The sequence below is a fragment of the Octopus sinensis genome, linkage group LG24, assembly GCF_006345805.1.
Source record: "Octopus sinensis linkage group LG24, ASM634580v1, whole genome shotgun sequence".
NCBI classification, from domain to species: domain Eukaryota; kingdom Metazoa; phylum Mollusca; class Cephalopoda; order Octopoda; family Octopodidae; genus Octopus; species Octopus sinensis.
In genome coordinates, this window is record NC_043020.1 from 20111477 (window position 1) to 20177668 (window position 66192).

The window sequence follows — 66192 nt, forward strand, 5'->3', positions numbered from 1 at the left end:
CACAAGATGGGCTTCATACAGCATTAACATTTCTTTTAAACTCTTTCATCAGTTTTGTGCAATTACACTGCCTTGTATCAAGATCATAACATAGCACTTGTCATTCTACAAACTAATGGCTTTTATTGCCGCATTGCAAGAGTTTGTAGGGGACACATACACATTAGTCATTCTTCTTCAACCACAATATTCATGTATCAGTTATTCTCAACTCCAAATAGATCAACCGCAATTTCATATTGCAAGTTTTAGACCACTACACAAGAAAGTTGGTGACTTTTGTATCATATTTGGTATTTCCTATACACAAGCAGCAAGCTAATGTTTTCTGGTCAAATGAAATTCACAGATGATGATATTTCAGAAGCAGCATGAAAAGGCCATGAGTGCATAACTCACTTTTTTGAAACATAAATACACACTAAGTAACAACCGACATAAAAGATACCATCTGCCTCTCAAAATATGTAGTAATTTATCATTGTAAATCCTTCTAGAGATGAGATTAAATATGACATCATTATACAACACAGATTTATACAATAACTAGTCAAAGATGAGTATTTTTTCAATCTGATATTCAATCAATAGTACTAGGTCTTTAATCCTTGAGCATATTTCTAACAAACTACTGTGTGCTTCAAATAATACTGAAAATAAGATTTGAATGAACTTAGAAATATAATTTGTTTTCTATCCATATTATTTCCAAAGTTTGAATTAAATGAAGCCACGTGATGCAAAATGTTACAAACAGAAGTTACACAGGAGACCTCACTGTATGAAGGATGGTTAAATTCAATCTCTATATATATAAAACTGAGAATGTGTCTGTCTGTCTGTCTGTTTCCCTAAAACTTGAGAACCACACAACCAATTTCATTCAAATTTTACACATGCCTTACTTAGGGTCCGGGGAGTGTCATGGTAAAAAAAATGTTCAACTTCTTGCCTAGGGCAAGCCCATAGCAATATCATATCTTCTCCACTATGTCAGTATTACGTGTTAAAAGTGAAACAAAAGCATTTCTCTATTTTATGTCAGATACTTTCACTTTAACAATAAAAATTAGAGATAATAATAACAGCTGAATTATATGTAGTAAGTAATAATTAAAATCAACTAAAGTATAATATAATAATTAAATCGTAACATAACAATTAAAAGTAAAAATAGCAATTGGTATAAAATTGCATCAATGACTTGAACTTGAATAAGTGGTTTCACATGAATGGGAATAAATTAAAAATAAAATGCGCAGAAATGGAATAGTCCAGATGGAGCTCTGCACATACCCTTTACCACGGCTTTTACATTAGATTATCTGCTAATTAGCTAGCATTAAGTATCTATATGAAGTTTGGCTGTATGTAATGTCTGTTTTCTCGAACAGCTGCTTCTACTGAGTACTGCTGTTGGTTTATTTCTTATACATAAAGGACTATAGCTTCAACTGCGTACTGCTTTTTGATTCACCGTAAGGTTTGTTGTTATTATTATTACTGTTTAACTATTGTTATCATGTTTGTTGGTTCCTCGTAAGGGAAGCGTTGTTGTGTTGCATTTGTTAAATAATTGTAAACCGTAACCCTCCCCCTTTGTGAGAAGGAGCTTTGATTATTGTTTAAAAATTGAATTGTCCCTATTTGGGGAAACTGACAATATTTTCACTGTTTATACGGAAGCATTTTTGTTAAAATGCCTTCAATAGAAGAAAGTCCAAATATGAATTTCGCTGCAGCTGTCGGCGGGCACGAACTCATTAAAATTAAAATGGAATCTAGGATAACACCACCAAACGAAATAAAAAATTAAATTAAAGAAAAGACTATTGTCTATAAAGTATACAATATAGAGAAAAAAAAAGATTTGAACACCTGGAGGAAAGCACCATCGAAAAGTGTCTTGGTGCGACTATAAAAGGTATCAAGTATCTAACCAGAGGTGGTAAATTTGCCACAATAGAAGCAAAGTTCGAGTCAACGGAGCGTGCAAGGGAGTACTCGACTCAAACCTTGCAAAGTGGAAATATTTTATTTTTACCTTTATATCTGGGATGTAGGATGTCCCGGATAAAAATTTAAAATGTCCCCCCAGAAATAGAGGTAGGCTGGATTGTAGCCACACTTCTATACAAGAGGGAGGACAAGATACAATTGATCGAAATTGCAAGAGACGGGCTAACAATTCCAGTCTGTTATATATTTTGAGTATTGTTATCACTAGCGATATCAAGATATAACTTTGTATTTTGTAGTTTATGTGTAGATGTATATATATAGATGTACATGTAATATGTACACATATATACATGCACTAGCACTATGACCCGGTGTTGCCGGGTCATAATGCTAGTATTCGATATAAATTCAAAAAATATTCTGTATAATATATTGTTTACAATTATAGAGTAATGACCAACCTTCATAAAATAAACACCATAATTTTGTTATTCCTGAGATCAGCAATAATAACACTATGGTGTTTACTTTACTACGGTTGGGCACTACTCTGATGTAACTATAAATATTTTATACAGAAGTTTTTTAACACATTGGTAAAAGACACACATTTTAAAATGTGTATAAATTGCTGTGCTTACTTGAGTTTGTTGAGGCACTCCAACAATATGTATATTTCTAGGTGCAGGTATGGCTATATGTGGTTGAGAAGATTGTTTGCCAACCACATGTTCTCTGCTTCAGACTCACTGCAAGACACCTTCAGCAGGTGTCTGATGAGCTTTGTGAATGAGTTTGTTAAGATAGAAACTGAAAGCTGCAAATGGTTGCTTGTACTCTACAAACGTTGCTACAAAGTGTTGTCACTTCTGTTACCAAATCTTTCTTCATGCATCCAGTGCCTTATTAATACAAATGTAAAACAAATTGTCACCATATTATTTCTCACTAACAATGCTTTTGTTCCTAAAATACATGACATAAAATATATTCTTTCTTTTTACATCACGACCTGTTAACAGTAGTGTTTCCAACAGCCAATCATTGGTTCTGACAAAGAGAATGGCAAAGGAATAAGTTACTGAACACAGCAAATGTTGCAAGGGAAACCCCACCATCTCCATTTTTTGTCTTTTGCTATCTTGGCAATGTTTTCTGAAAGATTTTTGTTAATTTTACATTCACTGTTCTACATTGGCATGGGTTAGATATATTATTGAAGCACAGTTTTACAAACACATGCTTTGCTGTTTATCAAGTAAGAGATCCTTTATCTTTTACATCTTTGAAGCTGCAAAAATTTGTGGATTATTTGTTGACAGGGGAAAGGACATCATCACCACTTATAGAACAGCAATATTCATAGAATGCAGGGGTAAACACACACACAATCAGTATTTAGGCTTCCACACATTCAATTATATTTCAAAAGATCCATATGTGAGTAAAGGAGTATTCGAGGCTTCTTGCTATAGTTTCGTTCCAGTATTTTTGAACACAGAGCACAAATGAGAAACAAGTGTGGAGATATATTTTTATATACTTCATTAATAATATATCATAATAGATCATCTAAGGAAATATCTTATAAACAGATCATATCAAGTCATCAGTGATTGCATGTCAAATATAAATAACTTAGGGGCATGGTATAAACAAATATAACTGCATATAAATAAATAAATATATATATACGCACGCACACTTGTATTTTAAACCCTGTCAGTCAGCAGCTAGTCTTAAGTCATCTGAGGGCTCATCAACAGAGGGAATATGCTGTGTGATTGGGTATGAGTGTTGATGGGACGGCTATCATCTGTCAAGATGAAGCAATCATCATATATACATATATGTAAGGGCTTCTTTCAGTTTCCATCAACCAAATTCACTTGTGAGGCTTGGTCAGCCTGGAATTACAATAGAAGATACTTGCCAAAGGTGCTGCAAAACAGGACTGAACCTGAAACCATGTGGTTGAGAAGTAATCTTTTAACCACAGATGGAGGAAATTATAGAGGACCAAACTAGTGGATCAGATTATAAAGGTCTTGGAGAGAACTATTGCACAATCGCCCCATGAAAAAGGTAGACCCAGATGAAATGCATCTTTATTAATGCTCAAAAGTATCATGGCTGCAAACTTCCTAGTGAAGCAACTGCAAAGTACTTGACTAAGTGTAATCCACTATTCCTGACATTCATCAACTTGAAGAAGGCATATCACAGGGCACTGTGTTCAAGAATTTGGAAGTCTCTAAGGAAACTAGGCACTCTAAAAAATAACTAGGATACAAAATTTTCAGTAATTAGGAAAGAAGACCCTGATACCTTCAGAAAAACGGCCTTGCTCAATATGCAAAAAAGGAGGTAGAATAAACTACATATACTGTACCCATTGTAAGTTATGGGCACACAGGTGTAGTGGAATCACAGGTAAACGAACATAGAATGTAAGCTGGCATAGATGTATTTAGCAAGGAAGGTAGTGGTTCTCACAGTATAACAGGTTAAACAAAGTTCAGGGAGCTACTGTCTCTGCCAGCAACAAAGGTCTTCTTGCTCAGAAGGGTAGATTGTACGTGTGTTAGAAGTGCAATGCTGCATAGTAATAAGACATAGGCTTCAGATGCAGAGGACTTGAGAAGACTGGAAAGAAATGAAATGAGCAATGTAACTGTGCATGGATGACAGTACAAATGTGCTGAGGGAAAAACTGGGTGGAAGAGGTATCATTTGTAGGGTGTGGCATGGATGAGGGCAGCTGTATAAATAAGTGCCAATCACTTAATATGTGTGGAATTTGTGGAAGAGAGAGACCCAGGAATACATAGGACAAAGTGGTGAAGGCTGATCTCAGGACCTTGAACCACAAGGAAGAGATGACAAAGGACCAAGATGACTGGCAATATATGATTCTTGACAGCTGCTCTCCTCAGTGAAACTAAGTTCTGGAAGTGTGTCCAAAGCAATCAGGAGTCAGATGTAATAAGATTTGACAATGCTGGTATGGACATGGTATGTAATGTGTATGGCCAGAATGTCTGCATATGAAGTGCCAAGCATCCCATTTAGACAGAACCTGTGGAATACATGGAAAGAAGCAGACAAGGTTGATCCCAAAAGGTTCAACCTTATGAAGGATGCCCTCTATCTTTATTTGTTTCAGTCATTAGACTGCAACCATGCTGGGGAGCCACCTTGAAGAATCTTTAGTCAAATGAATCGACCCCAGGATTTATTTTTTTGAAGCCTGGTACTTATTCTGTCACACTCTTTTGCTGAACCACTAAGTTATGAAGATGTAAACACACCAACAATGGCGGATGACAAACACAGACACACACACACACATATATATATATATAAAATATATATAATTAACAAGGATGTACAGGTGTCAATTGACACCTGTACATCTTTGTTACTTATTTATAATCTGCTCACCTAACTTGGAATCTGCACTTCGGAAATACTATGGAAAGTACCTTGCTAAAGTAGAAGATACTTAACCAACATGTCACACAGTAGAACTGAACCCAGAACCATGTGGTTAGGAAGCAAACTTCTTACCACATGGCCATGCCTGCACATATATGACAAAGGACACCAACAAATGGTGAAGAGGTACTGGAGAAAACTTGCCCAACATATGCAAACATAAAACGATGCTGGTGATGATGATGAAGGTTAGGGTGTATTTGGGTCTCTCCTAACTAGTATGTTCATACTGTTGCCTTGCCACCCACCATCTTTGTTACATTCTCCTTTTCATTACTCCCCTCTCGGTTTCTACTTCTCGTGACATCCATTATTCTGCCTTAGCAAATTCTGAGTCAAACACACATTGGAGGTATCTAATATTTACACAAAATCTCCCTTACCCTTGTAGTTTCCATTCGATTACTTTATCCCAACATCTATCATGTGGCTATAGATAACTCTCTCTCTTCTACCACCTTCTTGCACCTATCATTCTCTATTACCCTCTTCTGCTCTTTCCACTTAGTTGTATGTGAAAGATAGGAACAAACAGAAAGAAAATTTTCTGTAGCTTTGCTGAGGGTAACACAATCTCCTTAGTGCTGGTGAATAATCAGTGACAATGTAGAGGACCAAAGCAATTCCCTTGTGCTTATGCCATGATAAAATACACCCAGTATGTTCCTGTGAAGTGGTTGGCAATAGGAATCATAGTAATTGTGCAAAATGTAATATACAAATAAGATATGGTTCCTAGCCAGTCTAAGAAGACAGTAACTCCAAATAAATAAGAACAGACTCTGGCCTTAAGAAACTCACCGTCTCTTGTCGACATGAAGAAACTGATATTTTACATGAATGCTTACATCATACATGTGTATAAAGATTTACCATCCAAAAATAAATCCACTGAACAACAAAAAAGAAAATAGAAAAGAAAGAATGAGGAAAAGATACCTACAAAAAATATGTAGGAAAATATCTTAGTTAAATAAAAGACTGTAAGGTGTGGCCAAACTATTCAAGCAGCAAGATTTCTTCTGCCATAAACTCAGTTGTAATAAATGTGGACTGAAATACTGGCAGGATTTGAGATGATCATGTTAATATAATCTAGTAAATAGAATGTTAACTGGGAAATAGACTGGAAGGTAAATTTCCTTACTAGTAGCTCAGATTTGATCAGAACACAGCAGATAAAATTATGACTAGTTTTGAGCTCATGAAAGGGAGCCTATACCAGGTTGTTTGACATGTTAGAGATACCAGCCGAATCTGAAAAAGATATGACAATGTAGTCATACATATTAAAAAAAAAAAAGGTAGCATAGTGATGAGTGGAACACCTTTGATAGTAGGCTTGCTTGAACTGGACTAGCAAGAGAGCTAAACCACTTCTCCACCATCAAACACAACCACACCTAGAGTACCAATTCAGAAGTAGGTCAGTTGATGCAGCAGTTGATGGGTTGAAAGAACTGTCATAGCTTTGATAATGTGAGTAATGGTTGACTGATGTGATTGTGTTGGATTCTTAGTTAAATTAACCAACTATGTTAAATTAACAAATCAATGCTTCGAAAATTCTTGAATCATTTAAAATAATATTTAAAGACTTCAACCATTTAACAAGCTTTAATTACAGAATTTTAGTCATAATTCATGCAAAAATTATCAAATGTTTTCATTATAATTCCAGATTAACAAAGCTGTAAACATAAGAGAGTCTCTGTACACTTCAAGGCTTCACCAATTCCAGCCAAACACATTTATATATGGGTGTGCATCTGAGAGGAGGCTTGTGTATGTTGGCCATATCTGTTGTGGGATAAATATATGTGAGATATGTGAATGCATATTGTGTGTCTGTAGGAGTGCATGTTGTGAGCATGAGCGGCTGTAAAAGGACAAAGTTCAATGCCACTATGTAACCATATCAGCACCAGCTTCTCCTGTTGGATCACTAAGCACCAAATCTTCCAGCATCTCTTGAAGACTGATCTTTGGCAACCCTTCATCCTCAATATCATCCAAGTCCACAGGTGTTTTGGTTTTGTCTACAAATAAAGAAACAAATATCATTAAAAACAACAGTAAGTTCTTGGCACAATTCTCCAGCATCAAAGTTCTTCTGAAGAAGGATGGTTGTAAAATGCTGGACTGACCAAGAACGTTGGAGAAAGGGGGGTTCAAACACAACTAGATTTACATTATTTACAAGACACCTGATGAAGGCTGGAGGGTATATCAGCCGAAACATTGTGTTAATAACAAACAAGATGAGGACAAATATCCGTCGAATGTAAATGATGTACATAATTCCTCATCTCTTAAATATAAAACAACTATATTTGTTTTTATTATATATCATTTGTTCAAGAACACAACACAAAACTGCATTTCCCCAAATGAGAATGCCTCTATGAGGTTGCCAGCCCATCTAGAAAAAGCAGCCAAATCTCCTCCAAATTATATTCTACCATCTTAGAAAAAAGAAATACACACTAAAAGATGGCCAGGATCCAGATTTAAACACTTTTGATCAGAATTGACATGAAACTATACAACTTTCTCGGGGTTCCAGTTATACACTGCAGTTGGTGGATTGTGGAGAAAAAAAACCCTGTTCATTATGCAAATATACAAGTTTGGAAAAGAAAGAAAACAGCACAATATTCAGGTTATGTTGAGAGAGAGAGGTGGATAGATAATGTTCAATATCATGTAGTGCGGCATTTATGAGCTAAAGGAGTTGAATTTGATATGTGTATGTATATTTACATACAAATACATATATGCACACACACATGTACTAGTAATATACTGAGATACAGTTAATAGTCTATTTGATAAATAGATTTTTACAAAAATTTGAAAAAAATACTTTCAGCTATACCCTTTCATTACCGGCCAGCTAATTACTACCAGTCACTACAGAATATTAAAGTTCTTGAGGTTAGTTAAATTTATATCAAAATATCAACATAGATTCCATAATTGCATTGTGAAGTCACCATAAAAAAAAATATATTTTACTCTGATAAACTCTTTTCTATTCTTTCCACATCCTTTCTACAATTTAACTTTTTTGAAATATGGATACCAGCTTCAGATTCAGCTGTTGCAACTTGGAATTCTAAAGAAGCAACAGTTGCAACAAGTGTAACTGTTAACAGAGTAAGACGTTGCATGGTATGCTTCCCTCATTGTCATTATAATGACGATAATGATGATAGTATTTAATTCAGGCCATCATCTTGGAAAAAGAGAAATCATCATCAACATGTCCACTTTTCCATACTTGCATCGGTCAGATGGAATATGGCTGAATGCCCTTCCTGTTGACAACCTTCACCAATTTTCAAGCAAGGTTAATATTCCCTATAAGAAGACATTCTTACACAGGAAATTAGAAATGCAAGACACTGCTTGTGTAACAGTGATGCTTGCTTAAAAATCCACCATGTAACCAAATGATCTGCCAGAATATCAGATATTACACATTGCTGGTCACAATACATTTTGCACAGTTCTAGCCTTCAAATGATGCCATCCTGCTGGCCAACATTCTCCCCTGATCAAAAAGAAGGATGGAGGAACATGAAGTGCTTTGCTCAAGAACACAATGCACTGCCCAGTCTGGGAAGCAAACCCACAACCTGGAAATCATGAGTGCAACAACCTAACCACTAGGCCATGTGCCTTCACTTGTTTACAAATATTATGCAATAAATCAACTCCTGAATCTTTGGCTGAACTGGGGCTAAATAGACAACACTTAATATTACACTGGTCAACAGCCAATTTTCATCAGGGATATTATATGGTGTGCTTTATGTAGTTTTGTCTGCAGATTTCAAAAATAAGTGCGTAATTTATCAAGGATGAAAGGCAAAGTGAAATTTGAATTCAGATGGGTGAAATATCACTACCCCAATGTGTTAACAATTCAGCCAGCGCACTGCCTAAATAATAATAATAATAATAATGGTTTCAAATTTTGCCACAAGGGCAGCAATTTTGGGGGAGGGGATGAATCAATGACATCAACCCCAGTGTTCAACAGGTACATATTTTATCAACCCCCAAAAGGATGAAAGGCAAAGTTGACCACAGTGGAATTTGAACACAGAACAACAGGTGAAATAAATAATAATCATGATAATGATAATAATCCAGTTGGTGTTAGAATTTTTAGTTACCCATGAATATGTTCACATTTTGTCTGTAACCATCATCTTCTTCCAAATCTTCCAGAAATTCAGTATATGCACTGCAAAAAATTTATTTTTAATGATTATTAGAAAAGAAAACAATAAAAATTGAAAATAAAATGATATTTAAACAAAAAAAAAAAAAAAAAAGATGTAAAAATATGAAATTTGGATTCTGTACGGGAGGAGGATCAGTCTGATTAGAAATTGTTTTGGTTGTCTAATAAGATTGTATTGTGTCCTTAAACAAAACTTATAACTCTTCATAGAGCAGTCAAACTAACTGAGAAGAGGTACAAGTTACCCCAACTTTCATGTTTGAAAATGAAAATCAAAGAAGTCATCCAACTAGAAGAAAAAAAATCATTTGCACAAAAAAATTCATTCACCAATATCAAACCAATTGCAAACACATAAATTGAACAAAACAAAATAAATGAATTTACTAAATGCAAACACCAGCATAACTATAGAAAAAGTTAAATGACTGAGCACATGGGTTACTAAACTACAGTATATGTGATGGGCATTAATATTCATCCTAGTATGGTAACAACAATACTTTATACCATCAAATCACGTTGACCATTTTGGTATCAGAAAATTTAACCGTTTAGCATTCGAATTACTGTCAAATATAATGCTTATATATTCACATCATCTTAACCCTTTAGCATTTAAACCAGTCAATCTAGCCAAGATATTCAATGTGCTTTAGGCTCAAACTGGCCGGAGCCTGCTTCTTGCACCTACCCTACAATGTCATTCTAAAAATAAACAGTCACATTATTGAAATTTCAAAGTTACAAGACTATGCATGAATAATTCAAAACAATGTGCATAAATAAGCATTACATTTGACAGAGTAACCAATGCTAAAGGGTTAAATTAATCATACATTATTTCATAGGTTTGAGGTTTTGAGGATTGATTTGTAAAATGACTGTGAGGTAGGTGTGAGAGGCTAGATCTGTCCAGTTTTAGCATAAATAAGGTAGAATATTTGGGTCGGATATGGCTGGTTTAAATGCTAAAAGGTTAAAAAAAAACTGTCTCTCCTATTTCAGATACACACATATTCACATCAGATTTGACCCTGAAAACATGTGCATTGTCATACTTATTGTTACTGTCAACATATTTTAAGCCACCATAGAGTAATCAAGAAGAAGACAAAGAAGCTTGTCACCACTGTCATTATTGTTTGACATCCATTTTCCATGCTAGCATGGGTTGAATGGTTTGACAGGATCTGGCAAGCCACAAGGCCATGTTGGGCTCCAATGTCAGCTTTGGCTAAAGTTTCTATGCCATTCTTAAGGCCAACCACTTTACAGAGTGTACAGGATGCTCTTCCTAACACCAACCACTTTGAAGAGTTGGATACTTTTTCTATGCTACCAGGACTAGTGAGGTTGCAGGTTACTTGCATGACAGAAAAACAAGAAGAGGAAAAGGGAAAAATTCCCACAACTAAATGAGGGAGTATTTGAAAGAGGGAGGTGGATTTATGCTGGATGTTCAAAGGCTAAAGTAAGATAGAGGGATAGGTACATACACCTCACTATAAAAGATACGTGGCTAACCCTATAATAGGGGTGAGTAGGAATAGTTGAGGAGGGAGATAAAGGAAGGAAGCAATGAAGTGTGAGAGCAAACTCTCAAGATACAAGTTGAACATAAGAGAGGATAAGGACAGTGGATCATGGGAGGGGGAGTGGATGCTTTCGTAGATGGTGAAAGAAGAGGGTGGAAGTAATGGTTGAGGAAAATACAAGCATAAAGAGGTACAAGGTGAGAGGAGAATAGATCAGAAATTATGGCATGATATGCAATGTATAGGAGCAGTGGAGAGGGAGATAAGTCTTGCCTGCAATATGATATAATCTTGCATACAAGATGTGTGAATCTCTCTCAAACCTACAACTAGCTATCCCTGCCACAGTTAACAACACTGCTACAATTTATATTCTATCAAAAGCTGATGAAAATAATTCCTTAATGCCAGCTTTCTGTAGTATATAAAATGATAAATGGAAAAATATTTGTTTAATGAGTGATAAGAAATTTTATATAATGTCATTAGAAGCCACAAAAACTGTATTAGTTTTAATTTTGAAATTTACAGACTGAGTATTAAATAGTTTCAAAAGGAAGCAATGAAGCTGCAATCATCAGTTCGTATTAGAGTTGTAAGCATTATATTGGGTTGGCAAGAAAGTAATTTCGTTTTTTTTAATGACTTTTGTCAATGTCATGATTTTTCCCTTTGACATTTGATAGCCGTTACTTTTAGCTTACTTTAGAAGCAAAGTGCACATAAATTTCAATTTTAACATGGAGTGCAAAAGCAAACATTTACACTATATTTTGCTTTTTTATTTCCATAAAGATCTGAAATGGTTTTAAAAAATTCCAGTCTGCAGATTTTCTTTTACTCAAAGATGGCCAACTTTCTGGTCGACCTACTGAAGTTGATGATGACTGAATCAAAATCATAATTGAATCTGGTTGTCATATAACTGCGTGAGAGATTGCAGTCAGGTTAAATGTATCACACACAACAATTGAAAATCACTTCAAATGCCTTGGACTTGTTAAGATATTTGGGCACCACATAAATTGAAAGAGATTCACTTAACATAACAAATAAATATTTGCAATATGCATCTCAAACACAATGAAATTGACCTTTTTTCAAATGAATCATCACTGGTGATGAAAAATGGATTGTCTACAATAACATCAATCAAAAACAATCATCGTCCAAGCGTAATGAACTAGCACACATCACATCAAATGCTGATTTGCATAAAATGAGGTCATGCTGTCAATTTGGTGGGATTACAAAGGTGTTGTGTATTTCAAGCTGATTCCAAGGAACCAAACAATTAAAATGTTTGCTTCGTCCAGTTTCATTAATTGTTGGCAGTAATCAAAGTAAAATAGTTAGCATTAGCAAATTGTAAAGGAATTGTGTTCCACTGTGACAATGCTAGACCACACACATCTTTGCTAACTCATGAAAAATTATTGGAGCTTGGTTGGGAAGTGATGTCACATCCACCATATAGCACCATCAGATTACCATTTATTTCAAAGTTTTCAAAATTCTTTGAATTGTAAAACTTTCAATAATGATGATGACTTGAAATCACACATGCTTCAGTTTTGGGCTGATAAGGACCAGAAGTTCCATGAGCATGGAATCATGAAGTTGCCAGAAAGATGGCAAAAGGTCATCAAACAAAATGGAAAATAAATAATTGATTAAAGTTCATTCTTTGTATGAAAACAAAATTACTTTTATCTCACACTAAAAAACCGAAATTACTTTTTTGCCAACCCAATATTTTGTCTCCTCCCACTGCCTTCCCTATTTTGGAGAGAGAAAACATTTTTCGGCATATGAAAAAGAATGAAAAAAAAAAGAAAAACTTACATTCCATCACTTGAAGAATCAACAAGATCAGGGAGAACGTGTTTCAGTTTCCAGTTGCGTTGACGATTTCTCTTTGTGCGATTATACAACTTCTTCACCAAAACCTACCGAAAAGAAACATTGAACAAAACACATTCATGTCATAATTAATAATTATATAAACTTGAGGCATAAAACATCACAGCTATAACACAGGGAGAACATGACGGTGTAGTGGTCATGCTATAATAATGTACATTAGTGCAGTAAATTATTTGAAGTAGCTACAGGAACAATATTTGTGAGAGTAAGGCATTGGATAAACTGATCACAGAACTTTGTTTACTCCAGTTTCCACTTGCATGACCCTCCTTCAATTAGTTTGTGAAGGAAAAGGTTTTCAGTTGTAAAAACAATTACTCCAATGAAAGTGTCATAAACCAGTTCAAAGAAGGCTTTTATTCAAACTTTATTTCTGCTCACTGTCTAATCCGTTAATCATTGCTGTCCAATGATTAAGATGCATTGTTTTATATTAAGTAAAGCCAGTAACCATCTATCAACATCATTCAACACTATGCCAAATCTTCATACTCAATACAAAGTAAGTTATCTATATTTTTATCTATTATTTACTATTGTGGAAAGGATTTAATGATAGGATATTATAATTCATAACAAAAAGCATAAAAAATGACTGGTTAAAAATCAAGAACAAAAACTAAACCATATCCCACTCTAATTTCCACTCTAAAGTCTTCATTTTTTTTTCTGATTTGTTTTGTTACTATTTTACATCCATATTTCGAGCTGCAAAATGGTTTGCAAAATGGTTTTGTGGAAACAATTGTGAATTAACCCTTTAGCATTCCAAATGTTCAAGCAAATGTAATTAATGCTTTCTCATTTGCAATGTTTTTTTAATTAATCATGTATTATCTCATAGCTTTGAAATTTCAATGATGTGATTGTATATTTTTAGAATGGCATTGAAGGGTATGTATGATAGGCTGGATCTGACTGGTTTAAATGTTAAAGGGTAATCTGTTGCAAACGAAACCCCCCTAAAGAAATATAGATATGTAGCCTACACAATGACAGCGCATGTGAAGTTAACATTCACTAGCTCTGGATGTTAACCTCAAAGCTATAATGTTACTAGTCTATTTAACAAATCATCATTTTGCTGTGTAAAAGAAAAAAAAACTGTCCCTTACCACATCAGGTACCCTGTCTTTTTTCATATTATCAAAATCTGAGTTATTCACATTAGAATTTACCAAATGAAATCTGAATAGGAAATAAAAATGGGAAAAAATCATTATCATACAAACAATTTTTTAACATGATCCAATTAACTTTTTCATTACCAACCTACCCAAAACCACTCTAAAGTTTCTTTGGCTTTACAAGCTTCCAATATAGGAATATTGTGTGTGGGGGGAGGGGGGGTAATTTGATTTTATAAATATATTTTTTCAAATTCACCTCATTTAAAATTTTTTTTACTTGTAATTTTAATTCACCTGTAAAAGTGACAAATTCTGATTAATTTGACTTGTCAATCATTCTATATATTTCTGTACATTTACATATGGCAGTGTGTTTTTCTAGTTTCTTCAATAAATTCCACTACTGCATTCTATTTTTACCTTTATGATATACCTGTCTTTATGTGTATTTAAGTTCAACTGATTGAAAATAAACTAATAATTTTCACAATTCTATTTATAAATTTTGCTGTATACTCAACTGAATATTAGCTAATAACTCCTTTTCTATGATGATGTTTAAACAAAATTTTAATAATTTTATATCTCATTGAATTTACCTCTATTTACATGTAACTTGATTTGCTTTAAGACAAATTATGCAATAGATTTGGTTAAGAACCTTTTGCTAAATTATGTTCCAAAAATCACAAATATGTCAATAAATAAAAAGCTAGCCTAAATTCACAATCATACTAGAACTTAATTGCAACAGGTAAGGAGTATATTTTGGTGAGAAATATAGTAATGAAAGAATTAATCATTATTTTTAGGTTAAACCTATATTGTTGTCTTCTCTAATATATTCCACACCAAAACAATCAGGGATGGCAAGAAGAATCACAAAGGTTTTAGGACAGTAGAGATGGTCTGTGTTGGTACAAATTCATTCAGATGTAGAAACAATAATGCTGATATTATTGTAAGAAGGAAATCTAATCTTTCAAGCAAAATGCTATGATATCTTGAAATCAAATGCAGTAACAAGAATTTTTTTTTAAACAAACATACAAACTAGTGTAGTACTATTCCCAGCAAAGTACAGAATATAATTACTTCAACATATTATTTTTAGAGATTATACCTCATCTTCTCAGATAATATTAGCCTTCTTCATGTGCCATTTATGAAACCTAATTTCCTCACATCCAATCTCTTAAATAAAATTCCAACATAGAAGTTGGTAACATTGACGATATCTAGTTTTTAAAAAATGCAAAGTAAGATTAAGAAAACAGGAAAAATATTTGTACAAACCCTAACACAGAATCTCCAGGGTGAAGAGTATGTCCAAGATGAGTCTTACAATAGTACTGCTGGTCATTAACACCAAGATCATTAGTACGAGCCACCCACACTTCTGAGAGAACATGCTGGAAAGAAATTTTCAATTGAGTGTGTTTTGAGTCATCATATAAGACTAATTCAATATGTCAATTTCTGAGAAATTAAACTTTCTTTACCATGCTCTGTCGAAATACACTGACTTTTTTGTATCAATTAATTTTGAAAATGACAAAGAATTTAGTAAAACAAGTGTCATTATTAACCCTTTAGCATTCAGATTACTCTGTCAAATGTTTACTTAATTGTTTTGAATTAATCATGCATTATCTTGTAGCTTCAAGATTTTGATGATGCAACTATTTTTATTTTTGGAAAGCTGTGAGAGGCTGGAACTGGCCAGTTTGAATGTAAAACAGGTAGAACATTTAGGTCAGATATGACCAATTTAAATGCTGGTGTTTGAAACACAAATTAGTATCAAATTTTGATTTTTGGTAAGAGGTTCTAATTTACATCACTTTAAAACAGGATGCTTGTATCACCGAAGCAGAAGCAATCTCAGGCATTCATCATCATCATCATTAACGTCCACTTTCCATGCTGGCAGGAGCTGGCTAGGCAGAAGACTGCACCATGCTTCACTGTCTGTTTTGGCATGGGTCTTATGGCTGAATCTTCTTTCTAACACCAACCATTCTGCATTCTGGTACAAAAAGGGTTAGCAGTGCCAATGGGAAATATTTTGGTCTGTTAACTTCAATTTATTAGCTTAAGTTTTGATAACTGACTATGGTTCAAATGATTTGACAAGTCATTAAAAGTGCCTGGATACAAGTTTAGATATAAATTCACTCCTCATTTATTACATGCAGGGTTTTAACAAACATGTTGCATATACAGAAATTATTAAATATGTAATCATACGGACAATAAAAAAGGAGATACAAAAAGCACAGGAAATTCAACCAGTAAACAATGGCACCAAGTTTAAATCAATATAACTGAAATAAATCAATAAACACATTTTAAATAGATTCACAATAAACTAATTCCCTCTGAGTGTCAGTAATCCAGAACTCTTCACTCATTCAACCACAACACATTTATGCTGAAACCACATCACACCTGCTTTACAGGGAGAGAGCTTCTACATGGTCATTTGACTTGCTAGAAATAGTAGCCAAATCTACTTTCAAATCGTACTTCAGTCCCCCAACTACCAAACAAAATCCATCAGGTAACATCACCATCGTCTAACATCTGCCTTCCATGCTGGCATGAGTGGGACAAACATATACAGTACATTGTGGGGGTGGGGGGGGAGAGAAAGCAGGATGGTGTATGGCTAAAACATCTCTGATCACAGATCTGCTGAATGAGGTTTGATTCAGGTTAAACAGCATGAACTGTTTTACTTCAACAATAGACTTACTTTCTTTGAAGCGGGAGTCACATGGGGCATCTCATGAAATGGAATTGGGTCAATTTCCATTACCACGTATTCAGTGAGCTGCTTTGGGCCACTCAGACTCTGAAATGGTTCTCTCCAATAAACCTGTCCACTGATTTCTGCAACTGGAAATGGAAGGAAACAAGTACAGCAGGCATTACAACAATTCCTCTTCTTAATAAGCATCTTTTAATAACAACAACAATCCTTCTCCCAACACGTCAGCAATATCATCGATATTTCTCTCATTATCATATAGCAATAGAGGAGACAAGTGAAATATGGATATCAAAACAAAATGTATAGATGTCCACACTACTGCTGTGAACACAATGGTGAAACCACTTCAGTGAAGAAGATATTAGATTCTTTATACAAAAATGACAAGATGAAATTCTTGTAAAGGAGGGGAGAGGAGTCATTATGACATTACCATACTGATATGAAATACATTTATTTAAAAGATGTTGTAATATCTAGACATCACCATCCTCATACAGGTATTTTAATTACATTAACATGCCAACAGAAAATAAAATTATGGTATGCTACAATTCTGAAATGCGGTTACTACCATTAAAAAAATATTGCTATGCTGAAGCAAAAAACACGACAATGTCACAATACAGACATAGAGACATATTAAGATCATAGCATAAACTTATAGAAGTATTTAACAGGTGGAAAGACAAAATGGGAAAATAGTGATCAGGTTTTTAAAAAGCAGGCTGTAGTAGAATAGGGTGCTAACAAGGAGATTTACCTCAAATCTAACAAATGGAACTAAGTAGTCTCAGTGTGACCCTTCAGGAGACATATCCTCACATTACTAGATAACACTATTAAATTAACCACTGCTTGAGATGTTGCCAGCTGAACAAATTTCTGATAATCAAGGATTAGGAAACACATTTGCCATCATATCATCATATGCCCACTTTTCTATGGAATGGATAGGTTTTCTTCAGCACTGTTTCTTGCTACTTGTTGTGGTCTCTTCTAAGATGGAGCCTTCAGCACTTCATTACCAATCTTCCACTATACACTCCTTCCAGTTGAATTGTTTGCTACTTCATTTAATTGTTATTCATACCAGTGAAGCCTTCACACTTGCAGATGATTCTTTTAATGTCCATTTATTTTCAGCTCATTTGTTGTTCATGTTAACTTGCTCTTGCAAACCAATAAAGGAGATGCAAGAGGGGAGAGAGAGAAAGGAGGAAAGAGAGAGATAGACAGCACCTAGAAGACCAGTTGTGGTGCAAAGATGTAAAATTGTCCTTACTTTGTAAAGAAATGGGATCAATGATATGAACTGCCTTAGTTACTCGGTACACGACACAAATTTGTGAAATGTTTCCAAGAGAAGCAGCCAGTTTCTTGGGAAGACATACAACATCATCCTGCAAGCAGAAAAAAAACAAGAATAAAACGAATTATTTAAAAATAAATCTAAACCTAAAATATAGCAGTAATTTTACATGGCTCAGAGGAAAAATATAAATGTACATCCACAAGTAAGTGAGGTGGCAAACTGACAGAAGCATTAATGTTGGATAGAACGCTTTGCAGTACTCACTCCGAGTTCAAACTATGCCAAAGTTAGCTTTGCCCTTCATCCTCTTAAGATCAATAAATAAACCATCAGTCCAGTCAATTCGTTAAGTGTGTGTGTGTGGTGTGTGTGTGTGTGTGTGTGTGTGTGTGTGTGTGTGTGTGTGTGTAATAGTTGGCCACTTTCATTTCATGTAAATTCTTACTCAATTGGTCAAAAACTTAATGTTCAATGATGAGGCCAACAGAATCCACCACTCATTGCCATAGGCATGGCTGTGTGTTTAAACAGTTCACTCAGTGCTATACATGTGCCCAAGGTATCACACAATGGGACTGAACCCAAGACCACACTGTTGGGAAACAGGTTTCTCAGCCACACAATCATGCTCTCTCTCTCTCTCTCTCTGTGATTGTGTACATAAAGTAAGCAAGAGAGATATAATTGTTCTGGACAGGGCACTATGTGAATTAGTTCACTCTGAAGTATATAATAATATTTCATGTCTAGCAGTGTCTTGAACAGGTTTTATAAACACAATCAGGAACACAAAACTATTAATTCCAATGTTATGTTATGTTATGTGGGCAATAATAATTCTAATTTGCACAAACCAGAAATTTTGAAGTGGGTGACAAGTCGATTACATTGACCCCAGTCCTTGACTGTTACCTATTTTATCAACCCTGAAAGGATTGGAGGCAAAGTTAACCATGGCAGAATTTGAACTCAGAATATAAAGAGTGGGAAGAAGAGCGACTAAGCATTTTATCTGACATACTCATGATTCTGTCAGCTTGCTGCCATCATTATAATTCTACATCTGATGTCTTAGCCTCAAAAAGTAGCTATACTCATGTTTCATACTAAGCCTGATATTAGGGATGAGATTTATGAATTCTTGTGATTTATAAAAACATTTCTTCAATTATACATAACTAGTATATATAGATATAGATATATGGCAAAGGGACTAGAGGTTTCAGATTGTAAGACAGTGTGTGAGAGAATCATGATGTAGGAGAGAGTGTATCCACATGGATGATAGTTCATTTGCAATTAGATATTCTGCAAAGAAAGAGACTTGAAAATGCCACTATGAAAGGTTGCTAAATGCAGAGAATGCATGGGAGAAGGAGAGTCTACCTAATGTAGAGGAAAAAGTTCTGAAAGTGTAGTTGTTAAAATAAGAACAGGCTGGGCAAAATTTAGAGTGTCACTACCTTTGTTGGTAACAAAGAGCTTCTCAGTGTGAAAGAAAAAAATTGTATGAAGCCTGTATAAGTAAAACTATGCTGCATAGCAGTGAAACACAGGCTATGGCTACAGACAACATGAGAAGGTTTGAAAGGAACAAAGCCAGCATGCTCTGCAGGATGGGTAATGTCAGTGTACACATACAACAGAATGTAAATGATTTAAGAGAAAAATTGGATATAAGAGGCATCAGATGTAATGAGAAGACTGCACTAATATGGGCATGTGATTCATATGGATGAGAACAGTTGTATAAAGAGGTGCTGATGTCAAATTGTGGAGAGAATATGTGGAAGGGGTAGACCCAGGAAGACATAGGACAAAATGTCTTAGTCTCGCAGGATCATGGGTACTGGTACCACATAAAAGAACACGTGCTGGTGTCACGTGCCAGTGCCAGTGCCACATAAAAGCATTCATGCCAGTGATACGTTGAAAGCACCCAGCACACACTGTAAAGTGTTTGGTGTTAGGAAGGGCATCCAACCATAGTAACCATGCCCAAACAGACAAATGGAACTAAAGCAGCTCTCCAGCAGGCCAACTCCTGTCAAACCGTCCAACCAATGCCAGCTGGAAAATGGATGTTAAATGAAGATGATGTGTGAGAAATTAAGATAAACTCAAGTTTATATCATTCATTCCATATGTAGGTTTCATCGGATGATGAAAATCTACATAGAACCCTAGTATCAACAGTACACACAAAATATATATATTGCTAGGGACAGGCATGGCTGTGTAGTTTAAAAGTTTACTTCACAAATGTATAGTTCCAGGTTCAATCTCACTACATGATATCTTGAGCAACTGTTTTTTATAGCCTCAAGCCATCTAAAGCCTATTGGGTGGATTTGATAACCAGAAACTGAAAGACGCTCACTGCAATATTTGTAAACAAGTCTAACTGCTATACAAGCAGTGTTATACATTTTTGTGTCAGTGTATATTACATCATCATTTTAACAACCACTTTCTCATGCTCACATTGTTCAGGACTTTGCCCTTCCTTTTGCCAACCTTCACCTGTTTCCAAGCAAAATAATATTTCCCGATGACCAGACATGTTTTTCAAAAAATACTGAAAACAATGGGCACCATTTGCATAATGATGACACCCATTTACAACAATTGTGTGATGTAAAGGCAAGGAGACAATAACACACACACACACATATATATATATATATATATATATATATAAAAAATAGGCTTCTCTCAGTTTCTATCTACCAAATCCATTCACAAGGGTTTACTCAGCCTGAAGCTATAATAGAAGACATTTGCCCAAGATACCATGCAATGGGATTGAACCAGGAACCATGTGGTTGAGAAGCAAACTTCTTATGACACAGCCACACACACACACATATAATCAGACAAAGGAAAAATATTTACAGCTTTGATAATGAAAATCAGTTCAATTTTTCTCCATTTACATGATTATTTAAAAAAAAAATAGATCTCACCTTACACACAGGGACAATCTCCACTGAGAACGCCCATTTATAGTTGGCAATGTTGCTGTGAATGTCCATAGAGAGAAGTTCCTGAGCTATCTGATACCTAGAGAAATACAAACCAAAATTAGCAGAGAATATATGGCTTCCAAAATGTTCTATGTTTGTGTATTTTCACTGTTCCCCCAAAGACAATTAACAAAGGAACTGAAAGCAAAGAAAATGCTGAGGATAACCCTTGCTCATCCAACAAACAATTGCAAACTGCATTACTATATATATTAACATATATCTTCAATAATTCAAACTGAATATTAAACTATACCATATAAAGAAAAGCTTTGTTCGAAATATCAGTATTCTCATCTCTGATGCACAAAAAAAAAATTTTCTTTATTTTTTTAATCTTTTACAATGTATGTTATACATAATACAGTATCCCTATGAACTACACTAAATATTAACTTTCTAAAATATCCAGTAAACTTGGTTATTTCCTTTTGATTGTAAACAATCCTGCTAAGTGATTCATGCTGCATATCTGATTTTTACAAGGGCTTTACTTTTTCATATTACTTGGCTGATAATTCTGAGAGAATTTTTAATGTTGTTTTCTATGTAGTATACACATATAATTTTTTATAGAAGTGGAGAGTGGAAATGTTTATTCAAATTAGCTTTTATAAGTAAAAGTGTGCACAAATGGCAACTAAATATATGAACTAAGAAAACAGCTTCCTAAGCAATGGCACAATCACCATACAGCTTGGTTCAAGAGGTCAGCAAAATAATTTTTTTCCTGCACTCAGGACTGTGATCAAGAACCCATTTTCTTACAGTATGACAACATTCTGACTATCAGACGCTATCTCAATGGTTAGAGCTTAAAAAGATGAACTAACTACATAAAATAGAGTTACACTGAAGACACAAAGAGAAGGCATGACAAATAAAAGAAAATCATTGTTAAGGAATGTGAAAATACTACTCAACTCACTTGCATGGTACCACTAACAGGAGAAAGTCCACAAGTTTCCTGGCATCATTTTTCGTAGCATAATAAAAATCCAAACCACCTTTATAAAAAAATAATATAATCATCATTTAATGCTGGTTCAACAGGATCCAATCCAAAATTTGGAGGACTGAATCATGGACTAATTTTTGGCAATGGTTTCTAATGCCAACCACTTTGCAGTGTACTGGTGAGGAAACCTTGGAACATGAAGACTAAAAGGCCTAAAGGAGAACAGGGAATTGGGAGAGGGAGAGAGCAATGATTTCAGGCAAAGTGATGAGGGAGGTTGAAGTATGATAGAAGGAACAGATTGAGAGAGTAAGAAAGTAGTCGCTATTGTGGGAAGGAATTCATGCATTGGTCAGTAACAAAGAGAGGGAATGGTAAGGATGATGAGATGAGTGAAGTTGAGCAGGATACATGGCATCAATATCCCTGGTTGTGATGACTTCAGAGATATATTATTTTGTGAAAAAAACTAGCACTGCTCAGTGGAAAATAGTAATTCAAAGAAAATGTCAAGCTGTCATAATTCTTAAGAAGCCATACTCACAATAGTAGGTCATATAATAAGTGCCCAATAAATTCTCATGTGTAATTCTATTGCATTAAATACATTGGCATTAAAGTAATTGTCAATAAACTCATTGCCATGCATTTTATCTGCAGAGTAATTAAGTTGCAATACATAAAGAATGGATAAGAAATCCAAAGAGCAAAAAAATCTAATTAAATTTACTCAATATATACATAAAAAAAAATCTAGTGTACAGAAAGTGTGATATGCCATGGAAAATATGTGAAAACTGGAAAGAAATGAAGTGAGCAGGATCTACTGGATGAGTAATGTCAGCAAGCATGAAGGGTGCAGAGAGAAACTGGGCTATGAAGGTTTTCATTGTAGTGTTCAAGAAGATTGCAATAGTATGTGATGCATATGAAGAATGACAGTTAATGAAAAATTGCTAAATGATGCAGGTAGGAAAAGCATGTGGAAGGAGAAGACTGAAGGGGGCAGACATGGCTGATTTCAAGAGCCTCACAAAAGATGATAAAGGACCAGAGCATGGAGAGAGAGAAAGAGATAGACACCATGTTGAAAAGTGACCTGTTCGAATGATTCCAGCATGGAAAAAGTAAATTTAAAGATGATGCTCAACTATACGTACCATGCATAGGTTTAATGTTTACAGTGTTCTGGTACATGTTATGCTTCAACAGAAGTTGCTCCAAGTAATAGAATGTTTTCTTGTGTTGTGTCTGCAAAGAAATGGGAAATCTATTACAGCATTTCATTAAGCTAGTCAGCAACAATCAAAACAGCTGGAATTAGTAAAACAGTTGCAACAGATTTTCATTGTTCAGTACCTGCTCTAACATCAATCCAAATCTTACCCAAATCAGATTAAACCATTCATAACTATGTCTCTTGTGAACAGATTGATTGTGTGATTCAATTAATTTTGAAATATAAAAATTTTGAAGCATCAAAATACTTATTAAAATATCTTTAACATTATATATAATAGTATATGATGCTGGTGTTAACCAACTGAAATCTCATGACATTATTCAAGTTATGAAATTTTAATATAAATATGAACATTTTATAGGCAGTCTCAGGTGGGTTAACATAGGTATTCTTACTCGGAAGTAAACTGGCACTTCGTTGGTTACAACGATGAGTGTTCCAGTTGAACCAATCAACAGAACAGCCTGCTTGTGAAATTAACGTGCAAGAGGCTAAGCAATCCACAGAGATGCATAACCTTAAATGTAGTTCTCAGAGAGACTCAGCATGAAACAAAATGTGACAAGGCTGGACCTGTTTGAATTACAGGTACAACATCTCGTTTTTACCAGCTGAGCGGACTGGAACAATGAGAAATGAAGTGTTTTGCTCAAGAACATAACGCACTAATAAGTAACAAACCTGATAATAAGTTTGAGTGTTAAATGTTGCATTATGAAGTAAAGTGCTATAAGAGTACTAGATTATGAGAATGTGTCAAATGTGTCAATTCCACCAGCAGCTCTGTGTTTAACTCAATGGTCCAGTTCCTTTAACAGCACTAAAAGATAAGCAGCCACAGCAATGTATAACAAACAAATGCTTTTTTAGCTTGTAGTACTGAGTTCCAATCTTACTATGGGCTACAGGGTAGACATAGGTACTAAAAGGAGTATTATATGTCATCAAAGGAGCAACTACATAGTTACTCAAACTGTTAGGAATAGTCAAATTACCATCAAATTACATATTTCCATCTTGAATAAAGGATGCATCAGACATAATAATCTGAAGTGTACAAAAAAATAGGATAATCAAGAACAGCTTTGATCATAGGCCTGCTTTATCAGGGATGACCTGGAATTGAACAACATCTCATGATTTTATTGCTAAAAGTGATGACCAAGTAATTCTCTTCCAGAAAAATTACAGAGGAGAGGAGGAGAGAGAGAGAGAAACAGAAGAAGAGAGGAATAACTAACCTTTTGCCTGATTTGAACCACAGCCCTCCAAAAGTCTTTAGCCTCAACACGATGACAATCAGAACACATCTGGTTGTGAACAGTAAACTCTACTATAAATACTTGCTGTAACACAGCTCCATTAATAATCTGAATTTTAAAAAATGGAAACCATTAATTTATTATCATCTTCACTTTCATTAATTAAACATTTTTTAGTAGGTCAATAAATTTATAACCATACAAATATACACTGAAAAGAGATGAAAATTTGTAACTGCAATGATTATTGCATGAAAATCATTTTAATGTCCACTTTTCCATGCTTAAATAGATCAGACAGAATACCACTCATATAACAGCAGACACTTGTTTTATAATCATACAATGTCAAGACAAGGAAGCACACATACATGACAGGCTTCTTTCAGTTTCCATCCATCAAATCCATTCACTGTTTTCACTGGGTACAGAATATTGTCGTAGTTCTGTAATAAACTCTTTTTGACCAGGAACGAAGGACTCAACTAGTTATAAAGATTAACGCTTTCGCATTTAAACCAGCCATACCAGGCCAAAATATATAAGTTTTATGTTCAAATCAGCCTGATCCAGCTTCTCACACCAACCCTACAATGTCATTCTAAAAATAAACAATCACATCATTGAAATCTCAAAGCTGTGAGTTAACGAATGATTAATTCAAAACAATGTGAATAAATAAGCAGAACATTTGCCAGAATAATCTGAATGCCAAATAGTTAGAGATTTTGGTAAAGTCAAGATGGATGACATCTAACCATGAGCTGCGATCTGTGACTTGGCCGATGCCTTCAGCAAATTCAATGAGTTGACCACAGAAGCTGGATTTAGGGATAAATCCAAATAGTGAGGGTTGAATAAGGCTAAGAGATTCCCAGAGTATTTCTCTGAGAGATTCCCATCAACAGGAGAATATTATCAACATCATCATTGTCATCATTTTAACATCCACTTTTCATTACTTGTATAAGCCAACTAATGCCTTGTAAGTGAATTTGGTACATGGAAACTGTGTGAATGTTGTGTATGCAAGTGTATATGTATATATTTACATGTACTTACAAATACATATGTATATATATATATGTATGTGTGTACACAGTCTTATGCTGGTATCTTGCTCCCACCACATGACAAGCAGTGCTACTTTGTTTATGTCCCCATAAGATAGCAGCTTAGTAAAAAGAGATTGACAGGATAAGTAGCAGCCTTTTAAAAACATAATACTACATTCTATGTGTACAACTAAACCCTTCAAGGTGGTGCCACAACATGGCTGCAGTCCCAATCTCTGAACAGAATGAAAAAAATATGTCCTCACTTCTTTCTGTATAGTTAGCTTCAGCTTGATCCGTTGGGAATGTGGCTCTGTCCAGATAAAGCCAGCATCAATTAAATTAACCTAGAAATGAGAAGAATTAAGACTTTTTTTAGTAAAAAAGATGTAGCTCTAAACTTACTAAAATAATCCAAAATACAAAACAATACAACAATCACCTCCATCCTGAACATAAAACTCAAACACTTTTTTTTTCCAGCTTTACCTTATTAAGGCCTTTCAGTTTTTTCAAACAGATTTTCAACAGTTGCTTCGATTCCAACTGTGCAGATACCCAAGTGGCAGGTGGTTGCAGATATCTGCAAAGAAAGAGACAAGAAACTCAATCCATAAAGTTCGTATCAAATAAGTAAAAAGAATATAAAGTAAAAAGAATATAAGTAAAAAGAATATAAAGTATTAAAGAAAGTTGACAACAGAATTGCCATTATTTATTGCTAATCGGAATTCACATATTGGGAATAGATACAAGAGTTTATATATATATATATATATATATATATATATATATATATATATATATATATATATATATCACAGATAAGCATTCCTTTAAATTCAACCCGTTAACTACCTAGTATTATTTCTGCGCAATTGATTAACCCTGTTAGTTTCTCTATTCTGTCTATTTCAGCTTCACGCCTCATGTTAAATATATAATCCTACAGTTCCTCTTACCTATCGATGTCTAAGATAAATTTAGCTCACGCATCTACCCTAAATCTGCAACATATCACTCTCTCAATTATGTCTCTTAATACCTACAACAAAGAATTCCTTCTCCAAGAGATGAGAAAATTTAGCTCACGCATCTACCCTAAATCTGCAACATATCACTCTCTCAATTATGTCTCTTAATACCTACAACAAAGAATTCCTTCTCCAAGAGATGAGATGCGCCCCCTTCATGGCTGCTAGTTTTCGCGGTGCCCAGCCCTCCCACCTCCTCCACCTTTACCTGAAGTCCCAATTTTGTCATCCTTGGTTGTCTCCCATGAACACTTCTAAAGGCTTACGCCACCCCCACCCCCTACTATACAAGGTAGTGATCATACAGTGGCAAAATATGATAGTGTAGTGTACACGGTTTGAACTGGAGTCTACAGTTTGTCAATGACTCCTGCCAAATGCGAGTTTTCTTTTCAGGTACATGAAGCTACTGTCCCCCGTCCCAAGGTCCCTAGGGCCCATACCTCCCACACCCTCAGGGTTGGCACCCTCAACGTCGGCACGCTGAAAGGTGGGCCTGGCGAGATTGTTGAGATGCTTGAATGGAGATGTGTCGATATGTGTTGCATCCAAGAAGTGAGGTGGAGAGGAGGTTCTGCTAGGTTCCTCACAGGCAAAGAACATAGGTACAAGATTTTCTGGGCAGGGAACAGTGACAGGGTCGGGGTGTGGGTATACTTCTCGGTGTAAAATGGGTAGATAAGGTAATTGAGGTAGTTAGAGTATGCGACAGAATACTTAAGATTAGATTAGTGGGTCATCATGGTTTAGCAACCATTATATCAGCCTATACCCCTCAGCCAGGGCTACCCGATGGACAGAAAGACCGATTCTATGACACCCTACTGCAGACTACCTCATTGACGAACAACAGGGACCTTTTCTTTGTGGCTAGTGACTTCAATGGGCATGTTGGACAGCATGCTGGGGGCTTCCATGGCGTACATGGAGGCTACGGTTATGGTTCCCGCAACGAGGAGGGAACCAGGCTGCTGGAGTTCTGCGATGCGAACTTCAGGAAACCTACCAGCCACCTAGTTACCTACCACTCCGGCAGACACACTAGTCAGATTGACTAGATCCTTGCCAGAAACAGGGAAAGATGGCTGCTTATAAATGCCAAAACCTTCCCAGGTGAAGAATGTACCCCACAACTTAGACTGGTAGTTAGTGACTTCTGGGTAAGGGCTAAATGGATGCCCAGAAGACAACCAGCAAGGAGAAGAAGGGTCTGGAGATTTAAAGATCCTGCAAATGGACAGAGATTTAGAGACATATTACTTGAAACCTTTGACGAAATAGAAGGGGATATAGCTTCACATGAGGTAGAAGACTACTGGAGGTTCCTAAGGGACAACCTGCTGAGAGCCACTGACCAGATCTGTGGTTGGTGCAAAGTCCCCTCAAGACCCAAAATAACGTCGTGGTGGAACAATATTGTTGACAGGGCTATTAGACAAAAGAAACAGGCATGGAAGGACTGGAAGAACGGTGGTAGCAGGGAAGTGTATCAGACTGCCAGAAGGGAAGCTAGGAGGCAGGTGTATTTAGCCAGAGGGGAAGCAGATAAGAAAAAATTTGCCAATGTTCTGCATCATGAGGACCAAAGACTTGATGTGTTTCATATTACAAGAGTGTGTGACAGAATCGTGATGTCATAAGAGAGAAATGTGTCTGCATAGATGAAGGCTCACTTGCATTTAATGATGCTAGAAAGAGAGAGACTTGGAGATACCACTATGAAAGGTTGCTAAATGAAGAGAATGATCGAGAGAAAAAGAGTCAGCCAAATGTTGACCCATCAGAGGGACCAGCTATTCAAATTGAGAGTACCTTGGTAGATAAAGCAATTAAGGGTATGAAGACGGAGAAGTTCCCAGCCCATCAGGAATTACTGCAGAGATGCTCAAAATATCTGGCAGTGTCGGCTACAGCCTAGTCACCCATATAGTTAACCAGGTGATACACGAAGGAGTCATACCCAGTGACTGGTGTAGCAGCATTATAGTCAACTGCTACAAAGGTAAAAGTGACACATTAGATAGGAATAATCACAGAGGTATCAAGTTGTTGGATCATGTGATGAAAGTTACGGAGTGGGTCATAGCCCAACTAATTAGGGAGAGAGTCAGTTTAGATGAGATACAGTTTGGGTTTGTGCCAAGGAGAAGCACCACTGATGCCAAATTTCTGTTAAGACAGCTGCAGGAGAAATTCCTAACCAAAGATAAACTTCTGTACTTGGCTTTCATTGACATGAAGAAAGCCTTTGACAGGATCCCTCAATCCCTTATCTGGTGGTCAATGCAGAAACTAGGGATAGATGAGAGGTTAGTGAGAGCTGTACAAGCTATGTACAGGAATGCTGTCAGTAAGGTGAGGGTTGGCAACAAGTATAGTGAAAAATTCTGGGTAGAAGTAGGAGTCCACCATGGATCAGTCCTCAGCTCCTTCTTATTCATCAAAGTTCTCAAAACAACAACAGAATTCGAAATAGGCTGCCGCTGGGAGCTCCTCTATGCTGAGTCACTATCAGAACTAGAGGAGAAGTTTCAGATGTGGAAGCAAGATCTAGAATCAAAAGGCCTTAGAAGTCAATTTGCAAAACCGAAGTTTTAGTAAGTAGGAAAGCAGACAAACTACAAATCCCTTCAGGTAGATGGTCCTCCTCGATCAGTAGGAAAGGCATGGGTAGAAACTCAATAAAATGTACTTGGTGTAAGCTATGGACACATAAAAGGTGCAGCAATATCAAAGGAAGGTTAACTGGAAAGACAGTTTTTGTGTGTGACAGATGCACAGGGGCAATAAACACTGAAAATCTGCAGAAAACAACTTCCATCAAATGCCAAGGGAGAAAGCTAAAAGTAGTTGATAGCTTCCAAGTCAGCAGCAGGGGTGGATACTCTGAAAGCGTAGGTCCTAGAATAAGAATTGCCTGGGAAATGTTCAGAGAGCTCCTACCTCTACTGGTAATAACGGGCCTCTCGCTCAGAGTGAAAGGTAGACTGTATGAGGAATGTGTGTGAACAGCCATGCTTAAGGCAGTGAAACATGGGCTATAACTGCTGAGGACATACGTAGGCTAGAAAGAAATGAAGCTAGTATGCTCTGCTGGATGTGTAATGCCAGTATGCCAACACAACAGAGTGTAAGCGCCCTGAGAGAAAAGTTGGACATAAGAAGCAGCGGATGTGGTGTGCAAGAGAGATAACTGCGCTGATATGGTCTTGTGCTATGTATGGATGAGGACAGCTGTGTGAAGAAATGTCACACCCTAACAATGGGGGGAACTTTTAAACATTGGACCTCACGGAGGTAATGACAAATGGCCAAAACCTTTGGAGATATGCTGTGCTTGAGAAGACCTAGCAAGCCAAGCGAGAGTGTAGCCGGGGCCTATGCCACTGTCACATAGCCAGCCCATTTAAGAGTCTCTTTCAATCATTGGGCAATATGCTATGCTTGAGAAGACCTGTTGAGTCAAGTGAAATCGTTGCCAAGGCCAATGCCAGTACTACCTGACTAGCACCTGTGCCGGTGGCACATAAAAAGCACCATTGAATGGTTGATGCCAGTGCCACCTGACTGGCCCCCATGCCAGTGGCACATAAAAAGTACTCACTAGACTCTCGGAGAGGTTGGCATTAGTAAGGCATCCAGCTATAGAAACCTTGCCAGATCAGATTGGGGCCTGGTGCAGCCTCTCAGCTTGCCACTCCTCAGTCAAACCATCCAGCCCATGCCAGCATGGAAAGCAGACATTAATCGAAGATGATGATGACTATTCTACTATTCTGTGATTTCACTGCCCATAATAAGGGCTATGCATTATGCACGTGTATTATACAGAAATAAATAAGGTATCAATCTCAAACAGTCATAAATATGGCCTAACAGATTAGTTTTTGAATGATCAAAATTTTTGACTGACTTAAATAACAATTGACAGTGAAGGATGCAAGTGGTCATATGCTTTTGTACTAAAAGTACAAAATGGCAGCTCACAAACTGTGGCCTGTGAGCTAAAGAAACTAAAATGTCTGTATTAAGCAACAAGGCCCACAATTTTGAAGTTTGATGGGAAGTAATACCACCAACCCCTAAACTCTCATGTACTGGTGAAGTACTGAGAATAATGGTATGAACTAACCCTTTCCCTTCAAAATTATTGGCCTTGTACCTAAAACAGAACAAATTATTATTACTCTTTTAAAAATCATTATATTCCACCCACCTTACATAGTGTTACACTATGTTACAAAGCATTCAACAAAACCATATTAAAGTAGGTCACATCAGTGTCAGTATATTAAACTAGGTTATAATACAGTACTGTATTATATTAAACATGACCAAGGTGCAGTGTACAGTACCAATTTAACTAGTTTACAGTACTGTACCATATTAAACTGGATTGTAATACAATATAATACCATATTAGACTAGTTTACAGTAAGTACACTGGTATAGTAAATTAGATTACAGTACAGCTAAAACCATATTAAACTAGTTTATAATAGTGCTACATTCAAGCATGTTGTAAAAGTCACTAACCACTAAATTATAATGCTACACCTCCCACAAACATAAAACAAGGATGAATCAATGAAATTACCTTTCACATTTTCTACAGAAGTATATAACACACTGTTTTGGTATACCTTCAGTGATGTCAACTTCAGTTCTAACACAATTGACACACATGTTGGAAGGGTTAGCTTCAATTGCTATACCACACTGGCAGCAAAGACTGAAACAAAAAAAAAAGAAAGAGCTCATTAATCCTACATGAGATAAACCCAAATTTGACTCAGCAAAGTGGTTCAGGTGTTGGCCCCACAATTGTTAGGTCATGGTTTGATTCTCAGACCAAATAGAACATTGTATATTTGAACAAACCACTTCATTTTATGTCACTTCAGTCTATTCAGCAGAAAATGGGTACCAGTGACAGCTATTTTTGTCCGGTTCCCAAAGCATCAAGTGCTGAAAATTATATTGGGTTGTCCGGAAAGTCCATGCCGATTTATAGTAGCTTACCTTTCGACTTACTTTAGAACATGGTTGAGTCCATAAAATAGGATTTGACTACACCTCCATTTAGAGCACACTTTAAGCTATCTTTTCTTGGAAGAAGGTTTATGTTCCTATAACCTGTGTTAATTCTGTAATCCTTTAAAATGGAAGATAAGAAAGTTCATTTTCAGCACTTGATGCTTTGGGAACCGGACAAAACTGGCTGCAGCTCGGCTGGGATGTATTACCCCACCCTCCATATTCACAAGAGGTATTGCTCTTTCGGATTTCCACTTATTCAGGTCTCTGCAGAATAGTCTTAATGGTAAAAATTTCAATTCCTTGGATGACGTAAAAAGATACCTTGATGTATTCTTTGCCATGAAACCACCTCAATTCTGGGAAGAGGGTATTTTCAAGACAAAGGAAAGATGGGACACATGCAACAAAATGGTTCATATTTGGTTGATTAAAATCATAACGGCAAGTATTTATTGACCTTTTTCTTTCCTTTAAAAATCGGCACGAACTTTCCGGACATTATTAAGCATACCATTAAAGTATGTTATTTTGACATCAGTGGTTAATAAAGCCTTTAAAATTCTAGTTCTTGTGTTATATGTCACATCATATTTCCAATATTTTCATGGTTTACAATCTGAACACTCTTCAAGATTTTGATCATAGAGATCTTTCACAAGTTATCCATGTCAAAGTATGTGACCCCTTCGGCCTCAATTCCATCACTAATGTGCATGTGTTTAAGTGCCATAAAACCCCATGTAATTTACACAAGTGATTTTCAGGATAAAAATTGTTTAAAAAAGCCTCTACTCATGTAAAATTCGCACCCAAAAGTTTTCAGAATTGCTAATATAACCAGGGAAAAAAAGGTTTACATTTTAGTTGTATTTAGCATAATTTCACTTACTTATGATTAGATTTTATTAAATTTTCATTAAATAAAAATAATTTCTATTTAACAGGTATCACATTGAAAGCTATTAAATTACAAAGTGTTTGTGTTGTTTATAATAAACTTTATATTACATTTCTTGCCCACAAGAGATTATGTCCAATCTTTAGCATACTGCTGTGTGTCTTCTCAAATCACAATCACAGGAAAAGTTGTTGATAAGGATTACCAACAAAAACAAAGCTGATAAATACATACAGGTGTTGCAAATTAAGTTTAATAACCAATAAACATTGGCTTGGATAACACTTTACTCAACCGAGTAAAACATGTAAAATATGGCCCAGACCATGAATACCAGCATGAACATCAGACTTCAAAAAGTAGTTAACCATTTAATGGTTTTAGTAAATTTATACAGAAACAGTAAGCATTATACCATCCAGCATGAATAAAAGTCAACTTCATTATATTTAAGCCATTAATTTTTCTGTAAAAACCTATTCTGACATTAAATGAGTCAACTTCCGGTACAAATGTTTTGTATGTCTTTTCCAACAAAAAAATTTCTAAAAAAATTCTGGAAACAATCTACTCATGTAATTTATGTACCTCCTAAAGTTTATTTTTATTTTTGCAAAAAAAAATGTGTAAATTACATGAGTTTTTATGGTATGTGTATGTCCACCTAAATGCCATTTTTTTTGTACTGATTCTAGCTGCACAAACTTTTCTTTGTATATGGGTTCCATAAAGGATTAGCATATTCTATCATAGGTTTTAAGATGTAATGCTATGTAGTATGAAATGTATGTACAAAATTAAATGGAAAACTAGTGGCATTATTCTATCACAAAACTGATAAAATGGATTGAATCTGAAATCAATTCATTCATACTAGTATAGGTTTGACAAACCTACTTCACAACATTTAATCTATGTTTCGCATTTTAAAGTTTAATCTGTCATTCATTGGTGTAAAGAAATAGCTCTAACTCTAAAAACTTAATTTAGAACATAAAAGTATAAACATCTTGCAAATGTTTTTGGACATAATCACAAGTTTTTTTAAGACCTTTTTATTTGTTTTGTGTTATCATTTAGCCTGATCTAGTAGATCTATAAAGCTATTTTAGCTATGGTCATCCAATCTTTTTACTGAATATCCAAGACTACTTCTTTATATCAGACACACTTTATATTGAACCACAGAGGGTGTGGTTTAAGAGAGATTTAGCTAATATTACTTGAGTGGTTTAAGAGAGATTTAGCTAATATTACTAGTAGGCTGAGTGACAACAATTTTATGTGGACATAAATCTGAACCATTAAAAGGCGTAAAAAGTAAAATTCTTTTCTTCGTTATTCATTCAAAGGTTTAGACATAAGTGGGGAAAATGGAAGAGATCAAGAATATATTTCCACTGAGTTACGCTTTCTCAGTGCAATCAGTTTGCTTGTATGTAAACAAAGGGAAGATAAATCACACATCCACATGATACTTTTCTGAGCCACTCAGGATGCTGGTAGAAAGGGAGATTGCTATCTGCAGGCCACAGTCTAGGCCCTTATGCTTGTAACAGACTGGTACTTGCTAAAAGGTACACAAAAAGACCAGAGTAGTGATGTTAAAACATGCGAAAAATTAAGTCAAAAGAGTGAAATATCCACATTCATTTCCATTTACCAAATTTTATTGACAAGACGTTGGTCGGAGTGTGTAGTGGGATAGAACCCGAAACCACACAACTGCACGGCAATCTTCTTAACCACACAGCCACACCTGTACCACTTTCTCTAATTTAATCATTGTATTTGTATTTAGTATGCAGAACACCCCTATGGAGTATTCCTTCTCCCAGGCATATTAACATTAATATTGATCCACAAGCAATTTTATTGGCATTCACTCATATTCAGTCAGAGTTGCCATTATCTTCAATTTCCATGAAAGATTTTTATCCAATCAGAAAACGGGATTTGAAAGCACATGTCTTGTTGACTGTAAACACTCCTGTGTATGTGTGTGCATGCTTATTCTGTTTGATGTGACGAAGTGAAAGAGGAAGCTAATGGGTGTGTGTGTTTCTGTGTGTGTGCACCCGTGAGCATGTTCTATTTTTATGTATATGTGTGGAGGAAGCTAAAGGGTGTACATGTGTGGTGTGTGTGTGTGTGAGCGAACGAGCTCTGTTTTATGTATTTATGTGTGTGGAATGCAGATATAACAAAAACTATGTTGTATCTTAAACTTGAGAAAAGCCTTGCATATTTGTTCTTACCTGCTTCATTTGTGTATGTAAAATCCGTAAATTTCCAAGAAGAAAACGAGACCAATGTCAAAAAAGCTGTATTAGTTATAATATTTCAGGTGGGGTTTTTTTAACCACCAAAGAACTGAAATATTGCAACATGTATCAAAGAGCCAAAATATCGCAATATGCATGGAGCAAAGGAAGAAATGTAAATTAACACTATTGATTTAAGAAAATGCAAAAGAAAGAATTATAAAGGACATTGATTTCTATTAATTTTAAAGCTAAAACAAAATTTGTAGAACACATTTTATGAAATTCATAAAAAACATTTTTAAAAGGGTAAATTAAACAGTATAATACTGTCTAATGCATTTTATGAAACTCAAAAGCATTCTTTGTGTTGTATTGTCATCAACAAAATTCTAAGAGATAAATAGAAAACAGAGCTCTGGTGAACCAAGATTCTTAGCATCAAATCACATGACCCAGTGGTTTGCCAAATTTGTTGCAGTTATTGGTCAGTTTCAACTGTCCAGTTGTGGGTTTACAACAATTTGTTCCCATCACAGGAAAAAAAAAACTCATCTGTCTGTGGAGCCACCTTATGCTTATATAAACACCAGTTTTGAGCCACATTTTCTCTTACTTTATAAATCAGCTCCTACACACTTGCAACAAACCTTGACCATTAGATTTCAGAATGCATGGACGATATTGGATTGTTGAATCAGTCATTGCTATTAATGATTTGACACAAGAAAATTATATTCTGAATGACATTCAAGTCATAACAAATAACATGACTTTGACAATCCAATTCCTGGCATCTCTGGGATTGATTCACAATTCTTCCAAGTGTTGTAATGAGCCTATGTTCCTTACACCGCAGAAGACAGTATCTGAAGGAAGAATGTGGAGATGTTCCATTGATACGGCTTGTAAATTTGATCTATTACTGGGCCAAAATGCACTGTAAACAGTTTGTTGCATCAGAAGCAATTATTAAAAATTATTTCTGTGACATTTGTGCCATGTGGTACATTGACAATGCTATCCAACTTGGGGGATGGGATATTGTTGTGGAAATTGATGAATCCAAGTTTATGCACCAAAAGTACCATCACGATCGTTACTAGGAAGGCCACTGGGTACTTGGAATGGCAGGACGTGACACTTTAAGATGTGTTTTAGTTCCAGTCCCAGACAGAAGAGCCACCACATTATTACCAATAATTAATGAACATGTGCTGCCAAGAACTAAGATTGTAATGGACTGCTGACAGGCATACAATGCTCTCCCAAATCATTTCAGAGTGAACTACAGTGTGAATTTTGTCGACCCCTCAATCTATACAGTGAAGGGGATGTGGAGTCACATTAAGAGGAAATATCCTAACATGCATGGCACCTCAGATGCACTATTTTCTACATATCTATTAGAATTTTGTTGGCAACAATACAACACAATGCTTTTATGAATTTCATAAAATGCATTGTACAGTTCCACAGATCTTGTTTAATTTAGCTTTAAAATTAATAGAAATCAATGTCATTTATATTTCTTTCTTTTGCATTTTCTTTAATCAATAGTGTTAATTTATATTTCTTCCTTTTCTCCATGCATGTTGCAATATTTCAGTTCCTTGATGATTAAGAAAAAACACATGGACTATATCTATATATATAAAACTGAGAATGTGTGTCTGTGTGTTTCCCTAAAACTTGAGAACTACACAACCAATTTCATTCAAATTTTACACATGCCTTACTTAGGGTCTGGGGAGTGTCATGGCAAAAAAATGTTCAACTTCTTGCCTAGGGCGAGCCCATAGCAATATCATATCTTCTCCACTATTTCAGTATTACGTGTTAAAAGTGAAACAAAAACATATCTCTATTTTATGTCAGATACTTTAATTTTAACAATAAAAATTAGAGATAATAATAACAATTGAATTATATGTAGTAAGTAATAATTAAAATCAAATTAAAGTATAATATAATAATTAAATCGTAACATAACAAAAGTAAAGATAGCAATTGGTATAAAATTGCATCAATGACTTGAATAAGTGGTTTCACATGAATGGGAATAAATTAAAAATAAAATTAGTGTGCAAAAATGGAATAGTCCAGATGGAGCTGTGCACATACCCTTTACCACGGCTTTTACATTAGATTATCTGCTAATTAGCTAGCATTAAGTATCTATATGAAGTTTGGCTGTATGTAATGTCTGTTTTCTCGAACAGCCACTTCTACTGAGGACTGCTGTTGGTTTATTTCTTATACATAAAGGACTATAGCTTCAACTGCGTACTGCTTTTCGATTCACCGTAAGGTTTGTTGTTATTATTATTACTGTTTAACTATTGTTATCACGTTTGTTGGTTCCTCGTAAGGGAAACGTTGTTGTGTTGCATTTGTTAAATAATTGTAAACTGTAACCCTCCCTCTTTGGGAGAAGGAGCTTTGATTATTGTTTAAAAATTGAATTGTGTCCCTGTTCGGGGAAATTGACAATGGAAGAAATACAAACCTATTTTGGATTGATCACCGACAAAGAGAGTGAATCTAGGATAACGCCACCAAACGAAATAAAAAATTAAATTAAAGAAAAGACTATTGTCTATAAAGTATGCAATATAGAGAAAAAAACCGATTTGAACACCTGGAGGAAAGCACCATTGAAAAGTGTCTTGGTGCGACTATGAAAGATATCAAGTATCTAACCAGAGGCGGTAAATTCGCCACAATAGAAGCAAGGTTCGAGTCAACAGAGCGTGCAAGGGAGTACTCGACTCGAACCTTGCAAAGTGGAAATATTTAATTTTATCTGGGACATAGGACGTCCCGGATGAAAATTAAAAATGTCCCCCCAAAAGTAGAGGTAGGCTGGATTGTAGCCACACTTCTATAAGAGGGAGGACAAGATACAATTGATCGAAATTGCAAGAGATGGGCCTACAATTCCAGTCTTTTATATATTTTGAGTAGTGTTATCACTAGCGATATCAAGATATAACTTGGTATTTTGTATTTTATGTGTAGATGTATATATATTGATGTACATGTAATATGTACACATATATATACACATATATACATGCACTAGCATGAAGGGTCATAATGCTAGTTATAACTAATATGGCTTTTTCAACGTTGATCTCATTTTCTTCTTGGAAATTTACGGATTCTACATACACAAATGAAGCAGGTAAGAACAAATATGCAAGGCTTTTCTCAAGTTTAAGATACATCATTGTTTTTGTTATATCTGCATTCCACACACATAAATACATAAAACAGAACACACTCGCACACATACACGTACACCCATTAGTTTCTTCTTCCACTTTGACACGTCAAACAGAACAAGCACACACACACACGTACAACGGAGTGTTTACAGTTGACAAGACATGTGCTCACGGAAAATGACATAGATAATGGCAGTTCTGTGACAACTCTGAGACTGAATACGAGTGAATGCCATTTTATTTTCAATAAGTTTGAGCAGTGTGTCTATATGTCCTCTGGAATTTCTTCAAGGGAATATTTCTTTGCATCTCAGCCCTCTCACTCCAATAGACTCTTTTACTACACTTTTTTTGGTATGTTTACGTCTCCGTAACTTAGCGGTTTAGCAAAAGAGACCGATAGAATAAGGCCTGGCTCAACTAAAAGGCGGTGCTCCAGCATGGCCACAGTCAAGATGACTGAAACCAGTAAAAGAGTAAAAAAGAGTGAAAGAGAGTACTATTTCCACTATTAATTGGTTATCTGTAATACAAATTGACCTAATATACAGTAAGATTGCTCTGAACCCAATATCAATATATATCTGCAACAGTTCTGCTTTTGCCCAAATTTGCATTCTATAGCAACTTTCACTGAGTCAATATTAGTGTTTCAAAATTAAATCACACCAACTGCTTTAATAATTAAAGAAACAACTTACTGAAACTGTTTCACATATTACCAACGATACTTTTCCACATATTGGGCATATTTTAGCTCAACATATCTCAAAAACCATTTCATTTCTTATGAACCTTTTTTCCTGACAAAACCACACCATGCCCGATTATTTTCACAAATCATACATATTATGATGAGGGCACCTGAGGTTTTTGTTCATTTATACACTTTTCAATGTCACAGACTACATTATACAACATTATTATGCTGATAGTCAAGCCATTATTTACAAGTGTACAAGGGGTAAATTTTCCAAGAGACTACACCTACGTATGGTTGAGTACTTGGAGTAATAAACAGGTACAGTCATGTCAATTAACGGTTGATACAAATAACTGAGAACAAGCATTCCTACACGAAGCTGAAAGCTATAGATCAGCTAAATAGGAAAGAACTGGAATATCTACCCCAACCATATTTTCTTTTTTCCACATTGAATCCCGATATAATTGTAATCTACACTATCTGAAATAATTGTAGTAAATTTCATCAGAAATTCCTATTTTCCTGAAAGTTATGAGGAAAACCTCAAGCATGTGAATTATTCGGATCTCTTCACCCCTCCCCACCATCACTCAAAAACTTTTCGTAAGTTCTGATACAATTATAATCTACGCCATCTGAAACACATTTATAAAAAATTTCATTAAAAAATGTCCCTTTTTCAGAAAGTTATGAGGAAACAAAGTCAGGAGAGGAGGCACATTTGTGTAATTATGCTTATATAATTTTATTCCGATGTTCGGCCCCGGCTATAGATGATCATAACTTTCAGAAAAATGGATATTTTTTAATGAAATTTTCTACGAATGTGTTATATCATGTAGATTCCGAAAACACAAAATTTTGGGGGCAAAGTGTTGTAGGAGAGGGTGGGGTGGAGAATTTCGGAAAATTCACCGGAGTCCATTTCAATTCGTCTGAATTTTCAAGAAAATTGATATTTTTTAATGAAATTCTCTACAAATATACCTCGGACTATGTAGAGTCTGTGGACATACGAATTTTGGGGAAAAACAATTGGCGGTGGTATTTCGGAACAAGTCGTCCGTATTTGTTTCATTTTCTGTTTTATGCGTTTGTGTAATTGAAATTTTGAATGCCGTTTTGTTTTTTTGTAGATTCGGAATCTACGCAGTTGAAAAAGTGGGTTTCGGTAGAAAAAATACAACAAGAATAACCGAAAAGGCGTGCGGTCCATGTCCTTTACCTCCGCCGAAAATTTAATTACAAAATATCCATTTTCTGAAAGTTATGATCCTCCAAAGTTGGCGGGGCAGAAATCTGTAGTTATGCCCAATGTTCAATAGATTTTGTAAAAGCCGTTTAGAAACATTTAGCCAGTACTGTTTTTTTTATTTTACAAAATGTTTGTTAAAATGGCTTTAGAAAATTGATATCTAATGTATTTAACGTTCATCTTTCCCAAATAGCTGGGGGGGGGTCAGGTTGTGTTCTGGTCATCTATTAAAATCATCTTTTTCGTTGGTTTCTAGTAGCTAAACTACGGAATTGACGAGTTTCACAACCTATTAATGGTAGGGAAAATAGCCAGATGGATCATTTCTAACATAACGCAAATAAAGGAATATATTCGCGCTTAAACAGTGTTAAATGTGGTTCAGTATTATACACGTAATTACATATATATATATATATATATTATATATATATATATACATACGTAATTATTAAATTATCTAAATTTCCAATTAACTCAAGTAGTCAAAAACAAACAAAAAATGAACACGTGTTTCTTGAATGGTTCAGCTATCACTGGAATGCTTCCTACAAAACAATACCTATTAAAATAATTCAAATATACATATTTTTAAAACTACCAATTCATAAATATAAAAAGTTAGTAAATTATTATTTTATAACAGCAAAACTATGCGATTCTGACAAGGTACGTGGTTAGGCTGGAAACGTCATGAAGAAGGCAAACACATAATAGCACTTACATTTTACCAGCTGTGGGTTGCATGTTTTCATGGATATAGTCCATTGTGGTCGCTTTTGTAATTAGATATATTTTAAAGACGGTAAATGCGAGTCGGTGGTAAATGTTAAACTGTAATAAAGAAATAGGTAAATGTTAAACTGGCACCACACGTGGAGCCATCGCTGTTAGGTGCAAGAGTCAACAAGAGTTATCTGTCTTGATGACCACACGCACTTCCGTCGAAATCGCTGAAATGGAGGGCAAAGTTCAAACGTTTCGGGTTTCTCCGCTTTATCTGAGAGAAGAGGAATTGAGGGAAAGTGATTTTGTTGCATTTGTTGAAAGGTTGTAAATGACAAAGGAATTGAAATGAAAGAACATAGGGAATCACTGAGAGAAAAAGATGGTCAGCGAAAAGAGAAAGGAGAATGAAGATACGAGTAACCAATGGCTCAAACCAGACAGAAGAAAATGGTATTAAAATGGGTGGAGATGACGATAAGTGAAGGGAGAGGCAGACCAACCACATTGAGAAAGCTTTTGAAAATATTAATCAAAAATATAAATGTATGCAATTATATTTAACATGTTCATAGGCATCCAAATACAGAAGAACCTTCATTGCCAAAACTGTCTTTGGAGAGAATTCTCATAGATAATGTCTGTGAAAAACACGTGACAGGGCCGTGGATGGTGTCATCGGACCCTAAGCTGTGTTTTTGTGTTATTATTTAATTATAAGAACGGTAGCTCTTAGTGAGCTGTGAAGAACAGATTTGATAAGCATAACAACTGCTGAAGCGTTACAATGCAGAAATATGTGTTCTCCGGTCCAGTTATATCATTCATAAACCAGTTGAGTGTTTTTCATGCCCATTGTATATCAGGAGACAGTTTCTGCAGTGAAGACCTTTCCGTGTTAAAGTGCATGTGAATGTTTTGAATATATAATTGTAGACACCCATATTTTAATCATCATTGCTAAGTGTTCCTCTAACAAAAAAAATTTACAGTGCTAGTAAATAGGCATTCATAGATCCTTTCAATTATGGGTATATACATGTAATGGGTAGTTCTTCGTTGCAGACGAGGGTTACCAATTGTAACACTATTGTTAAGGTGGAATCAGTGGTCACCAACAGTAATGGTTGTTGTGTTGTTGTTAAGGTGTTGGTTGCCAGTCTGCAAGATGGAAGAAGAACAGTGATCGAAGTTGTAAAGAAATATTTATTTACTGTTACGTTAATATATACCATACCATGATGGGTAGGCTAGTGTAATAGTATAACACAGTTCATAAAACATGCAAGGTAAAGAAAGTTAATTTCAGCTTGTATATGTGTATACACGGTCTCATAGTAGTATATATATAGAGAGAGATGATAATGTTACAGAGAAAAGAAAGTGAGTTAATGAAACTGAGAGTGGTGGGACAAAACAACTGCTTCATTGGTGAGTTACCATAGTTCTCCCTTTGTACCTTTTCTTTCAGAGACGGCGTTTTGTTCAGCCAGTCAGCCAGACTTGGATCTCAGTAATTAACATTGGCTTACGGAGTTTTTGTTTTTATAACACTACTGGTTTTATGCAGGCATGGCGTGGATTTGATCCTCGATTGCCAAATTTCACTTAATAGTTTAACAGCACTTTTCTCATGGTAAAACAATAGTTTTTCTGTGAATGACAGCAGTTATATATTTACCAGATACCTTCGCTAAGCAGAATAATGTCTTTGCCTTATTTGACCTTTCTAACCTCTTCTAGGCCACATCTGCAACAGCAACACCTTAACAACAACCATTGAAATTGGTGATTCTATCTGAACAAAACTGTTACAAGTGGTGACCTTCAACGAAGGACTAACCATTACATAACTATTCCAAACCAGCCAGAAGGTTAGACATATTGTTGACAACAATAGATTTGGTTGGCTGTACCTGTTATGTCTATTCTAGCTTTTGGTGGTCTAGAAGAGATTCGAAGGGTCAAGTGGCAAAGACATTATTCTGCGTATCGAAGGCATCTGTCACTCGCAAAAACACTATTGTTTTACTGTGAGAAAAGTGCTGTTGAACTGTTAAGTGAAATTTGGCAATTGAGAATCAAATCCACACCATGCTTGCATAAAGCCACTACATCACTCCCCCATCAGAGAGATTCCGAGAAAAGGAAACGAATGATTGAGGAAGAAAAAGAAATGCATGGCTGAAGATAAATTTTTGCATATCTGGAGAGAGGACCATTGAAGTGTATACAGGACAATTTTCTGTTTGGATAAGTCCGAAGAGCAGTGTCACTTTGCGTACCAAAATGTGCAGTCAGTGACTGGGCAATATAGAAAATGAGTTAGCACATGCCCGTGCAATGAAGCATATACACGAATGCATGTGCACATATCAAAATTAACTGTAAAATAAGGTGAGGTGAGAGTAAGTGTATTCTCAAACCATGATATTGAAGATCTTCCTGCAGGATTGCAGTGTGGGAAATGCCTTGGAGGTTTTTCAAAAGTGAAATGTGTCTGGCGCTGTTGTCATGGGTAATTGCTGAGGTTAGCCAGGACGACAGAGTAGCATGCTGGAGTGATGCACAAGACCACTAACTTTCTCTATTTATTACATGATCAAATGGGTCCAACAGAAGGAAATTATGTCTAAACATAAGTACAGAGCATGTGAACATCCGACATGCATTGAGTCAGGAAAAGAACTGAGCTGAGCTGGCACAAACTTTCGACAACTCTTTTTCTTCCTACATCATTTTTTCACTTTCAGCAGTAGACTTTTAACAAAGGAATGTTGGGCCTCACTGAGGCGATGACAAGTGACCAAGACCAAGTGAGACTGTAACCGTGGCCTATGCCAGTGCAGCATACTCAGCCCATTTAAGAGTACCCATCAATCATTGGGCGATAACCTGCACTTGCAAAGATCTGTTGAGGCACCTGACTGGCCCTTGTGATGTTGGCACATAGAAAGCACCCACTCCACTCTTGGAGTGGTTGGCATTAGGAAGGGTATCCAGCTGTAGAAACATTGCCAGATCAGATTGAAGCCTGGTGCAGCCTTCTGGCTTGCCAGCCCTCAGTGAAACCGTCCAACCCATGCCAGCATGGAAAGCAGATGTTAAACGACAATGATGATGATGATTATATATATATATATACATATATATATATATATAAACATCAGCATCAAGATCGATAATGAAGAGATTGAAGTGGTTGATGATTTCATCTTCCTTGGCTCCAAAATAAATCGAGATGGTGACTGCACTCCAGAAATAAGACAGCGGATGGTACTAGGCAGAGAGACAATGGTTAGCATGAGCAGGGTCTGGAAGAGTAGATACATCAGACTCACTACCAAATGCAGATTGGTGAATGCAATTCTCTTCCCAATAGCAACATATGAATGTAAGACCTGGACACTAAAGAAAGCTGACCAGAAGAGAATTAATTAATTCGAGCTTTGGTGTTGGAGAAGACTTTTACGGATTCCATGGACAGCGAGGCTCACCAATGGAGAAGTTCTTAAGCAGATAAGGCCGAAAATGTCGCTAGAAGCTAGGATCACCAAGCATAGATTGGCATATTTTGGTCATATTATGCGGAGAAAATCCCTGGAGAAGGACATCATGCTCGGAATGGTCAGTGGCAAGAGAGGAAGAGGCCGACCAAGAACCCACTGGCTTGACACCATCAAGAGTGATACTGGAATGGACATAGCCAATCTGAAAGAAGCGGCCCAGGATAGAACTGACTGGAGGACACTGATCCAACTGGTGACCGAGAGTCGACTTCGACTGAGCGGATAGAAAGAGAGAGAGAGAGAGATATATATAATTAGATGAACTGAGGTAGGAATAAAAGTAATAAAAGTCATTATTATGAATTGTTAAAGAGATTCAAGCATACTGGTTTCATAAGTTACTAATCATTGCTTTGGATGCACACCGATTAATGAACGGTGTCAGGCCTAGTAGTCCCTGAGAAAAAAAATTATGTGTAAGGGAGGTAAGTAGTTCTGGATTTGGTGCAATTAGGTTAGATATGAAATTGTAAAGTGAATGGTGTAAAGGATGTATGGGGTTAGTGGTATTAATTGAAAGGTTAGTAGAGTTATGTATTATGTAATGTGTTCATATTTAGTTGGGGAAGATATTTATTGATGAAAATTGCCTCTTTATTCAATCTTTGTTGCATTGAGGTGTTCTGTGAACATTGACAGAAGGGGAAAATTAGGAGTAAGATTACTAGCACACCTTTCTATGTGTTCACTAACCTGTAACTGTCTGTATTGTGGGTAGCGGATTTGTTCTTTGTGGAGAGTGGTTCTTCAATGGAATGAAATTCCTGTTTGGCCAACATAGTTGTTACCACATATTTAAGATCAAATCAAATTTCACCTGTGCCTCGGAAAATCTAATCTATGCCATAACATACTTAGGATGTCATGGCATACAGAAATAGGAGAAATTCTACAGGGTTAAATAGCTACATATGGGAACTTAAGGATGGGGAATTAACTATAATTTAAACTTGAAAATATTAACATCAGCACCTGCATATAATACTAAAAATAGAAAATGTTTGTTATGTATTAAAATTTTCTTTCTAATTGGGACTAAAATTCTGCTTATTAACAGCTTTAAGGAATGCAATGTTTCCTATCTTCATAAAATTGGGTATACCTTTTCCAAATACCACTAGAAACTAGTATTAAAACACCCCTACTGACATAATAGTAGTAATAATTATTATTCAAGTTATTATTGTTGCTATACTGTATTGTATTATATAACATGAGATAATTATGCAGATATATGTATAAGAAGGTATATATTAAGTTAGATATAATTATTTACATGTATGTATATATGAGTATAAATTACTATAGTTGCTACTTTTGTAATTATATATGGATATGTTTTATGTGCACACTTGTGTATATATATATATATATATATATATATATATATATGCTTTACAATATATATATATATGCTTTACAAACAATATGGATATTATCCATAATGTTAATGTGATGCCGACAATGATCTCGGATCACAACATAATAGAGCTGTCTATGTATGGAACAAAAGCCCCCGCAGACACACAGCCTATACGAAGCACCCACCATCTCTCCAACTTAAACTTTCATAAAGCCAACTGGAAGTCGATTGAGAAAGAGATCCTCAAACAGGATTGGCCTGAATGTCTCTCCACACCGGACATAAACATGAAACACAAACACTTCATGTCCATAATACAAGCCATATGTGACAAATATGTCCCAATGTGCAGGGCCAGCACACACAAGAATAAAAACAGGATCCCTAGAGAAAGGAGGATTCTTATGAGACGACGGACAAGGATTGCAAACCGCCTGAGCAAGCACACCAAAAGTGGTGAGAAGTCTCGGCTCGAAAGAATGCTAATGGAAACTGAGAAAAGTCTACATCAGTCCCATGAAAAGGAGAGAGCAGATAAAGAAGCTTGGGTAATAGAAAATATAAAATCAAACCCTAAAGCTTTCTTTAAGTTTGCCAAAGAGACAGCCACAGTGCACCAGAGAATAGGACCTCTCTTCCAAAAAGATGGCTCTCTCACAGGAAATCCCACGAGGATAAGTGAAATACTGAACGAACAGTTCCAAAGTGTGTTCACTACACCTCTAGGACACAGGCAAGTAAACAACCCAGAAGAATTCTTTGCCACTTTACCAGCGGCCAAAGAGACAAAAATTGAGTACATCAACATCGAAGAAGATGATATCACACTAGCCGTTGATGAGATTGACACAAACTCAGCTGCTGGACCTGATGGATTCCCAGCGATCCTTCTCAAATCGTGCAAACGAGCCCTTGCAAAAACGCTACAGCTTCTTTTTCAGAGCTTTCTTGCAAGTGGTAAGCTCCCAGTCAAACTGAAAGAGGGGGTAATATGCCCTATCCATAAGGGAGGTAGCAGAGCAGATGCTAAAAATTATAGGCCTATCTCTCTGACCTCACACATCAGCAAAGTCATGGAACGAATAGTCCGTAAGAAACTAATCATGTTCCTTGAAGAAAATGACTTACTGTCTGACACCCAGCATGGATTTCGACCAGGTAGAGGCTGCCTAACACAGCTCCTGCAACACTATGACTGGGTGTTGAAACAGCTACTAAATGGCTCAAATGTGGATGTAATATATCTTGACTTTGCAAAAGCCTTTGATAAAGTCGACCATGGTATGATCTGTTACAAACTGCGTGGTCTCGGCATAGGCGGGAAACTTGGAGAGTGGCTGCACAACTTCCTAAAAGACAGAAAACAGGCAGTTGTGAGCAATGGAGCCACCTCCAGGGAAACGCAAATAACAAGCGGTGTCCCACAGGGCACTGTCTTGGGGCCACTGATGTTCATAGTGGCCCTTTCAGACATGCCTTCAGTTGCTACGATGACCACCCTTGCTAGCTATGCAGATGACACAAAGGTCTCCCACGCAATACAGAACCCTGAAAATATTGCGCATCTGCAACATGAGCTGGACACAATATACAGGTGGGCTGAGGACAACAACATGCAGTTTAATGCAGGTAAGTTCCAGGCCCTGCGCTACTGGCACACAAAAGTAAATGACGTGAAGACTGGATACACTGGCCCAGGAAGAATTGCAATCCCTGAGTCAAAATCAGTGCGTGACCTGGGCATTGACATGAGCAATGATGCATCTTTCCAAATGCATATTGCTAATCTGGTGATAAAATGCAGACGGCTAGCTGGATGATTCTCCGAACTTTCAGAACAAGAGAGAAGGAGACACTGATGGTCCTATGGAAACATTTGTCCTCAGCCGCTTGGACTACTGCTCCCAACTTTGGTCACCACACAATATAAAACAAACAGCAGAACTCGAAGCAACTCAGAGAAGCTACACAAAGAAAATCGTCTCAATGCAAAATGTCAGCTACTGGGAAAGACTGAAGGTATTAAACCTCTTCTCCCTGGAGCGGAGGCGGGAGAGATATGCAGTAATATACATCTGGAAAATCCTGGAGGGTCTTATCCCAAACTTTGGCATTCAAAGTTACTCCAACCGCAGAACGGGACGGGGCGCCGCTGCGTGGTGCCAAGGATTCCAACATCACCATCAAAATACAGGTCCAGATACTGCAACAGCTTGGGTTTCAGAGGACCACAGCTTTTCAACAACATCCTCCCTAAATGCCTGAGAGACTTACATGGTGTGGATGTGGGTTTCTTTAAAACTAAACTGGATCTCTTCTTGTTGGGAGTCCCAGATGAACCTACCTCACGACAGGAGACACGGATGCGGGCAGCAGCATCGAACTCCCTTGTTGATCAAGTGCCACGTATCAGAGGTGGATTCACAAACTAGTGTGGCTCATTCAGCGGTGGTGCCCCAGCATGGCCGCGGCCTTCGGGCTAAAACATTTTTAAGGATTTATATATATATATATATATATTTATTTATTTATTTATGCACACACATATATGTAGGTTTAGACAGATATGTTTTTGTTTTCTGCCAGTACCTTGTGTGTGTGTGGGTATATACATGTGTATTTATGTATATATATAGTTGTGTACATATATATATATATATATATATATATATATATATATGCATGTGTGTATATAGGTATTGTATAGGCATATGTATGTATGAATACAGACATTGATATGCAACCCATTACAGAACCAATAAATTGCTTGATTGATTGATTAATGAATGAATTAATAAATTAATTAATTAGTTCGATGCTTGATAAGTTGATTGATTGACTGAATAAATTTTTGAGTATTATCTTATAATTACAGATCTGATTAAACCAGAGTTACCTCCCTTCGTTCTATTTATAACTAAGAGAATACATAAGGATATATATTGATAATCTTTGAACGAGGTACAAACAGTAACTGCACGACAATGTGAGGTATATTTGCTATCACTTAGGTTGACGAGGGAAGGATGACCTCCCTTTGCAAATACCGATAGGGCACAGAAAGTGTGTCTAAAGCCAGCTGGAGGTGATGTTCTCCTGGGGCTACAAGCTACAGTAACACCCACCCTTAGTGGTTAGCCATATTAAGATGGCAAAGATATATATTGAGTTGGTTCATTAATTTAGAAACTAAACACTGATGCATGGAGAATTACAATTAATGCACTTTATCGGAGAATACATTTTAAGCATGATTTTAGTGATAACATCTTAGTGAAACGACTTATATGGTAACTTTTGATATTTTGTCTCGTATTTGAATTTGGTCTGAATAACTTCCAGCATATATTACCCATATGAGTTAGTAAATATATAAATGGTTCCCCTAAATAAACAGATACATGTAATATTATATACTGTTTTTTTAATAAATTTGTAATAAATTATCTTTCATATGCTGTATATTAAAACAATATCACTTTAACTTAAAATACATATATATATATATATATATATATACACACACGAGGGGCATTCAATAAGTAATGCCCCTGACCTACTTCCCATAGCAGTAGAGCAACAAAACTTGGCACAGTTATTAGTCTTTTTCTACATAGGAACCACCCAGAGTTACGCATTTCTCCCATCGTTTGATACAGCTCTGGAGACCGTTTTTGTAGAAGACCCCAGGCTGGTCCTCCAACTTCAGAAATCAAGGCGGCATCATCTGGGAAACGCTTTCCTTTCAAAAACAACTTCATGGCTGAGAAGAGGTGAAAATCAGAGGGTGCAAGGTCATGAGAGTAGGAGGGATGGGGGAGGAGTTCATAGCCGCACACCTGTGCTTCTGATCAGGCGACACGCAAGTTGTGAACTGGAGCGTTGTCCTGCTGGAGGAGGATGCCTTTGCTGATCTTGCCCCGCCTCTTGATTTTGATAGCTTCTCTTAATTTCCTCAAAAGTGAAGCATAATAGGCTCCTGTAATTGTGGTACCCTTTGCCAGGAAATCTGTCATCACTACTCCGTCCTGGTCCCAGAAGACTGTGAGCATGACCTTGCCAGCTGAGGGCTGCACTCTTGCCTTCTTTGGAGGTGAGTCACGGTGCTTCCACTGCATTGACTGGGCTTTGGTCTCTGGATCATAGTGATGGACCCAAGTTTCATCTTGTGTAATCAGTCTTTTGAAAAATTTTGACTCATCTTCTTGGCACATCTCCAAATTCATCCTCAAGCACTCAACGTGTTCTTGCTTCTGGAATGGTGTGAGCAACCTGGGAATCCATCTGGCGGACACCTTTTGCATCTGCAAATGGTCATGAATGATAGTTTCCACAGACCCGGTACTAATCTTGATCTCATGGGCTATTTGGCGAATACTTATGTGTCGATCTTCCAAAATGGCAGCCTCAACTTGACGGACAGATGCCTCATCAATGGCAGAAGTGGGGCGACAAGATCTGGGAGCTGTTTCCACAGAGTTCTGACCATGTTTGAATTCACGATGCCAGCATTTTACAGGGTCATATGATGGGGCATCATCACCATAAGTTACTTTCATTTCATCAAAAGTCTCCCGTGGTGTGCGTCCTTTCAAATACAAAAACCAGATCACTGCTCGACACTCAACAGGCTCCATTTCACACTTGACTCAGTTCAAACACCTGTAAATCAGAAACCACAATTAGTTTAGAGCTGTAATTTGCCACTTAATTTATAGAGATATAAATGATTGCACATGCAAAAGTTCAGCTAGATCAAACAACTGCAAGTGGGTCAGAGGCATTACTTATTGAACGTCCTTCGTATATATATATATATATATATATAATATATATATATATATATAATATATATATATATATATATATATATATATTAATTCATCTACATTTTGTTTTTGTTTTATTTATATACGTTTTTGCCTAATTTGTTTTATGTTATTGGTTATCCGTTAACCAACCATAACAAAGTCATGGACCTTTCAAAACAATAGATGGCCAATTAGATTACAGGACTGACCAAACCCCCTTCTGCACTTCCTGCAGGATTTCAGCTACTCGATAAACAAAAAATAATGGAAAATAAAAAAGTATATTGATTAATACCCGGAAATTTATGACTTGTAATACCAAATAATATCACAGGTATTAATATAATCTCTAACCCACTTATTGTGGACCGTTACCTCAAGCCCTCAAAAAAACATACCACATGTTTATAAGAATATGTGTGTTTGTGTATAATTGTTATAATTATATAAAAAGAATAATACGAACTGCTGCAATAATACTCCCTTCTCAACACATGTGATACGTATGTACCTATGAGTATGTTTGTACGTAAAAATATGTGTGTGTGTGTGTGTGCGTATACATATATATACTCCTCATGTATACACCTTTTCATTCCTTCATAATTACAATAATCTTAAGATACATTGATTTTTTAAAATTGCACTGTTATTTCTCTTTTAATAACTTTCTCCTACCTCTGTTTATTCTTTATCTAATAAGAATAATATAATACACCTAATAATAATAATGATAATTGATTCCTTTGTATGCATATACATCTTGATATATGTATATGTGTTTATGTATATTTATGTGTATATGTAAAAGTATGTATATATGTATGTATTTATATTTATAACTTGACCTTATGAACTTTTTAAACTCTCTGACGAAGCCCAGGGACACACCCAAGTACCTTAATCTTATCTACCAAATACTTCAGGCAGACAAAAGAGACTGAGAGAACAGAAAACTGACTATGAATACCAAGATCCCTGTCTACAAGGCATGCGTCCTCAGCACACTACGTTATGACTGCAAGACATGGAGTGCCTACTCCAGACAGGAGCAGCATCTCATCTTCCCCCTTCATAGCCTGAGATGCATTTTGGATATTAAGTGGACTGACTAAGTCACTAACATTGAACCCCTCAACCATGCTAACATACCCAGCACATTCACCCTGTTCCAACAGCACTATCTGTGCTGGTTTGGTCATGTATATCATATGCCAGACAGGAGGATCCCAAAATACTCCCTGTATGGGAAACTGGCCACTGGCACAAGAGTACAACCTCATCTTTGCTTCAAAGACACCCGCAAGAGAGATATAAAGTCAATAGATCTGGACATCCTGAGATGGGAAGTGGTAGCTAATGATTGCCTCCACTGGAGATGGGTACTATGCAAGTGGAAGAGAAAGTGACTTTCCACCAAAGAAAGGGAAATGCAGTAGCATTGGAAGAGAGCATTTTCAAATGCAGTGACTGCGTGCAAGACTGCTACTCCCATGTGGGCCTGTACATCCACAGACGCTGTACCACCATCAGCAGCTGAAACAAAACTCTCTAGGCACAGATTCATGGTCTTTCAAGGCCAACAGATGTAATTGATAGATAGATAGATATGTTTATATGTATGTATGTATGTATGTATGTACATATATATGTATGTATGTATGTACGTACGTATGTATGTATGAATAGATAGATAGATAGATATACAAGCATATTTATACACAAGTGTATATGTGTGTCTGTATCATCATATAACTGTCTGATCAACTGTCGCATGAAACTCTGAATAAAAGTTTGTGAAGATTTGGGGGGCTTTAATACAATTGTGTGTGTGTGAGTGATTCCTGATTTAGACACAAGGCTAACAATTCTAAAGATAGGAAGTTAGACAGTTACACAGCCCAGTAATTAACTGGTACTTTAATTTATCAACCACAGAAGAATGAAAGGTAAAGTTAACCTTGGTGAGACCTGAAACCTAAATGGCAGGTAAATTCCACAAGACATTTTGTCTAAGATACTAACAATTTTTGTCAACCCACCACATGTGTATGTGAGTGTTTGGAGAGAGAGTTTGAAGACTGTATGTTACAAATATATCATATTTAAGTGTAACAATTTTTTAAACATTTCCATGCTGTTTTGCTGTATTAAAATGGTAGACAAAAAAAATTTGCAGGAAACCATATAAAAATAGGTATTTTCTCTATCTGTTCCCTCTTCATATGTTTTAGTTTATAAATGTTCTTGTAAAATGTATACTAGGGATGTTTGGCCCATGGGCTGCATTGTGACCCACTTAATATTCTCATGCAGTCCACTGGCGATTCAAATCCGAACTCTACGTGTTATTTTCTAGCCATATTTTCATTTACTTAGATAATGTATGATGAGAAAATTATTTTTGGAGTGTGCTATTTTGAATGGACCAATGAAAACCTCAATAGAGGGAAGTAAAATGAAGGAGACCATCATTTTGTTGATGCATTATTAACAGCCATTGTTTCAGTTTCAGATCTTCTGTGGTCGGATCAATATTGATTGGGTTATTTCCTAATCTTGTTTACAATGTCAAGTGATAATGTCTTCAGTGGTACTTCAGTGTTTCTAGTCTTGGCCAAGCCTAATGCTTTATGCGGAAGAGCCTACTTATTCTTTATTAGTCTCTGATTTCTGGATCATTAATATCAGCATGATTATGTGATAATTTAGCTGTTAATTTTAATAGCCCATTATTTGGTCATGACATCTGATACTAAGAAGAGAAAAATAACAGAAAGAAAAGAGAAAATTCCATATCCAATGGACAGAAAAATATTTCGTAATTAAAACGATGCAATAATATTATCAGCCTCATATATAATGATAAAATTGGTGTATGCAAGAAATATAATGTTAAGCGTCATTATGCTACCAAACATGAGCCATAATATAATGAATTAATTGGAGAAAGAGGGAAAATGAAAAGAGATGAATTGAAGAAGAAGCTTAGTTCACAACAAAACAATTTCAAAAAACATGTTAGGAAAGCTGGTACATGCGCAAAAGTTAGTTGTTTAATAACTGACAAATTGACTCAGAAGGGTAAGCCACTGATAGATGGCGAATTAATAAAAGAATGTGTTGTAAATGCTTTTAGTGAATATTGTCCCGAGAAGGTGAATTCATTCAATGAAACAAGTCTGTTGCATCAGACAATTGGTAAAAGAATTGATGACTTAGCTGACAGTATTGTGGGTACATTGCAGACTCAATTATCTAAATGCATTCATTACAATTTAGCATTGGACAAAAGTTCTAATCAAAGTGACATTGCACAATTGTCATCAGAGGAATTGATATCATGGAAGAAATGTTAGACATGTGTCATATGAAGGGTACAACAACAGGCAGTGACAAAAGTGAGCATGTTAATTTAACATTGGAAAAGTTCAATGATGATAGAAATAAAATTCGATTACAACTGATGGTGCTCCTGCATTATCTTTTTGAAAATAATGGGTTTATTACTTTATTCAAAGAAATGGTTGATCATGATATACTTAGCTATCATTGCTTGATTCTTCAACAGCTATTGTGTGCTCAAAAATTAAACATGAAACAGTTGATGACAGATTTTGTGAACGTTGTTAATTTTATCAGATCTCAGGGTTTGAACCATCATACATTCAAAGCATACTTGGCAGTGAATATGAAGATGTTATTTATTTCTCAAAATTCAGATGGTTCAGTCAAGCAACAACTTTGAATAGATTTCAATTATTGTTGCCTGAAATAAAATAGTTCATACAAAACAAAAAGCAAAACGTAGATTTTTAAGCAAATGAAGAATGGTTGAATGATGTGTCCTTCTTAGTAGATATGATTGGAATGTTAACTGAACTTAATTTGCATTTACAAGGAAAAGACCAGTTATGTTGTTCAATGTTTGAGTGAATAACAAGCTTTACTAAGAAATTAGAACTTTACATAATACAGTTGAAGGGTGGAGAGATTGTACATTTTCAGAATTTATCTAAAAGACAAGAAGTTCCTGTGAACTTTGAAAAATACACTAAATTATGTGAAGCTTTGTTAGAAGATGTTACAACCAGATTTTCTGACTTCAGAAAGATAGAAGGTGAACTAAAATTGTTGAGTGATCCATTTCCATTTATTTATGTGGAAGCACCAGCCAAAACCAGCAAGAACTCATTGAACATCAAAGTAGAGTATCTTTGAAAATTTATCTTGACTTTTTACAAGAAATTGCAAAACTTTTATCTTGACTTTTTTTACAATAACTTGCATTCTTTCAATGAATTTGATCAAATTGCCAATTTAGCTAGAAAGCTATTGTGCATGTAGGGTAGTACATACTGCTGTGAACAATTCTTTTCGTGTATGGAAAACATCAAAACTGCTGAAAGAAATAAAGCCGAATGATTGCCATTTAACTAACATTCTTAGAATAAAGAATAGTACCATAAAAGCAGATATTCACTGTAGTTTGAACTTTTAAAAAGTTTATATCTAAGTACCTTTGTGGCCTGGTGAATATACTTAAATTTATAAATTTGGAAAAAAGATTGGACATCCCTGATGTAAACACTACCTCTCAGAAGTAATTTTTTTATATTTGCATTAAAATGTAATCTTTCATATAATGTGTAACTTTAGAAATATCCTTTTCCCACCATGGGTAATATCAGGAATTATGGTATACACACAATCAAATTTCTTGGTTCTTATATCAAATTATGAAATGAATACTAATTTTCAAATGCAAAATATTTATTATCTTAATATAAAATTAATTTCTCATTTTTATAACTTCTCCCATACATACTCTGCCATTTACTCTCTCTTCTCTTCTCCCTCTGTCTCTGATTCTCTCTTTCTCACTGTATATGTGTATTCTTTTACTCATTGCCAGCCACCAAGTCTAGTATGTACACTTTCACCTCTTGTGTTAACACTGTATGGATCTCTCTTTTCTTATGCGCCCTTTTAAAGCCTAGCCAGACTCATGGGTCCAGTTTCCTGGTTTCTATGGCGTATGTGTTCCCCAGCTGGACGGGACACCAGTCCATCGCAGCGTTACTCATTTTTGCCAGCTGAGTGAAGTGGAGCAATGTGAAATGAAGTGTTTTGCTCAAGAACACAATGCATTGCCCGGTCCAGGAATCGAAACAACAATCTTACGATCATGGTGCTGACACCCTAACCACTAAACCATGCGCCTCCACATTCATTGTAAAGTATGACAGGAGAAAGCAATCAGTCAAACAACCAACAAATACATCGGCTATTATTAAATAGAGATTGAAAGAGGTGAGCTGGCAGAATCATTAGGAGACCAAGCAAAATCCTTAGTGGCATTTTGTTCATCTGTACATTCTGAGTTCAAATTCTGCTAAGCTCAACTTTGCTTTTTCATCTTTTTTGGGGATGATAAAATAAGTACCTGTTATGCAGTGGAGTCAATGTAACCAACTTAGTCCCTTCTCTGAAACTGCTGGCCTTGAGCCAAAATTTGAAATTATCATTATATAAAGATAAAAAATCAATACATACTACAATCTTGTCTCTGATTGGTTGTAACAAAAACCACAACCATCTTCAAACTGCCTGCTTTGACTGGAATAAAGCAGACTGGAGCTCTTATTGTACCGAGCTGTGATGCCCAAACTGGCTCGAATTTTATGCCTCTGAAGATGTGAACACTATACTTCAGAACATTCTGAATTCAATATGGGCGGCATGTGCAGCATCGGTACCATGCAAGCACAAAAAACCACCCAATAGTGCAATTTGGGAGACTGCAGCAGTCCGACTTGCCAGGAAAGAATGCCGTAATGCTGAACAGGAATACAAATTGCACAAATCAGAGATCAACAGGAAAAAAGCACAATAGATCAGCCAACCATCTCAAGCAGGTGACAAAAAAGGCAGTACTTGAATTTGAACAGTGCATAGCAACCAACCTTGGCAGCAAAGTGTTCTGGAAGTATGTACATTCAAAGCAGAGACCTCACTCTCCAGTTGGTCCCCTCGCAGGGCAGATTTCTGGCAATCCCAAAGAACGTGCAGAAATCATTGCTGGATTCTATGCAGGCATCTTTACTGTTGAAGATCAAAATGTTCCATCTCCATCTTGAGGACATTACCCAAATCACTGATTGCAGATCCTGGGTGGATGTTGTTTACCTGGACTTTGCTTATGGTGAAATTCTGCAATGGGTGTAAGAGACGATCTCTATAACTGGTTGAAGTCCTTTATCAGCCGAAAAGAGGTTGTCACAGTTTTAAGACAGCACTCTTCACCCTATGAGATGACATCTGGTGTACCACAGGGATCTGTTCTTGGCCCCCTTTTATTTGTTGCATATGTTAATGACATAGATGCCAACTTAAAGAATGCCAGTGCTGAAATATGCAGATGACATCAAGCTGTACCTCGAAATAAAGAGGTCAGATCCTGTACACTATAGATCTTTATTGCAATCTGACCTGGACACAATGCAGCAGTGGATTATGGACTGGCAACTCAAGCCGGCTGTGGACAAATGTACCACCATGCATTTTGAGAGGAAAAACCCAGCGTCTACTTACTCCCTCCACAACACTAATCTCAAAAAGTCTTCTTGTGAATGTGACCTGGGTATTATTGTCGACAGCAATTTGCGTTGGACAAAACACATTGCTAAAATTTCCAAGAAGGCTGAGGGTGTCTTGGCATCACTCACCAGGTCCTTTGTGAGCCACTCTCTGGCTATCTATCTGCGGCTTTATATAGCTATGGTGCAACCTCACCTGGAATTTGCATCACCGGTCTGGAACCCCTATCTTGCCCAGGATATTAATCGTCTGGAAGCCGTTCAGTGACATGCAACCAAGAGAATACTCTCCATCAGGCATTTGCCATATTCTGAACACCTTACTTCCCTGGGCATGGATACATTGAAACTCCGACATCTGGCAGCTGACTTGGCAGACACCCATAAAATTATTAACCATCTTACAAACAATAACTCTGAGCACCTTTTCAAACTCCATCTGTCTAACACCCATGGACATGTTTACAAAGTCAGAAAGCAGCACAGCTCCCATGACTTTCGGAAACATTTTTTCACGCTAAGAGTTGCTGAAGCATGGAACAAACTGCCGGCATCAGTTGTTAGTTGTCGGAGCACTGCATCCTTCAAAACTTCCATGCTTCCTGAGATTCGCCAACACTACACCTGATTTTCTCCCCTCCATACACACGCAAGCATGTATCTGACTCATACACTGTTCGCTTTCCAGACATTTGTACATTGCTGCATATGCTTTATACGCACTTTTGACAAGTTGTGGTGCACCTGAGCACTGTATACAATAATTTCATTATTATTATTATTATAATCTAGCTAAAAAGAATATGTGACTCATTAGCATGTATTCTACTTTTGCTAATTGTTTTACATGGCTATCTAGTTGCAGGCTAACGTAATACCTCAGCCCTTCCAACCTTGATCCAACAAAACATTGAGGATGACAGCTGGAGAGAGAGAGAGAGAGAGAGAAGGGATTGCACTAGCTCTCGGTTGCTATGCATTTTCAGCTGAGTGGATTAGAGCAATGTAAAATGACGTGGTCTGCCAAAGAAATAATGCACCACCCAGTCCACAACCCTATGATTGCGAGCCCAACACCTCTAACCACTAGGCCACATGTCCTTGCTATGCTATTTCTAATTTCTCAATATTTTCCAGCAGCATTCCATGATCCACATACCAGCAATACAATCTTTCATAAATTATAGAAGCACCTGTTTTTTTTTTACCTTCTAAACAAATTGTGCCCAAAGTTTTATTCATTCAAAAGTGCAGCTTGATTGAAAAGGTTGGAAACCAGGGTTAGAGAATTGTAGTGTACACTCTAGTGAAATTCCTTTCCTATATTATATATACATACATTCGAACATAGCAGATAACAGCTAACCTTTGGACGCTATTTAGAACCCATTGTGTCCACCACTCTGATTGGTTGGTATTGGCACAATTTGTCTCTTAGACTGTCATGCCAATATGCAACCTAACCAATCACAGCCTCCAAATAAATCACAAGACAGTCTGTTCGTAACTCCAATTTTGAGCTTAGTGTTACTTATAAAAACTCAACTTCTCCACATCTTAGTCTTTTAGTTCCAGACCTTCTAAGGTCTAGCCACTGATTACATGACACAGCCAGTTCCAGCGACAACGCCAAACAGCACCTGTCCAACAGCATTATGGTGACCTCTGTCTTCGTCTCACACCAACATCTCTATGTACATGACATCAGCAACACTGCACAGGTTCTAACATAGTGCTGTTCGTAAACTACTTCACCATGGTTAACAGCAACCCACACAGATGCATGTAGATATATCAATAAATCTTTCGTAAGCCTTCTACTCAGCTGTGTCTCTTCTCTTTTCCAACTGGCACATTATATGTATTATTTCAGCCTTCTGATACGAGTCGGTATTAGATGGTCACACAACATGCACCACAGACCACTATAATGGTGACCACGGCCATCTATAGAATGTTCAAAACGCCAATCTTAATTTAGCCCCCTCATCTATAAAGAGCCTAAATCTATTTAAAATATTCATCAGTTTCATTGAGCTCAGACATTTTTAGCCCCGCAATGGAAATATATCAACCTAACCTCTTTAGGTTTTCTTCATTTTTTAAGATGAACGCCAGTATCTTGACAGTATTTGTTAACTAAATCAATGTCTTATGAAAACTGTTATTGAATAATTTAAAAATTGAGTTCTTCCAAATACTTTTTCGTTAAATATTTTTGCTCCGTTCAATCGCGTCTGTAAATTACGGTTTTGTTTTTAATAAAAAGTGTAACGAATTGATTCAGATACATAGAAGTTTGTTTGGCGAAGGTAAACAATACACCCCCACCCGGTGTTTAGGGTTAGTGTAATTGTTACGCCTAAAATATGTGGTGTGTGTATTCTTTACTTCCCTCAGTTTGTTCTATCCTTCGAAGAATAATTTCTCATTTAGGCAAAAGTCATCGAGTACATCGACTCCAATACTTGATTGGTAATTTATTTCATAAATCCCCAAAATATGAAAGGTAAAAAGAAATTTGGACTGAAAATGTAAAGAACTGGGAGAAAAAACACATTTCATCCGACGCCTTTGAAATTAGCGAAGAAATAAGGCACCTGCTTGTGTATGAAGAGTGATCTCCCTTATGATGCGAAACGCTCGAGTCCTTATTTTTTATTGTAACTTGTTCAGATCCTAATTAAAATAATTTTTAGATTGAAGAAAGATAGATCGATAGCTGTCGTTTAACCCTACGTCAACTCTGATCAAAGCTATTCTAGCTGAGACCATCCCAAGATAATCGAATACAGTAAGGTGTCATATGAAGAAGGTTCGGATGTTATCAGTAGCAGATCACATAATTTATATGACGAAGTAAAACTGAAGTAAGAGTTCAATACTTTATCCACTGACATAGTGCAGCGTGTGGAACAGGATATGAAAAGTGCTGAAGAGGAACCGGGAAGTTAATATAGATTTTTCTTTCTTAATCTGCTGGCGTGTCCAACCTACCGGAAGTGGGAGTTTCAGATTGCATTTGTTTTTCCCCCTACTTCTAGAGCTCTTTCGCATAAGAGATTAATAAAATAATTATAAAATGGCGCTGCTCCATAAAGCTTTGTTCACTTGGTTCATCGTTCTCGTGTTTTTAGTCTTACTTGTGTTGCGTTTAGACGAAAGGGTTAGTTGGAATTGGTTCCTAATTTTCATCCCACTCTGGGTGTTCGATGGTGTTTGTATTATCTACATCACAGTCAGTATGATAATGCAATGCAAGAACAATTTCGACCTCAGCGAGTCTAACATGACAATGAAAAGAAAACTTTGGTTTATAGTAAGTGCTTTACTCAAAATAGTTTTCCAAGTTTTAATCTGCTTGAAACTACAGAATTACCCCACCATGACATTATACTTTGTCCTGATACCATTTTGGTTACTCCTGAGTGGAGTGATTGGTGATATAACTTACGGAATGTTTACAATTTGAACTCCCTCAAACTGACTCTCATCTTGTTTTCTTTTCCTCGGGAATAATAAAAAAAAAGACGATTTAACCACATTTCAATCCCAATATCATCAAATAGATGGTTTAATGTGATTTAGTTATGGAATATATATTCTATAAACGTCTTTACTGATTTGTTTGAAACGAGATTGGATTTGCAGTGAAGACAGTATGAGAATCTCCCGCGGAACGTCTAACATTGGTTAGAAATAGGTGAGATATTTTCTGGCAGGTAATCTCCAAATGAAATGAAAGTATGCTTTCCATATTCACTTCTGGAATTTATATATTGGTTTACTGCAATTTTCACAGACTTTCATAAACAAATTCGATCTCTTACATATTCACAAGACACACATTCTGGAAAGGAATCGATTAAATCTACCCCAGTACATGACCGGTACTTTTATCGAATCTAGAAAAAAATGAAAAAAAGGTTGAGCTCGACATGAATCCAACACTAAACGGAAAAGGCCGTGAGTGACAGGATATTTAACTGCGAGTTACTGCTGTCGATAACTACTCCGTGATGTTGACAATTGGCCAGTAATGAAAAATGTTACTAACGTTGTTGACAAGTGCTTAACCAATTTTGATATTATTACTGCTAAATAACAGTATTGGTTTTATTTCTAACTCTGAAGAATGTTTACCAATGTTGACAATCTTGTGTTTTCTTTGTATGTTGACTTGATTTTCCACTCTCACAGCCTTCACTTCTCGCCTCATTGGAACTTAATACACAGAAATATTAAAAGATAAGAGAGGAGTAAAAAAATTTTTTAAATCTGTCTTATACTCCTTTCTAAGAAACGTTGGATTTACTTAAATTGTTTAATCCTACACACAAGTATGTCTTTTGATAACTTGTTAATTAAAAGGAAGGTTTGATTATAAATTAACTTTATTTGAACATGCCCCCATCCATGGCAAGTGAATTTTGTCTATATCTATAATTTATAAGGTGTATTTTGTAAATTTTAAACACATTTGCCTTCAGTCTTTGATCTGCACCTGAATTCATCCATGCAAATTAAAACGATATAAGTTTGGGCCATTTTAGGTTTATCTTTAAGTAGCTGTCACAGTGAATGTGTGTGTGTTTATAAATTAAATACTGCCTGAATATGACTGTTGTATTATTCTGACTATTGTGATTGTACATTGAAACTACATATATAGTCATTTATATAAGTTGTTGATATTAAAACAAGTTGTTGACATTAAAAATTCTACAATTTATAAAACTTTAAAACTTTTTAGTTAAATTGAAAGTTTTCTCAAAATGATCTTCTAACACAGCAAATTACTTCAAAATATTATTTAAAAATATCTGTAACCCAAATGAAGCTGTTATACTTTTCTGAATTACTTTTTTTTTTATCTAAAAAGTCATTTCCTTCTGTTTCTTCCTTTAAAATACAGAGCTGAATTTTTCTGCTACATATTTACTGCCACTCAAACAGGTCTCCTAATTTAAGTTAACCGATTGGTTGTATCTTTGTTACTTTTTATGCTTACTGCCCTTGGTTGCGAATGTATTTGTCTCGGATATATTCAAGGTAAGAAAGTTGAAGGCTGAAACTATTCTCTTTTCTATGTCTCTTTCCATATTCCTTACACAAAAGTCTACAACTCCAAATTCACTCAACATCTGGAAGAAATCCCCTACTATCACCCAATGGGGACATACATCCACCACTACAACACTTACAAGATGACATTCAGGCAGAAAATGTCCATGTGCACTTCAAGTTCTTTTTACTTCTAAATTGTAATTGGACTTTTCTCATTCCTTGCGAAGAGGATCTCTACAAACTTTGCACAATCTTGATCTGAATTTCCTACTAGAATGACTGAGCAAGCCATGCTTCTTTTGAAAAAGCTGTCACATTTGGTACCAACTTTGTGTCAGTTGCACCCATTACAAACCCATTAACACTACCTGAACTCATTTCCATTTTTAGTTCCTTTTTACTGCATTACTCACAATCACCTTGTGGAGAATAGTCATGATACTTTTTTTCATTAATCACCTTCAAACATTGTACTTTTGAGGTGGTCTCTCTCATCACTTAACTCTTTAAAATTTCTCTCTGAGTATCTCTGGAAAACTATAAGTACTTTATACAAAACAAACCTCTCTGAGATTGTCAATTCTTATTCTATTGGCATCTGGAAAATTATGAAGTTGGTTATAAATGACTGTTTTTAAAACTTTGATCTGTTTCACTAGCCGCCGGTATGGTTTCTTTAGAGATTTATCCTATGTTACGCACCAGTCATCTCCAGTGAGAACTTAAAAAGTACATTGCACTACCCACCCAATCTTATTTCTGTATGTTGATTATTAGTGGCCACATCAGACATAGGCAAGGTAGACTCACTCAGAACATGACAGTTGCTGTTCTTGTGCACTTATATCTAATGGTGCACATCCTAAGTGTTTAGTGAGCTAACAAAGTCATTGATATTGCATTTATTGTGTTGTGAATATTTGTTTGTGTAGATTGTGAGATAGTGTTTTTACAGTGGTATTACAATAGTGTTCTAGGGTATAATCAATGATTCTGCTTGTTTAGGAGTGATTCATCATCATCATTTAACGTCCGTTTTCCATGCTTGGGTTGGACGGTTCGACCGTGGTCTGGGAAGCCAAGAAGCTGCACCAATTTCCAGTCTGATCTAGTAGTGTTTCTACTGCTGGATGCCCTTCCTAATGCCAACCACTCTGAGTGTAGTGGGTGCTTTTTACGTGCCACCGGCACAGGGGCCAGAGGAGGCTGGCAACGGCCACGATCGGTTGATGCTTTTTATATGTCACCGGCATGGATGCCAGTCTAGGTGGCGCTGGCATGGCTACGTTTGGACTACAGTTTCCATTTTACTTTTATTTTGATGTTGATGTACTTGACTCAATAGGTCACCCTACGATCCAAGGTTAGCACTGTAGGCTGTCCCATGAACTCACTTCATTTGTCGGGTCTTCACAGTCACAGCATATCTCAGGTCTCAGTCTTTCGTCATTGCCTCTGTGAGGCCCAATGTGCCACTGGTATGGGTATCACAACTACAATATGCATTTGATTTTTATTTTGATGTTGATGTACTTGACTCAATATTTCGGGTCACAAGTGTTGTTACAGTCATTGATCCTGCTGAGGAGATCTTCCGTGCTGTCAAAAACATCAGGTGACATCTGGATTATAGGACGTATGATCATTGAGAGGAAGTAGGAGATTCTGTAGTTGCTAGCCATAAATACCAGAATGTCATGTTTGTTGACACCACCCCTAGAGGTGAACTGGCGTACCGCTTTAGAAGGACCCTAGACAAACTTAAGCAAAGGATTAAGGTTGTTGAAAAGCTAGGCAACCCTATCAAATCTATAATTGGTAGAACCCCCTGTACGGATAGGTACTGTACTGTGTGTAGATTTAACCTACAAACAAACTGTAAAGCCAGAAATGTAGTCTATAGTATAAGATGTATAGAGGGACGATGCAGTAACAAGACAATGACATACGTAGGGGAAACGGCACGAAGCATAGGAGAGCGAATAAATGAACATTGGAAGGAAAGAGCTCATCGATTCTATACCAACATGCCGAGCAGGAACACAGGGGATCAATCAACAACATAGAGGTTAAAATATTGTCCACACATAGAACAGACGCAACAATCAGACAAATTACGGAATCTACACACATAATAGAAGATAAACCTAGCCTGAATAGGAAACTGGAATGGAACACTAGCACACACCACAACATATGACAGAAGAGGATCCCCATAAACTGGTTACAATATAAACATAATAAATAAAATACACAGATAAATAAATAGAAATAAATAACTATATAGGTTTTTTTTTTAAATTTAAAAGATTTTTTTTAGTTTTTAATTAAAAAAATTTTTTTTTATGTTTTAGTATTATTATTGTTATTACTAGTATTGTTGTTATACATACATGCAAGCATACGTAATAATAATAATAATAAGTGAATGTAAACATGAACCAAAAAAAAAAATTACAGGAACGTATATAAACAGAAGATACAAATATTACAGGCATTTCCCCCCCCCCACTAAATAAACATAGACACACACAGAGATATACACATGCGCAAATGAAGACATACAATAGAAATACAAAATGGCTGATGGTTAAGTAAGGAGAGACACACAAATAAGAAATAAGAAAGCAAAGGACCACTGATGCAGTCACAGGAGTGTGATGAAAGAACTCTGGCCGAAAAAAGATTAAGTTTAATGTAAAAAATGAATAACACTGAAGCAAAGTAACACCAAATATATAGTGCGTGTGTTTTTATTGGCTAAACTGGCAAAATGACCATTCCGAAATACAACAATATCTGTTTCAACACACAACTTCACATAAAAAATCTTGCACAACAAATATATAAACGTAATCATCATCATCATCATCGTTTTATGTCCATTCTCCATGCTAGCATGGGTTGGACGGTTCGACCGGGGATCTGGGAAGCCAGAAAGCTGCTCCAGTCTTATCTGGCAATGTTTCTACAGCTGGATGCCCTTCCTAACGCCAACCACTCCGTGAGTGTAGTGGGTGCTTTTTACGTGCCACCGGCACGGAAGCCATTTTAGGCGGTGCTGGCATCGGCCACGAGTCGGATAGTGCTTTCTACGTACCACCAGTCCAGGGGTCCTGGCTGGTTCAATTCGATTTCGCTTTCGCTTGCCTCAACATGTCTTCGCAAGCAAAGGGGGTTGGCATGGGTGCCTGTCGTCGGATGAGGTTCTATATCGACTTCGCTTGCCTCAACAGGTCTTTGTGTCCAAGGGAGGAAAGGCATGCATAAGTGGGCAGGGCTCACTTGTCCTGCTTGGTCTTCTCACGTACAGCATATTTCCAAAAGTCTCGGTCGCTGGTCATTTCCTCAGTGAGGCCTAAAGTTCGAAGGTCGTGCTTCACCACCTCGTCCCAGGTTTTCCTGGGTCTACCTCTTCCACGGGTTCCCTCAACTGCTAGGGATTGGCACTTTCTCACACACCTATCTTCATCCATTCTCGCCACATGACCATACCAGCGCAATCATCTTTCTTGCACACCACAACTGATGCTTCTTAGGTACAACATTTCTCTCAAGGTACTAACGCTCTGTCGAGTATGTACACTGACATTACACATCCATCGGAGCATACTGGCTTCATTCCTCACGAGCTTACGCATGTCCTCAGCAGTCACGGCCCATGTTTCACTGCCATGTAGCATGGC

The 66192-nt window shown here is 36.3% G+C and overlaps 1 protein-coding gene across 1 annotated transcript; it reads right to left on the reverse strand.

The window, feature by feature from the left end:
• Positions 1-7062: 7062 nt before the first annotated feature.
• LOC115223823 (60S ribosomal export protein NMD3) lies at positions 7063-41286 on the reverse strand. The gene is made up of 15 exons (XM_029794499.2): positions 41096-41286; positions 31576-31710; positions 26434-26527; positions 26211-26291; positions 24869-24997; positions 23545-23635; positions 22355-22433; positions 21367-21463; positions 18371-18488; positions 17068-17210; positions 15606-15721; positions 14295-14367; positions 13099-13202; positions 9645-9715; positions 7063-7499 (listed from the first exon to the last, which is right to left on the reverse strand). Exons 1-15 carry the CDS (start codon positions 41137-41139, stop codon positions 7366-7368), a joined length of 1509 nt encoding a protein of 502 aa, XP_029650359.1. The 5' UTR covers positions 41140-41286; the 3' UTR covers positions 7063-7365.
• Between the last annotated feature and the right edge of the window lie 24906 nt (positions 41287-66192).

Coding starts and splice junctions, on each gene's coding strand:
- LOC115223823 (XM_029794499.2), bottom strand. CDS start 41,139: ATGGACTATATCCATGAAAACATGCAACCCACAGCTGGTAAAAT. Junction 31,711..41,095: donor CAACCCACAGCTGGTAAAAT/GTAAGTGCTATT, acceptor TTTTTGTTTCAG/TCTTTGCTGCCAGTGTGGTA. Junction 17,211..18,370: donor TGATCCCATTTCTTTACAAA/GTAAGGACAATT, acceptor TTCCATTTCCAG/TTGCAGAAATCAGTGGACAG.